This window comes from Lampris incognitus, chromosome 1 (assembly GCF_029633865.1).
Source record: "Lampris incognitus isolate fLamInc1 chromosome 1, fLamInc1.hap2, whole genome shotgun sequence".
Lineage (NCBI taxonomy): Eukaryota > Metazoa > Chordata > Actinopteri > Lampriformes > Lampridae > Lampris > Lampris incognitus.
This window is the reverse complement of record NC_079211.1, coordinates 140,421,893-140,493,095: the sequence shown is the minus strand read 5'-3', so window position 1 is coordinate 140,493,095 and position 71,203 is coordinate 140,421,893. Positions and strand designations below refer to the sequence as shown.

Here is a 71,203-nt window from a genome sequence, read left to right as displayed (position 1 = left end):
CAGAGCTAAGTGACTCAGGCTCAACACCATATGAGGTGGCAGCTTGTCACATCTCAGCCCGTCAAAGTGGGACTGGATAGCACGGCCTTCTGAATCTCACACACACACAGAGGCGTGGATCTGCATACTCGTGACCCAGTGGATAGGGTGCTGGCATGACCGCCATGACATTAGATCCTCTCAGCTAATGTGGACTGAGGAACACATCACTTGACAGGACGCCAAAATCATCTCCCCTAAACGACTGTGTGATTGTGACGATGATCTCATGGATGAGACTTCCTGTATCTGCAATGGTGCACCCATGTAAATGCAAGTGCATCCATTTAAACACACATAAATAGAGGAACATATGCAGATACTCTCCCCCCCTCTCTCACTCACTCTCTCGCTCTCTCTCTCTCTCTCTTCCATGCATGCATAGGATAATGCTATTTACATTTTTGTCTTCACCCCGCTTCTTTGTCTCTCTGGAATATTCATGCCGGTTAAAAGCGTGGCTCTAAAAATAGACAAATATGATTATGTTGGCAGGGAATAGAGATTCCGTATGAAAATGAGTTTTGTTAATTAATGAAATGGGTATGAAATAAACAATTTATCCTGACATTAAGTTATTCAGTGGGGTAGGCCTCGTCGTTATCGTAGGAGGTTGTTGAGGTGCATCCATTTCATCGCAGACTAATTGAAAATTCCTCTGACGTGCTAACAGGCGGCAGAGGCGCTCATCAAAATGGTAAATGACTGTTTCTAAATTAAGGCTCAGGGATTATGGGTATGATTTCGAAATTAACCGTTTCCAAAATCCAAATAACTCCCAAAACCAAAATCTTTCAAAAACAAGATGTGCCGTGGCTGTGGTCTGGGCGCTGGTTTGGAGGCAGGGAGGAGGACCGGGAGTGGCTAATCTAGGACGCCTGTTTGTAATTACCCCTCCTTGTCTAGATTTAAGTGTGCATTTCACACGGGATCAGTGCTTATCCTGGGGGTGAGGTGCCAAAAGGAAAACAATGACTAGGTGCAATGAGCCCAAAGAGTCAATCTTTTCACTGACAGCCGGCCAAATTCAACAAGCAATCAATAATAAATAATATGCAAATAGCACGCAATAGTATGCAAACTGACCTACAGCACATGATGCTGTAAACTAATCCGGGAGAGGAACCGGGGAAGGATGATGGGAAAACAAGTTTCCTTGCGCTTTGTGCACGGAGCGCGCTAGCTTCTGCGTAATTATGAAGAGATTTTGAGATGATGACAACGTCAGTCTCAGTAAACCCATTTTCCACTCACCATCTATTGAATAGTTGCGAAATTATTAATGCGTTCCATTATTTTTCAGCAGCAAGACGACCGAGACCAGCAAAATGACGAGACAGAGATGTTATGTTGCACAAGTTTTATTATAGACAATTATTGTAGCCAATCAAGTCAATATATCAAGATTTATAATTTATTGATGACAAACTGATGGGGCGGCATGGTGGCGCAGTGGTTAGTGCGGACGCCTCACAGCAAGAAGGTCCTGGGTTCGAGCCCCGGGGTTGTCCGACCTTGGGGGTCGTCCTCTGTGTGGAGTTTGCATGTTCTCCTCATGTCTGCGTGGGTTTCCTTTCCTCCGGGGGCTCCGGTTTCCTCCCACAGTCCAAAGACATGTAGGTCAGGTGAATCGGCCATAATGGTCCCTTGGTGTGAATGTGTCGACCCTGTGATGGCCTGGCGGCCTGTCCAGGGTGTCTCCCCGCCTGCTGCCCAATGACTGCTGGGATAGGCTCCAGCATCCCACGACCCCAGCTGGGATACACGGCTTGAATAATGAATGAATGAATGAGTTTTATTATTTTTCTATGAGCTCGTGTATTTATTTATTGCCACAGAACTGCAAAATGTTGACGTATCCAATAATATGAGAATTTGCATACAGCAGAGACATCTTTCACTTGGTGGCTCCTGCTCTTGAATTTTTATTTATTTATTTATTTTGACCCATAATCCATCTGTAGCCCCAAACATGTCGTACAGCAGCAATTCAAAAAGTCTGCCCCCTGGCCATCACTTGGTACTTGCGTCCAGCAGTACAGAGGTTAATTAGAGCTTAATGGGCTGTGTTGTTGGTAGGTGCTTACAGTTTTCTTCTTCTTCTTCTTCTTCTTCTTTACAGCTCTGCGGTATCTCAGCAGGTGAGGAGAGACTGCCTGGAGATGTGGAAATCCTGAATGGTGTGTATGGCTGTCTCTGAAAAGGGATTAAAGCCTGGACCGCTCTCTAAAGGCAGTCTGTGTTGAGTGGGTGCTGGTGTCCTTAAGCCTGTTGATGAATACATCTTGATCACCGTTTCTCGTGTGTCCCTCTGCCAACGTGTCTGAACCTTTTCCGCACAACAGCCTTATCGGAAATCCTCGATGACGGAATAATTCACCTGATGGATTTTTCATTTCTGTGTACCTGAAGTCATGTAATTTCGAGGACACAAAGTATACATACACACAAGTACCTCAACCGGTACTTATGTATAGATTTGAAACCTTATACACCGAGTCAGTGGCCGGGTTGACAAAAGCCCAAGATGAAATAACTGCACCCTTTTCTTCCCCGTGTTTAGAGCCACGCAACTCCATGACCGACTTACTACATCCCACAACCTGTCCCCGCAGTCACGATCAGGCCGTGTGGCGTAGATGGAGGTGTTGTCCTGTCGGTAAGATACCCGCTGTGCCTGTCTGTGATGCTGGAAGAGCAACCTGTGCTCCTCTCTCCTCAGGCCAACATTACAGCTCAGTCCTTGGGTCTTAGCTCGTAGACAAGTGAACCCTGATAACCCCCGTCTGTTTCGTAAACAAGCGCTCCCTCCATGCGTCCTTTATGTCCGGCTTGGCCGTGGTGGTTCTAATTCATCATAATGTCTTTATCTGCTCATGTCCTTCAGAGCCGCGGATGTCCCCCAGTCACCGCACATGGTTGTATCCCTTTTCAGCAGGCAAAAATATATATTCCACTCATTGTGTCCTGAAGTCGTGGATTCTGGTGCAGCCTTGTATATATCATTGCTCACAAAACATGTCTTTTTGCGAGCAATTGCCCCCCCCCCCTTTTTGTCTCTCCAGTTGAATTTGGCCTATTACCCCACTCTTCCAAGCTGTCCCAGTTACTGCTCCACCCCCTCTGCCGATCCGGGGAGGGCTGCAGACTTACCACATATCTCGTCCGATACATGTGGAGTCGCCAGCCACTTCTTTTCACCTGACAGTGAGGAGTTTCGCGAGGGGGACGTAGCCCATGGGAGGATCATGCTATTCCCCCCAGTGCCCCCCGAACAGGCGCCCCGACCGACCAGGAGAGGCGCTAGTGCAGTGACCAGGACACATACCCACATCCTTCCCACCCGCAGACACGGCCAATTGTCTGTAGGGACGCCCGACCAAGCTGGAGGTAACACGGGGATTCAAACCGGCAATCCTCGTGTTGCTAGGCAGCAGAATAGACCGCCACGCCACCCGGACGCCCTGTGAGCAATATTTATCCATCCATTATCCGAACCGCTTATCCTGCTCTCAGGGTCGTGGGGATGCTGGAGCCTATCCCAGCAGTCACTGGGCAGCAGGTGGGGAGACACCCTGGACAGGCTGCTAGACCAACACACAGGGCCGACATACACACACACACACACACACACACACACACACACACAACACACACACACACACACGTTCAGTAATACAGGTAAGAAAATGAAAGAAAGTTGAATCGGTTGAACGGGATGCAACGTTTACTGACAGATACGTTTCACCACTCATCTAAGACGGGGAGTCAAAAAGGCCATCTATGTGAAGAGGGAACGACCATCCCCGAACCGGGGGGGGGGGGGGGCTAAGAGTACATCTGTCACCATCTTACAGTGCTGTGATTGCAAACATTCCCAAATCCTCTGTGAATAGTACACATGGCCATTGTAACTCTAGTTAATGCTCACACCCATATTTCATATTTGCATATGAAACTGGTCGTTGGTTTGGCTCGTTATGCAGCTGTATTGTTTATTAGGGTGGGGACACCCTCAGTCAGTTGAGACTGAAGAGGTCACTGAGATGAGTCATGAAAGTTTCCCTCAATAAACGTTGTGTCCAGATGAACCGATTCACCTTTCTTTGATCGGTTACTTACGCTGAGGGTTTTTTGTTTGGTCAGTGCACACACAGTACTTTAGTATACTTGAGTATTATGGACCTCTCTGCAGAGGTTTAATCAGCATGTTGGGCTCTGAGTGGGGGGGGGGTGCACAGACATGGATGCTTTATTCTTTCTTTCCATCTCCACCTATAAATTGCTCATCCAGGCCATTCAAAATCAATGCTTGAAATACACAAACAAACTTGGAAAAAAAACAACCTCTGGATGTGTCCACTTTGTTAAATCACCGGTGACTGTTAAGTGCGGTCAGATCAACCCAATTTAGAGAGAGTGTGTGAGTGTGCATGAACGCAACATCAATACAAGGAAAGATGGGACAAAAAACAACCCCTCATCTCTCAGCACATAGGTAAATAAGGTAGACACTAACTAGTTTCCCATGTAGCATTACGAACCTATCTGTTCTGTTGTCATGCACGACGTCCACATTACCTATTGTTAAATTTCTTCGTAAAAATTTCACCGGAGTCGGTCTTTTGTCAAGCTGTTTATGTTGTGTGTTTGAGTATACATGCCCAGCTGCAGCCTTTCAGAATATCTCTCTGCAACATTCAGAGGAGTGGTAAGTATACAGGGCTTGTAATTACTCTCATCAGAATATAAGTACACCATATACCTGTCATATTGTCGCAGTGGTTAGTTGGCGCGGTCGGGCGGCACGGTGGCGCAGTGGTTAGCGCGGTCGCCTCACAGCAAGAAGGTCCTGGGTTCGAGCCCCGGGGTAGTCCAACCTTGGGGGTCGTCCCGGGTCGTCCTCTGCGTGGAGTTTGCATGTTCTCCCCGTGTCTGTGTGGGTTTCCTCCGGGGGCTCCGGGTTCCTCCCACAGTCCAAAGACATGTAGGTCAGGTGAATCGGCCGTACTGTGTGTATGTCGGCCCTGTGTGATGGCCTGGCGGCCTGTCCAGGGTGTCTCCCCACCTGCCGCCCAATGACTGCTATAATGGATGGATGGATATCATATTGTAACAGTGTACGACCACGAATGTGTAGACTCGCTAGCCCTTGGCTAACGGGTCGGCCCCTTCAGTTGACCGGTTAGCGCGGTCGCCCGTGGTGCGGGGAACCCAGGTTCGATCCCGCCTGCCCCCTGAATTCCCACTACAGTATCATAAGTGTATACCACTTTATATTCATAGAGTGTTTTGCTTCAACAGAGCAAGCTCGAGATTTGTTGTTGCCGTCTTGACATCCGTTTCTACTAGCTGCTCAAACTTGCTACAAGCCAGGCCTTTATTCTGGATACTGGCGTTTCAACCTCATGCTATTGTTCACCCACCCTCATGGCCTCGCGTCACCCTGTGTCAAAGCTGAAAAACAAGACACAACCCAATCCAGAATGTTGTGTAACAGCACAAATAAAAAGAATAGAAAGACGAATTTGAGAGGTCATGAAAGTTTCCGTACCAGAGGAAAGTCGGAAATCTGATGCAGTGCTTGCCCCATAATAATGGTAACACAGTAACTGGTCCGAAAGGAAAACAAAACAAAAAACAATGAAGCAATTTGAAACAGCCGAGAGGCTGACGAAGCTCACTGAGGAAGAAGAGGAAGAAAGCAAAGACAGAGGACAAAGTGCTGGGGAGAGGGAGATGAGGAAGGTGGATGTGAGCTTGGAGGAAGGAGAACGACAGAGAGAGAGACGGAGAGAGAGAGAGAGAGAGAGAGACAGAGAGAGAGAGAGACAGAGAGAGAAAGAGTGGGAGAGGGGGGCGAGAGAGAGAGAGAGAGAGAGAGAGAGAGAGAGAGAGAGAGAGAGACAGAGAGAGAGAGAGAGAGAGACAGAGAGAGAGAGAGAGAGAGAGAGAGAGACAGAGAGAGAGACAGAGAGAGAGAGAGAGAGAGAGACAGAGAGAGACAGAGAGAGAGAGAGAGGTGTCCATGTCTCTCATTCTGCAAACAAACAAAAAGTAAACACCAGCGGAGGAAACACTGTGACACTTGATGCCACAGCTCGCTCCTCCACCTGCCCACTCAAGTTTCCCAGAAGGCCATTCTGACGGCCACGGGACAAAAGCAACGCAAAAAGCCAACACCTCTTTCCCCTTGGGCACTTAGTGACAAAGAAGGAAAGGAGAAAAAAAAAGTACAACACCTTTGTTTCCTAGATTAAAACTTGTTGCATTCTCTGTCTCTCACCTCCGTCCTCCCTCTTCCCTCCCCTGTTCCCTGATGGTAACCCTACCAGGTGAGAGATGCCACCGCCGCTGAACTTCTCTCTCCACCCCTGTTCTGGGCAGCTATTAAAATCCGCCTCTCTCGTTTGTGCGTCTGCTATTGTTCGCGCCACATTGTTACTCGTCTCGTGACGCTGCGGTTAGCGGACTGGCATCGGCGGCCTTGGCACGGGGTGAATGGAGGAGCGTATCCTTTCACTGGGTCCCAGTCTGATACGGGGGGTATGGGGTTGGTGATGTGACCAGACTTGTGTGTCCCAGCGCGATTGTTAATGAGTGAAACGGAATAGCTCTGGGATGTGAAAGGATGCCCAGCCCTTTACCCGTCCTTATGAACCTTGGCCGGGGAACCTGACGCTGAGGATAACGGCCCAGGAATTCACACATGGACCAGCACGAGGCCCCACATTCACGCCTTAGCCGGGCGCCTCCTAACGAGATAAAGCGGACGCTTAGGATTTTAAAGTCTGTTGTGCGCCGCCTGTTGACGTTGCTCTTCCAGCACCCGGGGAAGCGGGTCCCCTTGTGTTGTTAAACTGAAATGATTTCACCGTGTTTTGTTCACGTTTGACTGCATGTAGCGAGGCAGGAACAGGTACATCAATTCAACAATCTATCACAACAATGCTAACCTCGGTAGGGAGGGCCGTCCCCAGACACTCTCTCTCTCCCCCCGTGGGGCGGGGGGACGGGGGGGGGAGGACGGGGGGCTCTGCCAATCTGCCAGTCGCAGTGGGAGGTCTCTCCCTCTCATCAGCACAGTGGGGCGCAGACCACTCATCTACCTTTCCTCCATCGCCTCCTCGCTGTCGTCTTTCATTTATTTTGCTTGTCTGCTCATGGTAACTCCACCCACACACACACCCCCCCTGCACGCGCGCGCGCACACTCACACACACACACACTCACACACACACACACACTCACACACACACACTCACACACACACAAGCCACAGCTACATTATTTGACAATAAAAAGACGTTTCAGTCACACTTTGTTGAGCTTTTAGTCACAGCCGAGCATAATGGCTGACTCATTTGATGGACAACAACAACAACAAAAAGGGTACTTTGTATTTGCTTTACAACAATAGTAATTTGACACAACAGCAAATGTTTATGATTTACAATTAGCAGTTCGGCTGGCTTTTCCTCCAACACGAAAATGCACAGTACTTAACGTGCTGGGCTTAGGAATTATGATTTCCATATATGTTACGAAGATTACTAATTTCCTAGAATTTGAAATGGACATGAATTATCCTTTTTCTGTTCCTGTGCATAATCGCAGTAAGGGGGTAAATGGGGTGTTTGGAAGGGTTTATGGGTGCACACAGGCCTCATTTTGCAAGTTCAAGTTTGCACACCAGTGAATAGAGCCGGTGATTCTTGATTTGGGGAGGTTAGACATCTTGCGATTAGTACTGTGATATTGTAAGTGTAGTTACAGATGTTTTATTTTGGGAATTCAAACGTTACATAACAGGGACGGCGACTTAACTGAGAGGCTGTTTACTCCTGGCTTTTTAACATGTGTCCTGTGCCGCTCTGATGGCCGAGCGGAATAACCCGCCGTTCTTGCGGCCCGCTCGTCGTGTGGCTGGGAGGTTCATATCCCAGACCCGCCGTAACCGGTCCCGGCCAGAGCGTCCACGGGGTAAGGCCTTCATTAGGCCACCCTTACCCGAGGGATAGTGGGTGTAGGTCGGTGCAGTGTGCGGGGACTCGTCGTTCTCCAGCGACCCCTCTGGCCCGTCCGGGCACCTGCAGCCAAGCAACCGAAAGCATTCTCCCTACGCCTCCTTCGCGGCCTGAGGTGATGCAGTCCACGCGAGGCTTCAGCGTGTGAAATAGCGAGAGCAGCCGAGACGAGTTTGAAGGAAGCTGGTGTTACGACCATCTCCTTCCTGTGGAAACGTGAGCCAGGGGAGTTATTCCGCAAGGGTTCCGGCCATATGCCACTGGGGTAATCGGGTGGGATAAAGGGGAAAAACTAGAAATAATAATAATAAAAACATGTGTCTTGGGTGATCCGATCGCAAGTGGACGGCTCTAAGTACAGGTGTGAATGCGCCCAAATGCGTCCTCAATGCGTCTTGAGATCCGATCGCTCAGGCCAGATTCGGAGGTGGCCTGGGACGCATTTGTCGTATTTGAAGTGTGAAGGCACGTGTGTCCCAGGCCACATTGACGGACCCCCCCCCCCCCCGGTCAAGTTGACTAGGCGGAGCCCCCACCCGCCTGCACATTCATGTTCAACTTCTGGTTCAAGTCCACTTATCCACCGCACCCTCTCAAACCTGCTGGAATAATGAAATAATCTGAGCCTGAACCGACGTGATCGGGTCGAGCCTGACAGGGTTCGGGTTGAAAATTACAAACTCTAGTGTTCAGACACTTACATTTCCCCACATCAAGAGTTTGAAGAACGAGTTTCAACTTTTGCTCTGCATTTTGAGCACAGAATGAAAGAAGGCAAACAACCGGAGCCTGACGCTCCTAATTCACTCAGGGGATTTTCCTCATCAGGTTATTTGTCTATCTGGACCGGTACACATTTGCTGCATCCATGTCAGTGTAATGACGTGAAATTATCTACCCACAATAGACTATTTCTTAAATGCAATATATCAGGTCAGGGGTGTGTTAGACAGATCTACATCATCATCAGATCTACATCATCATCATCATCATAATAATGTTTATTTACACAGAACATTTTTAAAACCTGTTGTGCTTCACAACAAAGAATGGTAATAAAAGAAAAGAAGTACAGTTGGGATATGGGATGACTTATTTTATTTCTTTAACAGCACTTGAAATTTTGTATGACAACATAATTTGATAAAAATTGATGACCCGGCGCCCTGTCCAGGGTGTCTCCCCGCATGCCGCCCAGTGACTGCTGGGATAGGCTCCAGCATCCCCGCGACCCTGAGCAAGGATAAGCGGTTTGGATAATGGATGGATGGATGGAATTGATAGTAATAACTTACCGATGTGAAATACGTTATACTTATTGACAGCGCATTAAAACGAGGCTCGAGTACACAAGGATGTCTCATTTTGTTAAATGCCTGTTGCTGCGACTCCTCTCTCGCGTTTCTGCACGTGTTTACCTTTTTATTTACGTGATTGTGACGCGTGCCACAGGGAGGGTTCGAGATGAAGATTGACACGGGCTTTATTTTACTATATTGTAGCGAATGCGGGGGTCAACCACAGGAACGCGAACCCGTATCTCCCGCACGGCGGGAGACATCGCTAACCGCTCGACTTAAGGGTCTGACCCCCGTTGACCGTTGGCTAACGGGTCGGACCCTTTAGTCGAGCGGTCAGCGATGTCTCCGGTTCGCGTCCCGGCTGCGGCAGTTCCTGTGGTTGCCCCCCGATTTAGCTACATTGGTGTCAGAAGTGGGAGACGCGCGGACGCGCTTTCCCGAAGGAGGGGGGTAGTGTAACGTGCATGGATAAGTAGACACGTTGGCCTTTGGCTAATGGATCGGACCCTTTAGTGGCGCGGTTAGCGATGTCTCCCGCAGTGCGGGAGATACGAGTTCGCGTCCCGGCTGTGGCAGTTCCTGTGGTTGCCCCACCCCCCCCGAATTTGCTACAATCATGTCTTTCCACGCGCCCTCTCTCCGCTTGCAGCCGAGGGTAAGCCACACCCCCTACCACAGTGACGTACGTCTTTATTTGCATGTAGAGCGGGGACTTAAGATCCGATCACAAGTGGTCAGTCGAGACGCATTCTAATACCTGATGTGCTGAGCGCTGTCCACTTGTGGTCGGATCACTCAAGACGGGTGTTAATGCCATTGGACAGCTTTAAGTACGTCAGTTCACACCTGGCATTAGAATGCGTCTCCACATGTGTGGTGATCGGATCTCATTTCCCTGCTCTATATAAAATAAACACATACCTACATCATTTCCATTTGCAAAGAGCAAATGCGTTGATGTTTTTAACCGGCGGGAGGCAGCAATGCACTCCCCATGCCTAGTCTGCCGGAAGATGAACTTTGCAATGACCTTGGCATTCGGGCAAAATCAAAACAACACAGACTGGCTCTGTTCCTTGGCGTGTTCTAGACAAACCAAACCGGCCAAGCTGTTTGACGCACTTGTAATATATCTCTCTATAGGCTTTTTTGAAATTTTCCAACGTCGCAGACAAAGTTGTTTCACACTTTAATATGGCACCGTAGGCCAATTTTTTCCCCCCCTAGAATGAATCCGGAAAGTTCCTTCCCTCAGGCGCTAGGATTGGCCAGATTTGCCTGTCAGTCATCGCCGATGCGGCTGTTCTGGAACGTAACGTTGTTACCTGAGGGCGGGAACTTTCCGGATTCATACTAGGAAAAAAAAATATTCGCGCACTGTAGGGGCGTGAGTACATACTTCCGCTTACGCAGAGGATGGCAGTTGAGTAGGCGGTCCTTCATTTTGGCCCAGGACACATTCACGTACACGCTGCTAAAAGAATGTGGCCATATGTGGCCCAGACAACCTCCGATTGTGGTCTGAGTGATCTGATTTCAATGTGTCTTGGGTGCATTCACACCTGTACTTAAACCTACTACCTACTCCTTTTCGAACTGCCTTACTCCTTTTCGAACTGCCTACTCCTTTTCGAACTTTGTTTGAAACAAACAATTGATGATGATATCGTTTGCTTGTTTTGATTTTTTATTATACATTTTAATTTCATTTTTTAAAGTTCGAAATAAACTGAATAAACTAAACTAAAAAACTAAAACTAAACTAAAAAACGCATGTTAATGCCAGGTGTAAACAGGGCCTGACAGGTTTCTTGCCAAATTTCTAACTTTTGAGGAAAAGGCCTTCCTCTCCAAAATACTACAATAAACAGATCAGCACGTAAGAGAATGAGCAAAGGGATAATGGTTTCATATTAGTCCTTTTATCTCATCTCATCTCATGTCATCATCAGCCGCTTCTCCGGGGTCGGGTCGCGGTGGCAGCAAGCTAAGTAGGGCACTCCAGACGTCCCTCTCCCCAGCAACGCCCTCCAGCTCCTCCTGGGGGATCCTAAGGCGTTCCCAGGCCAGATTGGACATGTAGTCCCTCCAGCGAATTCTGGGTCTACCCCGGGGTCTCCTCCCAGTTGGACGTGCACAGAAAACCTCCAAAGGAAGGCGCCCAGGAGGCATCCTAATCAGATGCCCAAACCATCTCAACTGGCTCCTTTTGATGCAAAGGAGCAGCAGCTCTACTCCAAGCTCCCTCTGGATGTTCGAGCTCCTCACCCTATCTCTAAAGCTGAGCCCAGACACCCTGTGGCCTACTGTCTAAAAAAAAGAATGTGGCCATATGCGGCCCATACAACCTCCGATTGTGGTCTGAGCGATCGGATCACGATGCATCTTGGTTGCATTCACACCTGTATTTAAAGCTGTCCACTTCCAAAACGCATGTTAATGCCAGATGTAAACAGAGCCGGACAATGTTTCTTGCCAAATTTCTAACTTTTGGGAAAAAGGCCTTCCTCTCCAAAATACTACAATAAACAGATTAGCACATGACGGAATGAGCAAAGAGATAATGGTTTCACATTACATTCCTTTCAGAAGGCACAAAATTCAGCAGGCCTATTACTCTGACACATATTATTTTCTGAGAATGACAAGTTGAAAAACATGTATGTAAGCTTGTCTCCTCATCCCTCCCTCTATCCATCCGTCAGCTCTCCTGCTATACAAACAGCAGGCCTCCGTGGCAAGTCAGGGTGAGAAAGTGTAAAGTGGAGGTCTATTGAGAGACCTTGTAAGCTGGTCTAATCCTCCTTCACAGCATTTGTTGTGTTAATAGAACGGTATGCGTTGTGGATCCTGTGACACGGGCCCTATTCAGTCCTATAGCCTTCAGTCATACTGCTTGCTGACAGTATAGTTGAAGGGGAGTATTGCAACCAACCAGCCACAGCAATCATCCCATAGTGGAGACCGTCTTCAGAGGCTCCACACAGGACCGCTCCCCCGGGGATGGGGGATTAGGTAAAGCCTGGTGACGACTGCTCTAGTGTGACAAACTCAATGTGTGAACACAATGGAATTTTAATATGGTGGTACCTGGCCAAAAAAGCTGATAAAAATTCAATGCGGACATGAATATGTTCACACTCCCATACACACACATTCACATGAAGTAAATCAAAAGACTTGATAATTCCATTAGCAGATTTATTTTTTTGAGCCAAACTCAGTCAACCTGACGAGGGACAGAGATGTGCTTTGCGTCAAGTGCTCTAGTGTACAGTGCATGACAGCTGGCTTGGCTACATCAGTCAGCATCACCTTGTAATGACATGGTATGGGATTTCAAAGGATGGCTGTCTTATTTCTAGCATTTGTGGACATGATGGGTATAAAAGCAGGTAACTGTTGTGCGCAATCAGCTTTTTCTTCAACTTAAGGCGTGAAAAATGTGCACAGGCGTATAGAACCTGCTGTAACAAAACTGAGTTGACTTAGTAAGATTTAAAGAGAATACATTCTACTTTTGTGTCTACCGCTCTACGCCATCATCTTTTTTTCCCTTTAATTGGCCTCCGGCAACTCTTTTTTTTCCCAATTGTACAACAGCATCCATGATAATATGGACACCTACACAGAGAATCCCTTAAGACTATCTATGTTGGAGAAATCAAAAGATTCTGTGTTGCTGTTCCGTTTAATATTTCAAGCCTGGAAAAAGTTGTTTGATGCGTCCTACAGTACTGTGAAGAATCTATTATACTGTACATCACATATTATACTGATCCACTGGATTTACAGCAATACAGGCAGGCTTTGCCGTTTTGCCAACATCATTGGTCTTTCAAACTCAACAAAGAATAGTTACTCCAAGAATTCATCAGTTTACTAAAAAAAACATCTGAAACTTCAGATTCTGCGACTCAATGTAAGATGGCCCCATGCAGTATGTGTAAAGCTATGGATCTCTATGATGTCTAAACAGCTAGGTACCAGGGTCCTTTCGACTCCTGCCAAGACGGGATTTTCACTAAACTTTGAAAGACAATTTGGACTTATGAGGCCTAAACTACATCTTCCCTCTTTTAATTGAAACGCATATCTCCTCAACCCTGGCCATTTAAGCCTACAATGAATAGCTGATATGACAGATGCAGTATATGATATATACTGCATCTATAGATGTGATAGATGCAATAGCTCTCCTGCTACTGTTTAGCATATTAAAATCAAGCATTTATCTAACTGAGTTTACATTCTACATGATCCAGCTAAATCCTCTTCTATGTGTCGTACTGTCCAGTGTTGTTACGAGGTAGCAGCAATCCATTCTTTTGTAACTGTAAACCACGCAACAGGAGAAATAGACAAAGCCATTGATACATGTACAGTACAATATGACATAACAACCACTACAGGTTGGTGATACTGCTTTTGACTACAAGTCTTATTGCTAAATTATTACATCACACTTAAGATGGCTCAGATGATCGTCCATTAAGGTAACCCATACAGGACAGCGTTTATCTTTTCCCCCAGTATTTCCCTTCTCACAGCCCAATTCAGTATTTATAGTCTGGGTGGACCTCATTTTGCTTGCCGAGGCTATTAGTCTCTACCACATTTTTTTCACAATTCAGCATATCTGCTGAACCACCCAAACCCGCCTAATCTAGAAACCTCCATACTCCAAAGCCCAATGCGTGCCACTCACTATCGAGGTCTCTCCTGACCCAACCTTCATGTCACTGGGGCTGTTCTTTGAGCTGATGTTCCCTGAGAGCTCCAGTGATGGTGGCCGTCCAGACATGCAGGGCCGTCCCGGCAGAGAGGGTAAGGAAGAGTAGGAAGGCAACTTGGAAACCGACCCAGTCCACCATACCTCCGGCCAGGGCACTGAACAGCAACTTCCCCAGCACTTCCAGAGTTGCGAGGAAACTGTAGTGTGTTGCCTAGACAGGGGTGGGGGAAAATGGAGGGGTGGGGGTTCAAGGATGAGAGGGGTGGGATGGAAATGGAAGAGGAAGAGAGGACAGGACAGGAAAGGAAAGGAGAAAAAGGACGGTTGAGGGGAAAGGATGGGTGGAAAAGAAGAGGGGAGCAGAAAGGTTAAAGTAAATGAGAGGTAAGGAAAAAGGGAAAGGGAAGGAGGGAAGAGTGGACATCCTGTTAAAATAGAGAACAGACATAGTAGGTGTTCAAGATGAAATGAAACAATGAGAGAAGTAGGAAAATGATAACTGCCAAGAGGGGCACAACACGGTATGTCAATTCAAATTCCTTTACAGCAGAAACACGTAGAACCAAGTTCTCCTGTAAACTGTATTTCAGCAGATCAGTTATACACTTATACGCAGTGAAGAAGGGAGAGAAAGGGCATGCTTCGTAAAGTTAAGAGAGCTGGACCAAAAGAAGAAAAGGAAACGGTGGAGGGTAGAAGGTGAAAAGAATGAAAGAGCGACTTGGACAGAAGAAGCATGAGATCGTTGTTTGAGAAGGTGGAACGGGGGCCAACCGGAGAAAAGTATCTGATCTCAGCCTTCAGGCTCTCAGGGCAGGGAGAGGGAGACAGAGAGAGAGAGAGAGGCAGAGAAAGAGAGAGCGAGAGAGGGTGAGAGAAGAGGGAAAGAGCTAGAGAGAGACAGAGAGAGAGAGAGAGAGAGAGAGAGAGAGAGAGAGAGAGAGAGACAGAGAGAGAGAGACAGAGAGAGAGACAGAGACAGAGACAGAGACAGACAAAGATTACCTAACATCCCAGTCTCCTCCCTGTGCCTCAGAGCAGGACAACATTTTGTCGCTCTTGCAGCCAACACATATGGACTCTACTGACACCGGCACCGATAGTAATAATACACAGCAGGTTCACCGCTGAACCCGATTCCTGGGTCTTCTTCTTCCTCCTACACCGCCTATAGACTTGTCCAGACACAGACTCTTGTATATCATTGGGAGAATTCTGCATTCAACCAGACAAATCAGTTGATGATGATCTTGAATAATTTTATCTTGCAGCTGAAACTTTCCCAGCCATGACACAGAAGCCTAAGCAGCGCAGGACAAGGACTGAGACATTTTGTACCTCCTCATAAAAAATGAGCTATTTCTGCAGTCCTTTTAGGACTTATGATTAACAAGCCCCTGACCCATTTTGGTTGTTAACCTATTACTTATTCAGCTGTATTGAATGTAAGATTAAGGAGCGGAAGGGAAGATTTCCGTGTTAACATCTTTTTTTAATCACCACAATCCTGTAAACGGTAGTCCTCACAGATTGATTTAAAAAAAAAAGCATTATCTGAATTTGAATGAATGGCATGGAGCAGAGATGAGCTGACGCCGTCTGCGCTGTAACCAGGGTGGCGGGTCTTTGTGGTGTGTGTGGTGGGCCGGGCTGAGGTAGAGCGGCCAAAAGCCCGTGTGACCACAGCTAAGTGGAGTGCCTTTATTCGGAGCGAGTTGTTTCGCAGATTCGGTTCCTCTCTCCTGGGCATCCTTAGCAAGCACTCACGCTATCAGCTTACTGTCACCGGATAGCACCGCCTTCAATATAAGACACATAAACTTGCACATGTATGCGCACATGCGTGCCGAGTCTCACATGCACACACACACGTGGGCTAACTGAGTCCCTCCGTATACCTATAGGGAGCCGGTGTGTGCACATGCATGTGCTAACACTCAAAAACTGTTGTATCTGTGTCATGAGAATATGTCAGTTTAACCCCAGCGTTATTGTGGTTTTCATCATAAGGTGTTTTTATTAGGTCATTGTTTACTTCATTTTGTCCGTTTTATTGGTAGCTGGACCAGATTATCTCTTCCACTTTCACTTTTTATATGGTTTTTAATCTTTGTGACTTTGCTGCTGCCCCCTGTTAAGACTGACTACAGTTTAATTGATAGTCTGTCACCTCCACAGACTGACTGAGTGATGTCTGAGAGGCTGTGCAAAAACGCACATCACCTCAAGGCAAGCATGGCCCAGATACAACAGCGACAAAAGGAGTTGTGTCAAGGTGTGGTGGGGAGAGGGGAGAGAAAGAGAGGCAGAGAGAGGGAGGGAGGGAGAGAGAGAGAGAGAGAGTGAGAAAGGGAAAGAGAGAGGGGGAGAGAGAGAGAGGGGAGTGAAAAATAGAAGTATGAAAGGCATTGGAAAGAGAACAGGCATGGGGGCTAAAGAGAACAAAATGGAACGAGATAGAGGGAGTGGGGGGGAAAGCCTTGCAAAAGAAAAAGAGGAGAAACTACAGGAAAAGGCCAGTGAATAGAAAGTGGGTCTGTTAAGACAGGTAAGACTGTCCAGGTATAAACAGTTAAAGAGAGCTGACAGATGGAGTGAAGAAGAGTGTGTGTGTGTGGGGGTGGTTGATGATAGGTGCTATATGTGTTACGGCTCCCCTTATCCGGGCCCTTTGACGCCCAGAGGAAATTATCTAAAGCTAACAAATGGGACAATTACAGCAAAACACTGGAGACGAAACGGAGAAGAGGCAGAAATGGAGATTGGAAAACTAACAGAGAGGATGGAGGGACAGCTACGTATCATTCTCAGCAATCTGTTCTTTCAGCAACTGGAGATGACCTAACCACAAACAAATGGGGTGATTATGGTACATTAAGGAGGAAGAGAAAAAAGGGAGATGGGGTGAGCGAGAGAGAGAGATGATATAATAATAGAGTGAAAAGGACTGGCAGGTAATATTCTGTGGGTCATTAGCTTGCATCAGAAGACATTTCCATTATATTTCCTCTGTTACATAACAACCAAACCAGCAGGGGGATATATTTTTTTTCTTAAAAATATAACAGAAAATAAAAAGAAATATGAATTTATTGCAGTTCTCTAGGGAGAGGGTCCTCCCTCATTCTGATAATATTTTGGGACGTGTTTCACAGCAAGCCGTCTAGTCTGAGGTCACGTCTGTTTTACCTGCACGCTCTCCTCAGCCCTCTGAGTGCAATGCATCATGGTAGTGAAGGTGAGCGTTGTGATGAGACCGCCCAGGAAGTGCTGAACACTCATACTAAGGACCGCCATACCTGAGGAAGGAAGGACACACACCAACACCCATGAACACAAATGCGCACCCACACTACAATGAGTGCTCAATACAGACATCTGACATCGACTTCATACTTGAGAATGTCGAATGAGACGCGCTCTCCAGTGACTGCCTGCCTGCGACGACAATAAGATGTCAAGAAGAAGAAATTCTTTCCCCTAAAATAGCCCGAAAACTATCATTTTCTTCCTCAACCGCTCTCTTGCTTTTGCTACGGCGCTCACTGCGCTCCGTCTTGCTCTATTTGGCAGTCAAAGATGGAGGAAAACGCAGGAGAACCTGTAGGCTGCTGAAGCTCCCCCCCCACTCCCTCCCAAAACACATATAGACTATCCTCTGAGGGGAAGCAGAAGAGCGGTGTTATTGGGAAACACAGAGGAACCACAGAGCCTATCTGTCTCAGCTCCCGCTGCCGCTGAATTATTCACTTGAGCCGCTGGAGTTTTGCCGAATAAGACTCCTCTGTCAGCGACACAAGTCTGTGGGAATCACACGGATATGCTGATCAGGCTGGGGGAGCGGGAAGCGGGGGGCTATCATGTAATATTGAACATTTTGAAAATTATTTCTTTTCCCCCGTCCTTCCCATTGTTTCCCCCTGAAATCTTTGTTCTGGGTTTAAGACGGAGGGGTGCGGGGGCCTCAACTTGCAGACTGAGAGCCGCAGTAAAGGAACAGACAACTCCGGCTGAGATGAATGGCGAGGATCTGACTCCCAAATGTTTTTTTGACTCGTTGCTCAAAAGAATTCTATGAGATGTTCGCGACTGAATGGCTCTCCGGGGAGGAGGGAACGGGAGAGGAGGACCGAGGTTATATTCTTGTTTAGCAACGTCTTCAGCGCCATGCACTCATTTGTACTGTCTTACTAGTGGTCTAGCGGCTCAATCCCTCATGCTGTTTGCTGACTGGTTGCCGTCAAACTAGTTTTAGGTTAGCGTGGCGGTCTATTCCGTTGCCTACCAACACGGGGATCGCTGGTTCAAATCCCCGTGTTACCTCCGGCTTGGTCGGGCGTCCCTCCAGACACAATTAGCCATGTCTGCGGGTGGGAAGCCAGATGTGGGTATGTGTCCTGGTCGCGGCTCTAGCACCTTGTCTGGTCAGTCGGGGCGCCTGTTCGGGGGTGGGGGGACTGGGGGGAATAGAGTGATCCACCCACACACTATGCCCCCCTGGTGAAACTCCTCACTGTCAGGTGAAAAGAAGTGACTGGCGACTCCACATGTATCGGAGGAGGCATGTGGTAGTCTGAGCCCTCCCCAGATCAGCAGAGGGGGTGGAGCAGCGACCGGGACGGCTCGGAAGAGTGGGGTAATTGGCTGGATACAATTGGGGAGAAAAAGGGAGAACATTTTCAAAAAAGAAAAAAAAATACTTCTAGGCTGTTGGCTGACAAGGCCACCAAACTGTTAATTGCACATAGAAAGGGGTAAGTGATTCAATTTAAGAACTCACAGCAACAGTCAGGAGACTCACAAAACTATGCACTAAATCAAAAAGTGCACAGTAGAATACTTCCCTGTTATGTACTAAGTCAGTTGACAGTACATAACACTACCCGCCAGCCCTGCTGACATCATAATATGAATATGTAACCTTCTCTATTGCTGTTACAAAGGGTGGACAACACAAACATGTGCTATCAAATATACATTGTGTTTTAAGTATTGTATATAATTGTGTATCGCCTTGTGTGTTTATCCAAGAGATTTATCCAAAATCACATGGTTCGTGGGTGCTTTCAAGTAATGTGTGTGCACATTTGTGCATGTGTGTGTGAATGTGTTAGTGCTTACATGTTTTTGTGTATACATGTGTTAGTGCTTACATGTTTTTGTGTATTTTTTCAAGGCACTGTAATGTCCAATAGGGATCACATGTGAATCTGACACAGATGTAATGGAAAGGCTTCACTCTGTCGTTTTAATGTGTAAATTAGCAGGGTCCAGCTTACGAAAGGCATTTTATTTATTAAATAGTGATCGATGCGGTTCAAAGACCCACAGTCACTCAAAGTCTCCCGTGACTTGTCCGGTGAGTGTTTGAGTGCTCTTAACAGAGGGTTTTTTTTCCCCTTGTTCCATCACTTGCTTATTCGCTAACAGTGGCTAAACTACCTCACGGAGCATAAAAGGCTGGGTGTGTTATCCAGCCAATCTGTCCATGGCTGTATTTCTTGTTTTTTTTGGAGTTTCCCCCCTTTTTCTCCCCAACTGTATCCGGCCAATTGCCCTGCTCTTCCGAGCCGTCCTAGTCTCTGCTCCACCCCCTCTGCCGATCCGGGGAGGGCTGCAGACTACCACATGCCTCCTCCGATACATGTGGAGTCGCCGGCCGCTTCTTTTTACCTGACAGTGAGGAGTTTCGTCCCAGCTTCCCCCTCCCCCTGAACAGGTGCCCCGACTGACCAGAGGAGGCGCTAGTGCAGCGACCAGAACACATACCCACATCCGGCTCCCCACCCGCAGACACGGCCAATTGTGTCTGTAGGGACGCCCGATCTAGCCGGAGGTAACACGGGGATTCGAACTGGCGATCCCCGTGTTGGTAGGCAACGGAACAGACCGCTACGCCACCCAGACGCCCCTCCATGACTGTATTTCTGTGTGTCTCTCACCTTTCATGAGTGGTGACGGTTCCAACACGGTGAGCAGAGAGCTCTGAAACATCATGCTGATGGTGCGCAACACAAACACACGTCGCATCAGAGTCCCGATACTAGGGAGAGGGAGAGGGAGAGAGAGAGAGAGAAAGACAGAGAGAGAGAGAGCGGCGAACAGGACAGTTGTCAGACATGGTTCACCGATCATTATGCATGAGCAGTGTCAAAAACTGCGACAGTGCTTTCAGGCCAAAATATTGCAACTTTGAAAAAAAATGATGTCTCCTTTTTCCAGTGCAACCACTCACGAATTCACAGCCCATGCACGCACACACACACACACAAACACACACACACACATGTAAGTAAACAAGTCCCTAGATGCTAATTGATTCCCCGTTAGTGTAAGAGAACCCTTCCCCCGTGGGCTCGGCTCATGAGGTAATCAATAACCTAAGGAGATCCGCAGCATGAGGAGAATAATTAATCACCGGTAAGACACGCACACATACACACTAGCATGTGACATCAGGGATTAACGGCACCAGTCGCTCTCCGGAGGAAGCCTGCCAATCACAGGAGTGTGTGCATGTGCAGTGCTTCAGCATATGACTGTGTACGTGGATGCTTGTTGATATGTTTGCTGCATGGGGGGCTGTTTGTTTCTAAGGGGTCTTTTTAAGGAGCTAGGAAAACCAGATAAACACTTGGCTAAGCAGTGGTCAACAATTGATCAATACGACTTTACTTTGTGTACTCTAGACAGTGTTTCTGTGTCGTAATCGAACTTAATCCACCCAACCCTGGTTGATGCCGTTGCTTTATACATTACTCCATGTATACATATGCCTGACGAGATTACACCCATCCACCCATGATCTGAACCGCTTATCCTGCTCTCAGGGATGCTGGAGCCTATCCCAGCAGTCACTGGGCGGCGGGCGGGGAGAGACCCTGGACAGGCCGCCGGGCCATCACAGGGCCCACACACACATTCGTACCTAGGGACAATTTAGTATGGCTGATTCACCTGACCTACATGTCTTTGGACTGTGGGAGGAAACCGGAGCACCCGGAGAAAACCCACGCAGACACGGGGAGAACATGCAAACTCCACACAGAGGACAACCCAGGATGACCCACCAAGGTTGGATTACCTCGGGGCTCGAACCAATGACCTTCTTGCTGTGAGGCGACTGCGCTAACCACTGCGCCACTATGCCACCTGGATTACACTAGACTAGGGAAATATTAGAATACACTAGATTTGAGCAGACTAGAATATGCAAAATTAGAATATACCAGAACAGTGTTACCTGGCATTGACTGGAACAGCTGTAACATGTAACAGTGCCAACACCATGCTATACAATATTATAACCTAAATCTGTGTGCATGTGTGTACGTGTAATAGTGTGGCTTACAAAGTCATTGTCGAGTTACAGCATGGCTGTGTTTCTAAAACAAAAGGACAGGATGATTTTGCATGGGAGTGAATCACAATTCTGATACACTAAAATAAGCTGTGCAATCCACCAAGTCCACGTGGCGACTCTATGACCTATACGAGAGTTTCTAGATTCATCCAAAACTCCCTCTTCATTTGGTTCTTCTGCCCCTTACAGGCCTACTGTACTTCTCTCCGTGGCCTCTCCCCCTCTTCGCCACATCGCTCTCCAACCGACTTTTCCGTATCTTTCCACCAGAAAACCAATCCTCCAACATTCACATGCTAAAGACATTCTTCTCCCTCCTGCTCCTTTACTTCCCTTCTCAATGACAGCCTTTCATATCACACTCTCTCAGGAGATGGTGCGGTGTGTGTGTGTGTGTGTGTCTGTGAAAACGCACGGCCCCGTGTGCGTGCACGCGTGTTGTATTTGAGAGAGAGAACCTGACTGGCTGCCACCTTGCATGGGCCGGGCCCAGATAAGGATAGCCGTGTTCTCAGGTTGCCAATGGCAGAGCGTTGTAAAGGGGTCACTGACTGGCCACTCAGTCGCTTCTGATGGGGAGAGGATAAACCTTCCAAATGAGCTTTTAGAGGTGGGACCACAGCCTAGTGGACAGGCCTTTGTGTGTGTGTGTGTGTGTGTGTGTGTGTGTGTGTGTGTGTGTGTGTGTGTGTGTGTGTGTGTGTGTGTGTGTGTGTGTGTGACAGAGAGCTGGGGGAGGAAGGAGGGAGGTGTTCGTCTGACACTGAAGAGCACAGTCCTGTTTCCCACAGAGGGCTTCTGCTCTTGCTCTCTCTGCATTTCTCTCTCTTTCTGTATCGCTCTCTCTCTCTCTCTCTCTCTCTCTGACTGTTTGTCTTGCTCTCTCTATCTCTTGCTCTCTGTCAGATGAACACATCTTGAGCTATCACTCCTCCTTGGCATGTTGCAATGTGTCAATTTGACGTCTTTTGCAAGCGAGGCGGGAAAAATGAGTGAAAGATAAAAAGCAAAAATATGATGGTTCTTTTGAAAGACATTTCTCCATTTTTATTTTTTTTTACCTTCAGAAGCGTGTATTTTGCTTACTGGTGTCAATTTACCACTGAGAGTGAAAAAGGCTTGGAGCCAACAACAACCAAAAACAAAAAAACAAAAACAAACACCAAAAAGGACAAGATAACTGAAACATGCATTGGAGCACATGCACACGCATGTCTGTAAGATCTATTTCAACATGAGCTCCTTATTGCGATTTAAACTTCCTAGTGATGGGATATTCTGACAAGATACATACAAATCACTTGAGGTAACTTCCCCTCCTCGCTCTCAAAGCTGTAATCGAAATCAAAAGCTGAAGTCCAAAATTAGCTGTTCGCCATAAATCGTATAAAGAAGATGCTGGGCTACTTTTATGTCATCTCTTCTATACAGATCCCGGTAGGCCATTTCTGCAATCTGACAGAATCTTGCAGCTTTTTTCCCCCCCACCAGTCTCCCATGTACACATGTAAGCGATGACGGGTGGATGGCAAAAGGATTCCTTTGTCAAGGGTAGGCTAATACATGCTGAAGAAATCGACACATTCTCCTTCGTAAATACATTGTTGTTATTTATAGTTCCCATTACATCACAATGGCCACAGGCAGGGCCCATGCTTCAATGCACTACTAGTATGGACAGACATAAGCCCTTATGCAACATGGGTTTGGCAAGATGGGCCTCGCGTCTTTATGCAATGGGGTGAACATTTCGAGGTTAGAAACAACCAGGAAAATAGACAAAACGAGGATACATGGATTTTTCTTCATTCCTTTATTACACTAAGACAAAATGCTACAAAATTATGTTTGTCTAAAAACACCTTCGCTAACTGAAGTGTAATATCATTATTGTAATAATATTGTTATTGCTCTTTAGCGGTCTACCAAAAGAGTTTGCTCGAAGTTGCAAGTGCGTGTAAGATCCCTAAGATCATCTTTAAAAAGGTATGTCATTCCTGGTCTTGTCAATACGCATAAAGATTTGGCAAAATTTTACATCAGATGCCCTTCCTGATACATCCCGGTATTCATAAAACTTGCGCCCATGCACTTTGTCTGGGACGTACAACGAAGTTATGGGAGAGAGTGATTGAAGTGAGACTTAGGAAGGAAGTGACTACAGTGAAAGAATAATTCGGATTCATGCCTGGAAGAAGTACTACAGATGTGATATTTGCACTCTGGACCTTAGCTGCAAAATACATCGAAGGACAGAAAGAACTGCAATGCATATTTATCAATTTGGAGGAGGCATATGACAGAGTGCCGAGAGCATCAAGGATTGGCGTTGAGCCCTTTATTGTTTGTGATACTGATCAACAGCCTCACAGAACATCTTAAGAAAGAGCCACCCCTGGGGCGTAATGTTTGCTGATGACATCATGCTGGCAAACGAGGACAAGGAAAGGTTGGAGAGAGAGCTTGAAGATTGGAGAGAACTGCTAGAGATCAGAGGACTAAAGGTCAGCACAACAAAGACCGAGAACCTGTGTATAAATAAGCAGGTAGAAAGTCCACATTTGACCTTAGGGGGAGAAGAAGTCCTAGAAGTTAACGAATTCAATTAGGATCAATAATACAGACAGAAGGCGGTGGTGGGAAGGAAGTCAAGAAATGGACACAATCTGGGTGGACTTCATGGAGAAAGGTGACTGGAGTACTTTGTGACAAAAGAATGTCATTAAGGGTAAAGGGTAAGGTATACAAATCAATAGTCAGGCCTGCTGTTCTGTATGGAATGGAAGCAGCGACAACAACAGAGAGGCTAGATCTATGTTACAGGTAGCAGAGACGAACATGCTGCGTTGGTCCTTGGGAGTGACTAGAAAAGACTGGGAGAGAAATGAAGAATGGAAAGGTATGGTCAAGATCAGAGGAATGAATGAGAAGTTGAGAGAGTCAAGACGGAGATGGTTTGGACATGTACAGAGAGGAGACATAGACTATATGGAAAAGAAAGTATTGGACATGGAAATAACTGGCAAAAGAAAAAGAGGAAGACCAAGGGAAAGATGGAGACCAGATAGAGGTGGATAGGAGGAGGATCGGACTGCAGGAGAGGGATGCATCAGACAGAAAACTATAGAGGGCAAAAATGCACTGCGGCGACCCCTGAGAAACAGGAAACAAGCCGAAAGATGAAATCTTTAAAAAGGTATATAAGTCTTTCTTTTCTTTTTTCTTTTTTTTGTCTTTTTCTGGCCAATTACCCCACTTTTCCGAGCCGCCCCGGTCGCTGCTCCACCCCCTCTGCTGATCCGGGGGGGGGCTCCACATGGCTCTTCCAATACATGTGGAGTCGCCAGCCACTTCTTTTCACCTGACAGTGAGGAGTTTCACCAGGGGGGACGTAGCGCGTGGGAGGATCGGGCAGTTCCCCCCAGTTCCCCCTCCCCCGTGAACAGGCACCTCGGCCGACCAGAGGAGGCGCTAGTGCAGCGACCAGGACACATACCCACATCCGGCTTCCCACCCGCAGACATGGCACATTTTGTCTGTAGTGATGCCCAACCAAGCCGGAGGTAACACGGGGATTCGAACCAGCGATCCCTGTGCTGGTATGCAACAGAATAGACCGCTACTCTACCTGGATGCCCATATCAGTCTTTTATTTTTGAAACTAAATGTGTGTATCCATGATATATTACAAGTTCTGCTCTTTTCATGGGAAGAAAGACACAACATCCTTCATTTACTCACATCTCCAATCTTTCTTATCTATAGATGCTTGACTATTAAATGTCTTACAAAAGATGAATATTATTGATGAGTACCAGATTGTATTAGCTAGAATAAAAATGTGGTAATTACATCAGATTCCACAGAGATATAACACTGAGAAAAAAAACCCACATGCATAACAAACACACTAAACATACATACTGGCCAACATACATGCATACTAAAACAGGCACATGATGTCTAACTTCAAGCAAAAAAGCCTGTCGGACCTCAAATCCTGAGGTCTGTCAATATTGTGTGTGTTTATGAGAGAGACAGACAGACAGACAGACAGAAAACTGTAATGTGAGTGTGGGGGTTGCTTCTCCTGCTGCTTCACACCACACACCTCACACAGGTGGTCCTGGAGCACACAAACAAGGCTATGTTTACTTCAATTACTGCACAAACAGACACGTACACATATATACACACCAAGACACACGCACGCACACACATACACACATACTTGTGCACACATACACACAACTATAAACACAGTCACACTCGAGTTCAACAGAGACACAAGTTTGCCCACAGCTTCAAATACATGAGTGCACACATACACGTGCTCACAAACAAAACATGCGTATGTCTTTATGCATGCTCAATAATCCAGGTGAGAAAATCACAGAAAGTTGAATCAGTTCATCCGGACACAGTGTTTACTGAGGAGAAACGTTTCATCACTCATCTAGAGGCTGAAGACTGAGGAGGTCACTTAGAGGAGTGGTGAAAGGTTTCTCTCTCAGTAAACATTGTGTCCACATGAACTGATTCAACCTTCTGTGACAACATGCATGTGCGCTCCCAAAAGAAGATTCCAAAAAGGGAAGCTGGGGGTGCGGGAGGTGGGGTTAATAACGAAGAAAGACATATAGGGAGAACAAAATGCTTGCAGGAAAGAGGGAGGTGTAATGTACATAGGAAATACTTGGAAGATGACAAGTAGCAGAGTTAGGAGACGATGACGTTTACATCAGGCGCAATGAGATACAACATGTAAAGCTGTGCGCCTTAGTGACTGTGAGAAGCAAGGAGGGTTTTCAAGCTGCAGGACCAAATCTTTGACAGTCCTCCACGGGGGGAACCCTCCAAACATTTTAACGGTGATTACCGATGACAAACGCTGACGGCGATGAGCCGCCGTTGCTAAAGGGGTTACCTGAACTGAGCTAGCAGCAGGCCTCCGAGGGAGGAGCCACAGATGGAGAATCCCATGGCAATGATGCCGTTCCAGAAGCCCAGCTCCCTGGCGGTCATGTGGTGGTCCAGCAGGAATAGGGGGAACATCGTCACTGCTCCTTGCTCGCCTGCAGCACAAACATCGGAAAGTGAAAAGGGGGTAAGGTGAAGGTGGTGGATAAACAGAAGAAGAAGGACAGAAAAAGCAGAGAAGAGAAAGCGCAGGAAAGAAGGGGTGAAATGTTACCATCACATGAGACCTAAGATACACAAGAAGAATGTGCTCACCTCTGAGCATGTGGTACTATTCTTTACTTGTTAACAAGAGGAAGAGAGGATCCCCCCCGCCAAATAAAATTCAAATTCCAATCACCGTCAACAACAATGAGAGGGTTGTACCAAATTGTTCACCCTGCAAGACTAGGCAACATGACGCCTGCAAAATCAAACACAACGCACCAAAACACAGCACACCTAGGCCTATTCCTGGAAAGTGTCAATAATAGATGCCTGACAACAAAAAGAATACCCTCAGTCACCTCATCAGACGGGGGCCTCACGCCTTTCCTGAAGCACAAAAAGGGAAAACACAACAAAAAACACAAAAACTTCTATGGATGAAACAGCCCTCACAAAGACCTCTCAGTCAAAATACAAACTTTCTGTCAGACAGGAAGATTTTTCTCTCTGTGTGGCATCGAGCGCGGGGGTAATGTTCTGCCGAACGTTACAGTAAAATATTCAGCGTTGCCAACTCCACGCCATTATTATATTAATGGAGGCTGACTTCAGAAAGACAGCGAGACCAAGGAGCCGCGTGAGTGACAGCTCGGCTCCCAGACTGCTGTCAAAGACGACACAACACAACCAACTACTCACTCAGTCACTCAGCCAGGAGACAAACAAAAATAGAGGGGAAGAAAAGAGAGAGTGGAGATGAAACAGAGATGGAAATGAAAAAGAGGGAGAGAGAGAGGAAGCTGAGAAGCTCCCAGTGATATGGAGCGCAGCAGTGGAACAGGAGTGTCAACCGAGCCGACGGTGGCGTGACATACCCGGCAAAACGCGTGCTCGGAAATCTTGAATTGCTGTAGGTCTGTATGAATCTAAACTTACCTCTCCCATTCCAGTGGCACTCATGCTAAAGCTGTCAAAAGCCCAAATCTGGCAAATACAGGCAGTTCACCATAAAGGTTTAATTAGCTGTTCTGACACATGGCTAAATAGGCCTGCATTAGCGTTTCCAAATGGCGGCCCTGTGTGCCAGATATGCTGATGTGGATGGCAGGTATGTTTAACATAGAAGCTTCAAAAGAACACGGCTTTTCACAGATAAACACTCATTAAGGGTAGACACTTTGAAAAAGGGGTCAATGAAATCTGCACAAAAATTGTTTTTTGGTCAATTGGGAGTAAGGGAAATCTTGTTCTACCCAACGACACCTTTGACAAAAAAATAACCTCTAATCTAAAATCAAAGATCAACAATAAATTACTGTGGCGTCTGGGTGGCGTGGCAGTCTATTCCGTTGCCTACCAACATGAGGATCGCCGGTTCGAATCCCCGTGTTACCTCCAGCTTGGTCGGGCATCCCTACAGACACAATTGTCCGTGTCTGTGGGTGGGAAGCCAGATGTGGTCGTTGCATTAGCACCTCCTCTGGTCGGTTAGGGTGCCTGTTCAGGGGACGGGACTGGGGGGAATAGCGTGATCCTCCCATGGGCTACGTCCCCCTGGCGAAACTCCAAAGTCAGGTGAGAAGAAGCGGCTGGCGACTCCACATGTATCGGAGTAGGCATGTGGTAGTCTGCAGCCCTCACCGGCTCGGCAGAGGGGGTGGAGCAGCGACCGGGACGGCTCAGAAGACTGGGGTAACTGGCCAAGTACAATTGGGGAGAAAAAGGGGGAGAAAAAAAATCAAAAATCAACAATAAGTTACTATTACCAACCCTCCAGATTTCCAGATTTTGACATCAGTCATAAAAGGGAGTTAAGAAGTTGATGACTTCAGCCAAACAGGTAACAAAAATCTCTCTTTAACCCACTGTACCTAGTAAAAGTTGTGTTTTAATTTTAATCTACTTGTGTTAAAAACAGGCAATATTATATATTTTTTGCTTTTAGTAGTCAGCAAAGGATATTGAAGCTACTGTAGACGGGATGTATAGGGTGGTCAGAGAGAGGGGAAGACATGCAGCAAAGGCCGTGTTGGATTCGAACCCAGCACGCTGCAATGAGGCCTCAGCTCACACAGCACACGTTCACCTGCCTGCACCACCACGATGGCCCAATGATGTTCATTTTACTGTGGAAGAGTAAATTTGTAATATCTATAAACGTGTGTGTGTGTGTGTGTGTGTGTGTGTGTGTGTCCTCTCCAATCTGAACAAGACACTGTGTTAGTTGGGCCTGACTAAACAGTCTATAGACAGAAAACAGATCATATAATAATAATATAATATAATAATAATAACGATAGGCTGCAATCACGCCACAGACAGTTTATGACCCACGCTGAGTCACCGAGTCCGTCTACATGGAATTCGTAAACTATCTCCCGCTCGCCGCGGACTGGTTCTGAGTTGCATCATCGGTTCTTTAGGCGTACTTGTCACAATAAAGTAAACACTGGCAGCAGCTGTACCCATAATGCTCGGGTTGTTTACCCATGGTTCTGCGCTCCCGCGCCTCTCTGCCTGTCGCTGCGCTCAGAGCGTTCGCAGGCCTGCCTCCCCTTCAACTAATTATTTCCTTAAAAGGGAGGAGGGTACAAAAAAGAAAAAAAAGAAAAACAAAGCTGATTATTCCTTTCTATAAATATTCTCAAAGCAACAATTGTCCATTTCAGCGGGGATTTCATTAGACATCCACGAAGATTAAACAAGCAGAGTGCACAGGAGGAGGGGGGGAAAAAACCGGCGGAACAAGAGACAAAGAGAGGGAGAAAGAGAACGATAGGGGGAAAGAAGGAGAGAGAGAGAGCGAGAGAAACGGAGCAGGGGACAGAAAATAACAGGAGAACGGGAGGAAAGGAGAGACGAGGCGGTCAGCGGGAGAGTTAGAAGAGAGGTGATAAACAGCAGGAGAGGACAAATGTAATAGGGGGGGGGGGGTAGACATGACTGGAGAGAGGGAAGAGAAGCCGTGGATGGAGACGGAGGGAAGGCCGAGGGGGTGGGGGGTACAGACCGAGTCTGTTGGGAAGTTAGTGAAGGGGAAACAGAGTAAGCCTGGCAGGCTCAAAGAAAATGAGGTGTTTATGTTTACATGAGCGATAAAAGATGGCGGCAGAGCGAGAGGTGGGGGGAGAAGGGGAACAACCGAATTGCATTTCTGAAAGGAAAAAGACAGAAACACATGACGGGGAAAAAAGAGGCGGAAACACATGACGAAAAAAAAAAGAAAAGGTTGTCACTTTTTCTTTTGTTTTCTAATCTTTTTTTCATTTAACCCTCGTCTAACCGGGCCAAACAGGGCAAACTAATCACTATTTACGATAAGCTTAAGGAGAAGAGGGATTGTGTGTGTGGGGGGGGGGGGTGGAAACAGAGCGCAGAGAGGGATCAGGGCAATGATGGTGAGAGGTCGATGAGGACAGCGGGGTCATATCTCGGTGTCCGCGGCGCGGCTCAGACAAAAGCGCTTTCAGATCAGCGGAGGGAGATCACCGCGGACACCCGGTCCCTCCAGCGAGCACAACAGCAACATCACACCCTGCAGAGTGCGTGGTAAACAAGAGACGGGTTCACACACACGCACCGCACGTAGGCGTCTATACGAAAACACACACTCACATGTACGTACCTCTCTACACCCTGAGGAGAACGACGGGAAACAGAACCCCGTTCAAACACACCTTAAATACACATTTCGATGGTAAACCTATGCATCCGTATCAGTGCGGGCAAGCCGGCATAGTGGAAGCCCCTCGGGGTCCGTGTGAGTGTCACAGGTTTCTGTGTGACCATGGGAAAACACTCTCCAAAACAAGGCCGAAATAAGAATACTTCTCTGGCTCCACCCAGCCCTGCTAGGTTACAGGGTTGCTTGTTTGCGTTCGTCTACGGAGAGACGATAGGTACTCGGCAGCCATTTGCAGGAAAGTTTAACGTCCTCATCAAAAGAAAGTTCCATTAATAATAATAAATAATAGTGCTATGTGACCACATCCTCTAGAATGATGTTATACAACAATAAAAAGCGCCATTGTGAAGGGGTTATTGGTTGCATTTGGTCACATTCGCCACCTTCTTTGGACAATTTTGAGTGGACAAGGATAGATAAATAAATCCATCCATTCATTATCTGAACCGCTTATCCTGCTCTCAGGGTCACGGGGATGCTGGAGTCTATTCCAGCAGTCATTGGGCGGCGGGCGGGGAAACACTCTGGACAGGCCGCCAGGCCATCACAGGGCTGACACACACACACACACACACACACACACACACACACACTTCATACCTAGGGACAATTTAGTATGGCCGATTCACCTGACCTACATGTCTTTGGACTGTGGGAGGAGACCGGAGCCCCCAGAGGAAACCCACACAGACACGGGGAGAACATGCAAACTCCACACAGAGGACGACCCGGGACGACCAACCAAGGTTGGACTACCCTGGGGCTCGAACCCAGGACCTTCTTGCTGAGGTGACCACGCTAACCACTGCACCACTGTGCCGCCCTAAATAAATAAAACACACACACACACACACACACACACACACACACACACACACACACACACACACACACACACACACATACATATATATAGTTTGTGTTTTACATTTTGTGAGCGGCATTTCCTTCGTCATGAGATCCGCGGGCCACTTTACTTTTTGCCGTTGAAACCAGTGCCGGGAGAGGGGGCAGCTCCCTGCACTGCATGTGCTTATGGCTTTTGTTATGAAGTTCGACGGTCTCATGCTTAAACTGTGTAACCGCAGACACAACTTTTTACATGCCTGCGGCAGTCGGTCCATACTGCTGACAGTAAACACAGCAGGTAATAAACACAGCCAGGTAAATTCTTTGAGCCCCGCTCGGTGCAGAAAGCTTTAACTCTTCTTGGGCATGTTAGCGGAAGGTGGCTGCTCGGTTTCCTTCACGGATTCCTCTGCTGGCTGTGTGCCTGTTTCTCCGGGCTGGAATTGGTTCCCTCTGCAGCATCTGGGGATATATTGGACTCAAGAGACAAAGTTGGCAAGGGCATCCGTAGGAGTACAAAGTGCTGGGGCATTTTTCTTTCTGAATAACAAGTCTATTTTCGACCTACGGTTCATAGTTGCAACCTCTGGGGACCGCAAGACGGTGAAACAAATGCCGCCCCGGGAGGTATTCCGAAGCGGGATAGTAAATAATGCACACAAAACCAGACAAATATTTGATAAAATCACGGTTTCACAATATTGAATAAAAAGTTGGTCCATCAGAGACAAGTTGCATAGGTGCCACCAATTAACTTTTTTAGGGGAAATGGACAGATTTATTTTGGGGGGGATATTTTCCCCCTTTTTTCTCCCCAGTTGTATCCGGCCAATTATACAGTTGCTGCTCCATCCCCTCTGTCGATCCAGGGAGAGCTGCAGACTACCACATGCCTCCTCCGATACATGTGGAGTCGCCAGTGGCTTCTTTTCACCTGACAGTGAGGAGTTTCACAGGAGGACTGTAGTCCAGAGCCGTGTATAAAGGATACCAAATTTTCACAGATGAAGTAAAGCAATAGAGGTTTCATTCATTATTTTGAATTCCCCGAGGCTTCTATTATGAATAGGTAAACGTCAATAAAAATTAGATTTCTTTTTAAAATTGAAGATAACATACAAGTTTTTTTTTTTAATATATATATTACTATGCAACATAACCCCTTCCTGTATCGCCATAGTCTCCTTTAAGGCCTTGCTTTTGCCATCTCTGTATCTCTATTTCTCTATCTAGCTCTCTCTCTCAAGGCACCATGTGGTGGTTGTTCATTAATTCATCCCCCCTTCAGCCTCCCCCTCTGCAGTCCTCTTTCCCTCTGGTACCCCCCCCCCCCTTCACTTCACTCCTTTACACACTCACTCCTCACCAAGCCTTGTAACACCCCCACACCCCTGCCCAACCCCATGACACACGTTGCCATCACCTACATCTCTAAAACAAGCTGTCTGACTAGACCAGAGTTATGTGGATGAGGTGGGTCTGGTGTGTCTGGTGGGTCCAAATGTGTGCATGAAGCATCATATCAAGACTTGGGAAGGCCAACAGAGGTACATGAAATGGTTTTCGTGGTTTCATCTTTTGTACAGCCCAACAGGAAGTCTCCATCCATCCATCCATCCATCCATCCATCAGTCCACCTGGCTACTTCTCAGGGAAAGCCACCATCAGCAGTCCCCCTCCGCTGGCCCTCCTTTCCTTCACTATCATTAACTTCTCCTGTCGGTCATACTGGGCCATCGATTCACTACATTAGAAACAAGCAGCCCTTCATCCACCCTTCACTGACCTGCAGCAACAAAGCTGAGACGAGAGCTGCACAAATGACCACATATGGTTGCGTGCTGCCAATTTAGATGTCTTAAATTAACATGTCATCATTTCATTCACTCAATATATATTTATTTAATTTGATTTAGAGTGTTGGCTGTTTTTGGAAGTAATCAAAATGTTGATGCAAGCCATTCATCCATCCATCCATCCATATAGGATGCTAAAAGCTCAGTGAAGTAACTTTCTCATATTATAATTGTACAATTACACATTCCCACAAAACATTGTATAGGAGTACATTTAGGAGTTTGTTGCCTTCAATATTTTATTATCATTTATATTTTGCCTCTATTTTTAATATGTTTACCTTCAAGTATTATATTTTTCCTTTTACCATTTTTCTACAATTTTTTGTCTTTTTTTTTAAAGCAGATCGAGAGCATTTGCAAATGACCATTTCGTTTCACTAAGTGCATTGTGTTTAACAACCGCATATGACGAATTAACATGAAACTTGGTAATCAAGAGTGATGGTAAAGACTGCTGTTTACTGAGAGGACAAAGTTGATCAAAATATTTGATTACCATTTTAGCCTTTTAGTCATAATTTTAGTCATAATCATGCGTCCCTAACTTAGACAAAATTTTAAGCCACTCCACACGTGACAACCGAACTAAACAAGACAAGTAATGTAACTGTCTTTCGACGCCGCCGCCGGGCCAGTTTGCCGTAAGTATCCTTGTTTCATAAATCTCTTTGTTTTCAGCCTCCGTGCTAATCTCAGACTAATTCCATCTCTCCCTCTCTTTTTTTTACTGCCCACACTCTTCCCTCCCTTCATTAAACCCTGGGTGCCAGCCCAGACAGTCTTCCCATCATGCACATGGCCTCAAAGGGCACAGAGGTCAAAGTTCAGATATGAGGCCCTCTCTGATTGGCCGCCAGGTAAGATATTGCACAAACTAAGTGTTAGTTAGAAGTAAATAGGAGGGAAGAATTTATGAGGGTGTAAGTGTGTGTGTGTGTGGGGGGCAGCGGGGGCGGGGGTTTCAGACAAACAGCTCAGCAGTCTTACACAAACATACCCCTGAACAAAAACAACGCTGTCTAAAGTTTCAAACGATGTTGGCACATCTAGTCCTAATCTAAACTATTACACAATGTTCTGATAAAGTTAGGAAATGTTAGGCTTATTAATACAGGGACATTTATTTATACGTGAAAGTGCAGCTCTAAATGTGACAATGAAAACACAAAGGTGATTATTGTTGAAATCATGACTATCAACAATGGTGATCTGTGTGTGTGTGTGTGTGTGTGTGTGTGTGTAAGGGGGGGTGGCACCCCCAGACTGATTAGGGGCTCCATCCAGTCTTGATGTTTCGTCTAGTAGTGTCATCTGCCTGGGCTCATCGGATTACTGAGCCACCCATAACTCACTCTCTCTCGCACAACAACACACATTTACACGAGTAAACACAAAGGCATACACATTCATACAGATAAAGAGGTAGGGACTATGCAAATGTGAAGGGACAAATACATTCCCACCACCCACAACACACACACACACAAGCGTGAAGCGGCGTCTTCCATTTTAGTTTCCAAACGGTACAGACACAAAGACACTCTAATCCTTACATAATCCCCTTCTGCTACCAAACACCAAACTCTGGCCATATAAACTCTCTCCCTCTCTGAATCTCTTTCTCACGTGCACACGTTCTCTATTGTGCTTGACTAGTTTGGAGTAATAGTTACTGAGAATAGATTATTCCTACAAAATACTAACTCTAAACCAACTTTGGCTATGGTTAAAATAATATTGTACTGGCGGGGGGGGGGGGTTACTTTGCCATTTGGAGATACTATCTGTTGATACTTAGCACAATACTCCTGAAGTCAGGAAGGCCTGAGCTCTGTCCATTTTCATCTAGGAAGATGTTCCTCAATAGGTACAAGATCAGCATCCCATCAATGCTCACCAAAGTGAAAACAAGCCCTTCAACGACTCGGTGCCCAGCAAAGCCCCCGTGTAAATGTCAACAGTGACATCTAGAGGTGAAATGTAAGTCTTACATCTGAATCCAATAAGGACAGGAACTGAGGGGGCGTTAATGCTGAACTAACTTAACTAACTTGCTTTGAATTGGCAACTGCAAAACATTACATTGACATACAGCTTAGTTCAATTAAAGGTTTTAGCCTAGTCAATAGGAATAGTGTCAAAGTATATGTACTTTGCAAACTCATCTGGAACCGTTTACATACAATTTCGATACTAGTACTAAAGAGTAAAAATCAGTATATGCCAACAGATGTCTCTGTATTATAGTATTGTAGTATTACAGTCATTTAGGGAAATGAGGCATGCTTGTTTTACATGTGCATGATTAAGACTTACCCAGTTTGTATGTAAGCACATAAAGGATAGTCCAAGGGGTGCCGGGCACTGCCATGAGTTTCCTCCACACCCTCCATGGTCTCATAGCTTCTGCCCCCTGCCCTGCCCTTCTGCCATCAGAATGCTGGCTCCTCACAGGCTCATCATCCAGCACAGGGGCCCCCCACACAAACAGGGCCACGCCTGCATACACAAACGTCAGCAGCATAAACATCCAGCTCCATCCAGCCACGTCAATCACTGCCAGTAGCCCGCCTCCGGCAAACACTGACCCAGCTTTATACCCCACAACCTGAGCTGTGTTTCCCAGGCCCAGCTCCCCACGACCATTCAGCAACCCGACCGCTGCTCCATCTACAGCAATGTCCTGGACAGATGCCAGGGCATTCATGGCCAACAGGGTCCCTGCAACCCCCCAAATATGAGCCTCAGGGGCCAGGGCAGCACTTGAGAGGCATGTCAGCGCCAATCCAGAGACAGTCCCGACCAGCCAGCGACGCTTGGTGCCTATCCGGTCCACCAGAGGAGCCCATAGTACCTTGAGGACCCAAGGGAAGTAGAGGATCTTGGTAAAGCCAATGCGGGTGAGGGAGTGACCAGCTCCACGCAGGTAGACAGGGAGCAGAGAGGACTGAAGTCCATAGGGGATACCTTGGACAAAGTACAAAAGGCCCAGGAAGACTAACTTGTCATTCATGATCTACTCCAGATGTGACTCACTGTCAGAGCAGAGACTGCAGTGTCCATTGGTCAGGTCATTTTGGCTGTTCTGGTGATAGTGGGGGGTAACCAAATAAACTAGTTTGACTGGTTTACCTGAAACGAGAAAAACAAGAGAAACGTTAGAGTCCAGAATTACTGGTACTGGAGTTCATATTTAGTTTGTTGGGTAAATTGTTTTAGATTAATTGGCTATATTTGGGGAAGCCATGCTTATGTTGCACATAGAATGATGTACAGCTGACAGTTTACCCGCTCACTAGTTAAGCTAACCCAAGCTATGTCGCGTTCCCAGTCAACTGGCTAGCTAATTTAGTTAACATGCTGTTAGATCACACCCGTTTAAAACCAAACGATTTTTACAGCGAGACGTTTTGTCTATTAAGTTTGGTGTTGAGCAAACTTATTTACGTAACGTGACCGCATCGTTAAAATCTGCCAGACGTGTATAACTGACCTAGCGTAACGTCAACCCGGGCTGTCAAACTGGCCGGCTAGCTAGCGACCGTCAGGCTGCTGCTGTTTATTGTCAAGCTTGAGTTGAATGAACAACTAGTTTACGAGCGACAGGTTCGAGCTCATTAATATTCATTGGGGCCATGCTTTAGTCCTTAACGCGTTACAACGAAGAGAAAGCATAACACGTACAGAGGGAAGAAATTAGGTGGCGAAACGACAGCCGGCAAGGAGGCGCTCCGCTTGCTCAATGTTGTGGTCTGTGTATGGTTGCCAGGTTCTATAATTGCAACCCCCCTTATTGGGACGGCGAACTTAATACTATTCACTGTGTTCATAGATCAGTATTTTGAGGTTGCTGATTCTCAACCTGGCAACCCAGATTATTTCCCAGTCGAGCGCATTTCCATTATAAATTGTTTAAAGATAACTTTCCCGTTGCTGTCCCGTTCTGACTAACATTCATTATATTTCGGGACATAAAAGCCGTATAGAACATTGTGAAAGTACCGTTTAATGTATGACGCAAGTACCCGCTGAATGCCACAGTTTTTATGGTGACAAAAGCTGAGTGATAAAGTCCCTGGGTCTGGAACGATGCCCCCCCCCCCCCCCACTGACATACAAGGGCCATACAATTCTAAAATTTTCTGTCCTGATTTCCCCCAAAATGTAACCCTTTTCACTTACCATTGTTTGAAGAGCAAATATATCAAAGATGGCTTAACGACTTAAAAAAAAACACTCAGAAAATACCCCACAAGCACACATAAAATATTGACAAAAATATCACAGCTAAACTGTCAGAAAAACACTTTGCTCCATTTTTGCATTGTTAATCAACAGTGCTGTGAAAAAGTATTGCTCCCTTTCACAGAAAGGAGAACAGTTCATCTGAACACAATGACAAAGTCATTTCTACTTAAGGCTCTGGGACTCCAGCGAACCACAGTGAATGCCATCGTCTCCAAATGGAGAAAAACATGGAACTGTGGTGAATCTTCCCACGAGTGGCTGGCCTACCCCGGCCTACCAAAATATCTCCAAGGAAGCAGTGATGACTCATCCAGGAAGTCACAAAAAAAAGGGTAAAAAAAAGGACACCATCTAAAGACTGCAGGCCTCAGCTAAGGTCATCGTTCATGATTCGACAATAAGAAAGAGACCGGGCAAAAATGAAATTCATGGGACAGCTGCAAAGCACAAACTACTTACTGCTAAGAGAAATGTTAGTGCTCATCTCACATTTGCAAAAAAAGCACATTGATGACCCCCAAGCCTTTTGGAATAATGTTCTGTGGACAGACAAGTCAAAAGTGAAACTTTTTGGAAGGCATGGGTCCCGTTATGTCTGGTGTAAAGCAAACACAGCATTTCACAATAAGAACATCATACCAACAGTAAAATATGGTGGTAATAGTGTGATGGCGTGGGGATGCTTTGCTGCCTGAGGGCCTGGAAAACTTGCCATCATTGAAGGAACCATGAATTCTGCTCTCTACCAGGAAGTTCTGAGGGAAAATATCTGGTCATCAGTCCATCATCTGAAGCTGAAGCATAATTGAGTTTTGGAGCAGGACAATGATCCAAAACACAAGAGTAAGTTCACCTCAGAATGGCTTAAAATAAACCAAATTAAGATTTTGGAGCGGCTTGGTCAAAGTCCTGCATTGAAGCCCATTGAGATGCTGTGGCGGGACCTTGAACTAGCAGTTCCCACTCGAAAACCCTCCAATGTCACTGAATTACACCAATTCTGAAAAGAAGGGTGGGCCAAAAACTCATCTACAGTGATGTGAAACACTGATTTCCAGCTATAATAAGTGTTTGGTTGCAGATGTTGCTGCAAAAGGTGGCACAACCAGTTCTGTTCAGGGGAGTTTTCACATGGGTAATGGATAACTTTTTTTCCTTCAATAAATGAAACGATTGCTTAAACTGTATTTTATGTTTACTCGGGTTCTCTTTTTTATACTACATTTTGTATGAAGCTGAAACCACTGAGTGTGATGAAAATGCAAAAATATAGGAAATCAGCAAGGGGACAAATACTTTTTCCACATCACTGTATGTCAAGATCACGGTGGATTCAAATCAAGCAGAACAACCTTGTTTTTCCCCCCAAGCCCTTTCCTTCAACTGCTGCTGGGGGCAGTTTCAGAGCTCTGCCAGGCTAGCTCAGAGAGGTCATTCCTCCAGAATGTGAGGAATGCAAACACTTCACCATAGGATTTTTTTTTATCATAAGGGCTTTTAAATCTCCATCTTTGATTTCATATTTCAGAGTTCTGTAGACCAGATTAACATGTGCAATGTGCATGTGTAATATGGTTAAAACAGCAAACCACTCAGGTAGGCCTACATAGAAAAAGCTTTTATTTGCAGAATCTCCAACACCTTTTGAAAGTACTACTGCTGCTGGATATATTTGACACATATGAGCTCATATAGGGTCTAGTATCAACTTATTGCACCAGAACTGCCCTGTGATCACAAGCACTGATCCAGGGTACTTTTCAAAGACCAACCCCTTAACGTGAGTGCAGGTTAGGTATGAAAGGTGCTGATGGCTAATACTTCAGAACATGGGTCTACAGCCAAACTGCTCTTAGCTTTTTGCACAGATAGAGTATTGTGTGTAACAGGGTATAACTTGTTTGGAATGAGAAGGGCTGGTGAAACATTAACATTTTCCTGGTTTATCTTTACACATTGCTATTTTCAGGTGTTTAATGTTGGGACAATAATAAAGAGTGACTTGTTATGACAGTTGTCCATATGAGCACAGGGCATCAAGGCCTATGCCTGAAGAGATTAAAGAAAATTCTCCACAGGTGTGCAAAGCAACACATCTTCAGTTGTGTGAACCAGGATCCTGAATTGTGTTTTAGTTCTCACCACCACACAAGGCAAGGAGGATTTTCTCGTAGTCTCCTTTGGTGTCGTCCTGTAGGGTAGACAAAACAGTGTGAGAACCTTTACTATTCTCTCGCCTCAAGCATTTATCATTCTATGGACCCCGATAGTTTTTACAATATGATATACTTTATTAATCCCCGTAGGGAAATTACACTCTGCATTTAACCCATCCTAGCTGTGTAGCTAGAAGCAGTGGGCGGCCACCATGCAGCACCCGGGGACCAACTCTAGTTAGTCTCGCCATACCTCGGTCAGGGGCACAGACAGGAGTATTAACCCTAACATACATGTCTTTCTGATGGTGGGAGAAACCGGAGCACCCAGACGAAACCCACCGCAGACACGGGGAGAACATGCAAACTCCACACAGAAGACAACCTGGGATGACCCCCCAAGGTTAGACAACCTCGGAGTTTGAACCCAGGATCTCCTTGCTATGAGGCAACAGCGCTAACCACTGGGCAACCATGCTGCCCAGAAAAGAGAGAAATTTTCATGTTAACAATTTTTTTTCATTGTAATTTAATAAATGTTTGCTTACCAGAATGTCCTGGGTGAGTGTTTTGCCGTACTTCTTTTTGTACTCCTGTTTGATCCGTTTCATGTCCACCTCAGAACGGCTTACCATGACACGGGTCAGAATTTTAGTACGGGTTCCTTTTCCCTGGAGGATAGCAAATGGACTGGTGTTACATGCACTGTCGCCACCAATACCTTTTTCAAACTGAGCTCTGCAGAGTACGTTCACTGTACCTTCATGGCAAGGTGGAGCTTCTCAGCAAAGAATGCGGGTCTGCTCCCCATACATTTCACTGCATGGAAGAAAAATTGTTATTATCTTACACCAATGCCTGAATAAATCAAAGAGTATATGTCCAAGTAAATTATGAAGGTAGAGAAGGAAAATTTGCTTTTACCTATTGCAGTGAGACAGCTTTCTATATCGCCCTTCATCTCCAGGTCGATGGCTTTGGACACATCAACTTTACTGTACTTGGAGTACCGCTCAAACACTGAAGAGATGGAGGAAGTGTATGAACAGAAGCTTTAGACAAAAAGGCAGGCAGACAGAATTCAGGAGTTTTAGATGAGCAAGTTCATACAAGTGGCCTTGCTGATCTCACTACATGATGGCTAGAAAAATCGTCAGGCTTGCTGCAGAAACACGGCTGCATGAACTGAAGAAGTCTCGAGGGAAAGCAGTTTGTTTGAGCTTGGTTCACTTTCAACTCACCGCACAACTTAAAGAATGATGGGAAATGCCTTGAGCGAGTGCTCATTGGATCATCAGGGCTTCAACTCACATCCCACATCGCAATGAAGACTTCAGTTTTGTTTTTTAATCTAATCCAAAATAATACTCCATGAACTGCCAAGCAGCAGCCGATTAATTTATCAACTTATTCTAGTCATTTAATGCCTTTAAGCTTTTTTCATAATTTTTCCATCTCTCTCTGTAGTGCCTTATAGAGGTATTTGACTTTTTGACAACACCTCAGACTGCATTTGGCTATTCTCTCCCATTTTCTTATTCGAGGCATAAATGGCGTCAAACAAGTCTTCAGAATATGAAACAAAAGTTCAGCTGACCTTTGCGGAGATGAGGGGCGCTCCTGGTAGTGAGGATGTCTATGAAGACGGAGCTATCTGTCCCCTTCCTCTGCTCTCCTGCCTCATACAGAGCCCTGGCATCGCTGTCTGCAAGTTCATCATTCACTCCGTCTGTCCTGCCGGCCTGTGAGATGCAAAAACAAAGCAGTCCCAGTCCAGCATCCCGACAGCATATTCATTCTCAATTTTATTATTATTTTCCCCCCTTTTTCTCCCCAATTGCACCGGCCAATCACCCCATTCTTCCGAGCCGTCCCAGTTCGCTGCTCCACCCCCTCTGCCAATCCGGGGAGGGCTGCAGACTACCACATGCCTCCTCTGATACATGTGGAGCCGCCAGCCGCTTCTTTTCACCTGACAGTGAGTTTTGCCAGGAGGACGTAGTGCGTGGGAGAACCACGCTATTCCCCCCAGTCCCCCTTCCCCGAACAGGTGCCCCGACCAACCAGAGGAGGCGCTAGTGCAGCGACCAGGACACATGCACACATCTGGCTTCCCGCCCGCAGACACAGCCAATATTGTCTGTAGGGATGCCTGACCAAGCCGGAGGTAACACGGGGATTCGAACCAGAGAACCCCGTGTTGGTAGGCAGCGGAATAGACCACTATGCTACCCGGACGGACACCCGCCCCCCCCCCCCCCCCATTAGTTCTCAATTTCATCATGATAACAAATATCAACCTTAAATATGATTATTTATGGAATGTCATTTATGCTAGCCACACCCTACGACAGAAAAGCCACAAGGAAGAGGGTGGATTGGAGTTGGGACAACCAAAGCTGGTCATATTTCATTTAGGCTGCTACGCCTTAGTGAAACCCATTCTGCAGTGCTAAAACATATTTGGGGGCCTTTAACCAAACAGAGCAGCATTAGCCAGAATTGATTATGAAATAATAATTACTCAGAGCCTTCTTGGGAATGAGGTCCAACAACAATTAAACAGAAGGGACTCTGGGACAAAGGGATGTGCCTAAAAAAAAACACTGTGGGAAAATTTCCAAGTAAAAAATATATGGAAGAAATTGCCAGGTAAAAGAAAGTCTAGTGATAGCTAAAGTGCAGCATATACTTGTAATAATTACTGACATGATCCGAAAGAAAAAGACAGACTAATGGACTCATAAGACTACATGAAAACAAGACAAATCTTTATCACACCCAAGTGTCAGTTTTCTTTTTTTGTCACTTGATTAAAGAAAGCTTTTGCCCACTCATATTCTTAAGATTCAAATAAAGTATAGTCTAAACCATGTACCCAGAAACCACATCAGCAACCCATCTAGATGTATTTAACGTAGCGGCTGATATGAATATAGGCCGTAAAAGATCAAAATAGCTTTACACAACAGACCAATAGGTTAGTTTTGGTGTCTCATACTCTATCTTTGCATCTGTGTGTGTATTCACATGGGGAAGGATTGTGCTTATTTTCAGCGATCAGTGTGAGCCAATGTAGTTTTGTACCACAAGAGGCTGAATGTGAACATCTCCCTGTGCTGTGGCTGAAAAAATCCTGTCAGAAACCTTTCTGCCCTAAACATATGATGCAAGACAGTAGGCATGATTAGTCTTGTACCTTGCAGAGTGCATGAAGAGCATTCCTGAAGTCTCCACTTGTGTCAGATTTGATGTCGTCTTCCAGCTCCTTCTTGTTTTCTGGACATAGAGATCACAACGATGAAATTGGCAAGTCCAAAATATCCTCGCAGCATGAAACCAGAATTCTGCCATCACAATCTGTAACCTTTTGTGCTTTTGATGAACTATTTCCTGTGTTTCATGTGAGTGAATTAAGCAAGATATTATTTGCTGTTTTTTAAAGTCTAGCTATGTTGAACTTAAGTTTGTTGTCACAGACCTTCCTTGTAGGCTTTCTTTATTGCGAGGATCTCCCTGTTAGTGCGAGAAGCCAGAATCTCGATCAGGGTGTCCTCATCTGTACCCAGGCCCTGAAACAGAGAGAAACACACACAAAGACAGAGAAAGTCAAATATACAGAAAAAGCAACACAAAAAGATAAGCCAATAAGCCAATGAAATAACATATTGTTCATTGACTGATTGTAAGTAGAACAAAAGAAATTGTCATCCTTTTAGAAGAGCTCTAATATAATTATGAGGAATAGAAAAAACTTGACTGCTTAGCTAAAATCGAGGATGGCAATATCAAATAATTGATTTTTGACTCGTTTCAAGGTGTGTGGTGTTTCCTAAAGTGAACGTATGCGTGTACCTTCATGGCCAGCTTTAACTGTTGGGCATCATACTGAGCCGGTGTTTTTAGCAGAGCCAACACCACGTCCTCCAGTTCTCCCTTCAGGGCAGACTTTAGCGCGGACTCCAGAGGCTGCAAAGAACAATCGTTCATCTATTCAGCATGTGTCTGTCTTTACTTTCGTTGATCAAATCAAATATTTGTCCACTTGGTTTCACACTGCATCACAGATAATTGTCCTAAAGCGACCTCCTTCTTATCACCTTTCCGCTGGCCTTGTGATAGGCCTCTTTGATCTGCTGTCTCTGCTCATTGCTCCTCTTGACCAGCACGTCAATGATGGTGTTTTCATCCACACCTACAGTATCAATTACACGAGATGAAGAGATTTACAGGGATGAACATTCATCTGTCCTCTATTATTCTGTATCTCTGCGACAGAAAAAAAAAAGTTGGGATAGTCACAGATCTACTGTTATTACTGGTAATGATCTGAATGAGCCAGCAGATGGCATTAGTGTTTTTAGAGTAAATGGCAGAATTTCACTGACAAAAGACCTAAGAAACATTGCCAAACATGGCCTAAGAAGCCAAGGCATGTCTGCACACGCCAACATTCTCTCGAGATTGTGTGTCCTCACCTTTGGTCTTGATGGCCTTATCCAAGATTCCGGCATCACCGCTGGGACTAAAATTGGGGGCAGGGGTTACTGTTCCCTCATTGAGTGATGCCTGAGACACACAACACAGTGTATTCCCATTTATCAATCAAACAACTTCAGATGGATTAAAAACTACAGCAGGCAATTAGATACAGAGCAGCTGCACAAGGGACGTGTAGGGCAAGATCACGCAAAATAACACCGTACAAAAATTCACCGTTCACTTTAACCAAACCTCAGGAAAGGAAACCGGGTGAAGAGAGAAGTGAAATTTTGTTCCATTTGCCGAGTTTATGGAGGGAGGGGCTCAAATTCCTGCTCCCGTGAGTCATGAACTCACAAGACTTGACGTGGTCATCATTCTCTCAGTTTCTCTGTGTGTTTAAACTCTTGTCATTCAACTTCCCTTTTACCGTCAACTTTCGGTTAATCTCTTTGTGCCGTCCTTTTATCGACCCCTTTTCAATTTCCGCACCTCGAACCTCCCACTCAGTCGTTTTCTTACTCACTCTGTACTATCAGTCTCTCCCTCCCCCTGAGCCGAGCCTGGTAAATTTTTCCATCCCAGCATACCAGGGAGGGAAGAAAAAAAAAGAAAGAAGGCAAATCTAAGTGGCTGGCCTTAGCAACCGGGACAGAACCACAGCAATACGTACTGAGTCATCAGGCAGGCCCAGATAGACGGTCTGCTGCAGGAAGGCCTGGATGAAAGACATGGTGGGGCTGCTGGACTCTGCGGGGGGAGAGAACATTGTTAGAGTAGAAGAGACTAGAATAGACTAGAATGGAAAAGTTGAGACGACTAGTGTTCTGCAACAGGGGCTATAAAGGAACAGAAGGAACAGAACACAGTGCAGCTTCATAGATGGAGAGACCGCACTGAAGAAAGAGGGATTTCAAAAGGAAATCAAACTAATAGTTCAACTGCAGCTTTCAGCTGAATAGAATAAACTGTGTTTCCAGTGACGTCATCACAGTCCACAGACATTGCACAAATAAAAAAAAAACATAGACGTGCTTTAATGAGTATGATTTTTTATGATCTGACACCTTGAAATTCACCACACAAAAAAACATCGCCAGAGAAAAACAGAGACCTACCTGTCAGCTATATTAACCTATATATTAACCTATATATTCGCTGTATGTTTAAAGAAGGTGTGGTTTCTTAAGGGCGGACGTGGAGACTGCCTGGCCATACCTACACTCACGGACAACTACTTGCCATGCTTTCTCCCCCCCCCCCCCATTATTCATAGTTTTTAGCTCTTGTATCCTGGTGGGTTGTACATTTGTTCGCCACTCGGCATCCGATTTGCAACTGAAAGAGTCCTCGCCATTGTTCCGACCACACCCACTGAGGTGGCATCAGTCTCTCGGTAAGGAGCCAGTCTCAACTTCTGCAGCAAGTTCTCAAAACTATGAAGGGGGGGGGGGGAAGAAACCAGCAGCGAGCGAAAACAACAAAGCCATTGTGGAAGTGTGTGAATTTGTGTTTCGGGAAGGGGGCTCACCGTGTAACGAAGGTGCTGCTGGAAGTTTCCTTGCTGAAGTCCGCGGGGCGGGGCTGCGGCCGCATCGCGGCTATATATATACGGGTGATAAACCCCACCTAGTTACAGGGTGCAGCCCAGTTGTTTGGTTTTTTTTTTTTTGTGTGTTTTTCTTCCACAACCGCTATTGGAGAGAGACGCCGTCCGCAAGAGAAAATAAAAAAAAACTTGGGCGCGCGCACACGCATTGGCCACGTTTTGCACGTTTGGGATTGGCGCAGCAAATAACGCGCTTGTGGACCCGTTCCCGGCCCCGTCACCTCCCGTAAACCTTGCGCGGAGGGATGACGACGATTAACAGCCATCGTCTAACATTCGATAACGTGCAGGAGGGGATGAGCCGGATCGAACCACGTGTTTACCCGCGGGCCAATTAAACGTAATCCGGCAAAAACCGGAGCTCAAGCGGTAGAGGAGCGCGGGTCGCGCGCAGGGTCTGTGTCCTCCTGCACGTGCTGTAGATAGTGCGACGTGCATGGATAAGAAGACACGCTGGCCGCTGGCTGACGGGTCTGACCCTTTAGTCTAGCGGTTAGCGATGCCTCCTGCGGTGCGGTGCGGGCGATACGGGGTCGCGTCCCGGCCCCGGCAGTTCCTGTGGTTGCGTTGTCCCCCGAATTCGCTACAATATGTAGTGCGTCTTATCGCTTTATAAGCCATTGTCACGTATCCTTCTTGTGCGCCTGCGAGCGCAGGATGCTTCACACACACCACCCCACCGGGTGCTGGAGAAGGTCCAGACGAATTCCTAGACGTGAGGTAATGAGATTTCCCGTAGGCGTGGTACACCGAGACCTCGCCTGACTCCACCCGATGGCAGCTTGCCACAGCAGAAGATAGCAGGAGCTGAGATTGACAGTCGAGGCGGTATGACGGACATGGTTCAACACAACTGCTCATCTCTGTGTATTTTCAGCAGCTCCTCTTTTATTTCTTTACAACAACACCAGTTGCTGTCTCATGTCCAAGGTGAGACATCTGCACAGCTGCAAGACACCGTCTCTCTACGCTGAGGGTTGGCTTGGCTTTTGTAGTACTCCGGATCAGGTGGCTTAAACATTCCTCAATAGCATACATGAATGAATGGATGCATAAATAAAAGTAAATAAAAAAAGTAAATTTTTTACAACAGCATCTCCTAAAGATCTGCTGTTATTGCAGCAGTGCTACATAGTTGTGCGTGCCAGAGCATCGAGGGCCGTGTTGTTCTTTTGTCTGTTATGTTGTCAGATACCCTCACGACAACCTGTCCAGCTAGATCAAGGTGACCTGTTTCAGCCTCCCCCCCCACACACACACACACACACCTTCCCCGCCTCAGACGTGCAGGGTCAGAATAGCCCACATGTAAATGTCAGTGACCCCTCACAGTTCTTCATTAGAGTGGCATGTGGAGGAACTCCAACAATACGTGTGGGTGCATATACCTGTGTGTGTATGTGTGGTTTGCATGTGTGTGCTTGTATTGTGTATGTGTGTGGTATATGTTCGTGCGCGGGGTGGTGAGCATCCCATTACAATCTCTATCTTACACATGGGAAACCTGAGGACTGCGTCTCTTTACCAGCACACTCAGCGGGGTTTAGGCCGGCGGCTGGTGAAACCCCATCTCTCCGGGTTTAATATTTAAAGACTGTTGAGAGTTCGGTTCCCCTCGGAACTACAGGGCCGACGTGCGTTGCTCAGCTTCCCCCTCTTTCGCTCCCCAACCACTCAGGACAGCAGCAGGTAAACAGCACCCGGATCATACAGAAGGGGATCTGATCTGCTTGGATAACAAGCAGTTATTTATAATCAGTCCTTTCAGTCCTTTGATTCCTTAGTCTTCTGTGCCATCTCGTTTCTGGGTGAGTGCTTTTCATATGACTTTGGATGAATATGTAAATAGGATTACATAGGGCCCTTTTGAGGCAACTCGGTCACCTTCGATATCTGTATGCAATTTGCTAAAGCAACTGTGCCATATATATATATATATATATATATATATATATATATATATATATATATATATATATGTATATGTAGACTTAAGAATCAAATAAGTGTCCATGGTTGGGCAAAAGGATTGGGATTGTGCCCATCTTTACTGAATGGGCCGGCAGAGTGCCCATTCCTGCAAAATGGGACATAAAATATGCAGTGCTTTTTGAAATCTGAGCAGTTTCAACACTGATTTTTGGTTAAAATTCGGCTCGTTCAGACAATTAGCTTTTTCTGTGTTTACAGTTCACAGATCGCTCGGAGCAGCTGACACGAGGATTCACATTCCTGACTGAATTCACTGTGCAGGAATTTCAACATTTGCAAATCGACACTTGAAATAAAGCCGAACTAGGGTCGTTGCCTTAGAGGGCCATTTTCAAATGCATAGAAGCAAAATCAGACAAACAAAAAACAAGAATAATTTTGAAACACTGACACAGAATTGCATTTTATTCTGGCCTTCTCGTTTGTGGAAAAAGTTGGCGTGTGAGGTTTTCACGGCATCGTGGCTGATTTTCTCCTTTTCTCCACAGGTTTTGGACAAAAACTCTTGTGTGTGTGTGTGTGTCCATATCAATAGAGCAAACACAACACCAATCCAAGCCACTGCCAAACACACACACACATTCACATGACACCATGTTTGGGAATTCTTCCGGAGAGAATGTGTCCTTGTCCCTGACTTTCCTGGGGAAGAAAGTAGGGAGGCATCACTCCGTGGCCCCTGCAGGCAAGCAGAGTAAGTGCAATACGCGCACACGCAAACACAAACCCACACACAGACACACATGTACACACACATTTAAAAGTACCCTAACACTACTAGCTAGCTTGGCTATAGTATTCATTATTGCACTGACAAGCTTCCTGTATCTATGCTCGTACCTGTGACGGTGCTATGGCGGCAGTAGTACCCAATATATTTAGTACTACTGCTGCCATAAGGGTCCTAGCCTGTGTGTCTGTTCTTCCCACCTAGAGAAGTGTGTGTTGTGGGCTGGCAGGTGAAGATGGAAGAGGTTTAAATATTTCAGCCGCTTGGCCGGGTCCCCCTGCAAGGCAGCGGAGCAATCATTTTATCGGAAACAACACATTATCCCGCTCCTGACCGGGTCTCCCTTAGAGCCCGTGGACCCAGCAGGCCTACCCGGGCCAGACATTAACGTATACGTAGACAGCCATTACGCACTCAACAATCTTACAAATAAATCACAGTCAGGTTGGGGCGTTTGACCACTCATTCAGCGTGATGGAGAGAGAACCCATAATGTTTGTCTGTTGATAATATACACGTGTGTGTGTGCGTGTGTGTGTGTGTGTGTGTGTGTGTGTGTGTGTGTGTCTCTGACCAACTTTGCGTCAGCTAATGTGTAAGATTTACCATTTTAATTCCAGATATTGGACCTCATTCATCAATTGTTCGTACATACAAATTTGTTCTTACACACCCGTGGAATTTTCTTAGTCTTCACCCAGGCTTGGGGCATCTGGGTAGCGTAGCGGTCTATTCTGTTGCCTACCAACATGGGGAACGCCGGTTCGAATCCCCATGTTACCTCCGGCTTGGTCAGGTGTCCCTGCAGACACAGTGTCCACGGGCGGGAAGCCGGATGTGGGTACGTGTCCTGGTCGCTGCACTAGCACCTCCTCTGGTCGGTCGGGGCGCCTGTTCGGGGGGGAGGGTGAACTGGGGGGAATAGCAGGATCCTCCCACGCGCTACGTACCCCTGGTGAAACTCCTCACTGTCAGGTGAAAAGAAGCGGCTGGCGACTCCACATGTATCGGAGGAGGCATGTGGTAGTCTGCAGCCCTCCCCGGATCAGCAGAGGGGGGTGGAGCAGCGACAGGGAAGGCTTGGAAAATATGGTAATTGGCCAAGTATAATTGGGGAGAAAAAGAGGACCCCCCCCAATAAATAAATAAACCACCCAGGCTTGCAAAGACATCAGTGTTAGCCAACCGGTGCCTAAATTCAGGGGTGACCCAGGTTCTACACTGACCTGTGAGACAAACTTCAGGGCTAGGAAATACCGTGGGTGTGTAGGAACAAGTTTGTACAGACGAATGACTGATGACTGAGGCCCATTGTGTTTAAGCAACCTGCAAACCCCTATCAGTCTTCCATCCTCACTCTTCTATCAGTTGTGGTCGATGTTTTACTTCTGTGTCTCGTTATCTTTCTTTCGCTCGGCATTACGGCATTGTCTGGAAAATAATATGAGTCCTCCGGTCTGTCTGTCCGTATGCATGGCTGTCTCGACTGATCTTTCCCCCCCCGTTTTTTCCCACGGCATACACTCCCCTTGTTTTAATTTGGATCAGGCGCCTGGGAGACTACAAACCGGTCTGCATACCCAGAGGACTCTGTGATGTTCCCGCGGGTACCCTGTGTCCCGGTGCCGGTGCCGGAGGAGATACCGGGTAGTGTGCCGGACCTGAGGGAAGAAACCCAGCGGCAGGGGCCTTGTCCGGTTCGCAACACACACCTCGACCAGGACGTGAATGACAACACAGGTGGCAGCAACCGCCACACACACACACACACACACACACACACACACACACACAGTCAGTGAGGCATGTACTTAAATAGCCATGTTTCCTGTTGATTTCAGTTGTATATAAATCACTGAGTATCCATAACCCGTCACCTGCCCTTAACCGGATCCTAAATATATATGTTAAATATATACATTCACACCATTAGCGGCAGTGTTTTGAGCTCATGTGTTGTGTGTTTAACCTCTCACCGCCCCAGGCAGCGGATGACCTTCCTGTTTTGTACACCAGAGATTAATCCTTGTGTCGCTCATGAGAGTATTTCTGCTTTTTTTTTGTTTTGTTGTTGCAAAAAGGTGTTTCTAGACGGAAAGTAACCACGTGACGCCATTCCCACATTCCTCCGAGACCAAGAGAAAAGAGAAAAGGGGGAGAGGGTGGGATCGGAATGGGAGTGATGAAACGAAGAAGATATTCCGGGAGTCTGTCATTGTTTCTGATTAGTAAAGCCAAGCTGCGTAGCGTGTGGTTGATATCTCTCTCTCTCACTAGGCACCTAGAATAAAAGGGGACTGATTAGCACTGAATATTACCATAAATCATCCTAATCCATATAAGTATGACGCATGAACTGAATGCCTGACAGTATCAGTTTGATGACGGCGTTTAGGATGCACTTTCTCCTTGTTTCCTGGGTTGTCCTAGTCGACCATAAAGACGTAAATCGATTTGTGTTAAAACTGTATGATAAACCACTCATCCTAATCCTTATGAAATAAAACACGTTTAAAAACATGATAAATAAAAGGTAAACCGATTCACTGAGTTGTCTTTATTTCCCCCCCAAGACTGCGTCCATGTCAAAAGACAAGTGTATTAAAATGACGGTAAAGTCAATCTAAACATTTCCAGCAGGGGGCGTCCGAGTAGCGTGGCAGCCTATCCCGTTGCCTACCAACACGGGGATCGCCGGTTTGAGTCCCCACGTTACCTCCGGCTTGGTCGGGCGTCCCTACTGGCGCAATCGGCTCTGTATATAACTGTAGTCCACTTACTTCCGGATTCTACTGCAGCGGTCATACCAGTTTCCTGTTTGTTGGCATGCGCTATTTTTCGCGATGCCTGCAGGATTTACCATGGATAAATGTCAACGACGTGCGCAGAATTGTCGACAAACTTTCACCTGCACCTACCGGCAAACGGGTGAAAAGCTTCAAGTTGTCCACAATTATGAGGATGGACGGACGGAATTGTGGACGTGATTTGATATTGTAACGTGCATGGATAAGAAGACACGCTGGCCGCTGGCTCGCGAGTCTGACCCTTTAGTCGAGCGGTTAGCGATGCCTCCCGCGGTGCGGGCGACACGGATTCGCTTCCCGGCCGCGGCAGTTCCTGTTGTTGCGTTGTCCCCCGAATTCGCTAGAATATGTACAACTTGAACCTGTTGTACATATCTGTTCACCCGCCTGCAAATCTTGCAGGCATCGCGAAAAATAGCACATGCCTACAAACAGGAAACCGGTATGACCGCTGCAGTAGTATCCGGAAGTCAGTGGACTACAGTGCGTGATTTTTTTTTCGTACACATTTTCCGGGAACTCTGCCTCTGATTGGCTAGTACTCGTTGCCTCCGTTGATTAGGTTGGTTAGGGTTAGGGATAGGGTTAGCCAATCAGAGATAGAGTAGGGGCGGGTCTTCCCGGAATCCAAGTGAACGCTCGCTCAACGAGTACTAGCCAATCAGAGGTAGAGTTCCCGGAAAACGGGTACGAAAAAAAAATCACGCGACTACAGTAATGCAGAGTCTATTGGCCGTGTCTGCAGGTGGGAAGCCGGTTGTGGGTCTGTGTCCTGGTCGCTGCACTAGCGCCTCCTCTGGTCGGTCGGGGCGCCTGTTCAGGGGGGGAGGGGGGAATAGCGTGATCCACGCGCTACGTCCCCCTGGTGAAACTCCTCACTGTCAGGTGAAAAGAAGCGGCTGGCGACTCCACATATATCGGAGGAGACCATGTTTGCAGCCCTCCCCGGATCGGCAGAGGGGGCGGAGCAGCGACCGGGACTGGTCGGAAGAGTGGGGTAATTGGACGGGTACAATTGGGGAGAGAGAGAAAACAAACAAACAAACAAACAAACTAAACAAACAATATCAACACATCATAGTTAATGTACTTTTTCCAGAGACGGTGAAAAAGGAGGGGGGGATGCTGAAAGGGATTAGTCTTGGCTGTGGTCCTCGGGGAGAGGACCCGTGTTGAAGCTGCAGAAACTAGCATATAGGACGTAGACTCTGGAAGTGGATTCACCCTAAACTCCACGTCAAGGCTCTGCAAGACTGCTGCAGAGAGCTTGTGTGCACAGAGGAGTGTTTTTATAACACACACCACCTCAATCTCCAACTCCTTAGCCACGTCTAAAGTCCAGCTCATGTGTGGAGTTAGACTTTGCCTAAAAATAAGCCTGGTCACAACTTTGAGATTTTATTACAAAGATAGCAGACGGGGAAAACCGCAAATCACAAACCCGGAGGGATACTTCACTTGTTGTTCATGTAGGGGGGATTAAGAGGACGAAGCCCCGTTAATGTGCCGTTTATCAGCTGATCTGGGAGCGGTAGTTTTACAACCCTTGCACAGTCGCCACATTCAGCGATTAGAGGGGAGAAAGCTGCCTCTCCCTCAGCTCATTACTACACCCCCCCCCCCCACTGACATGCACGTTCATCAACACACCATGTCTGCTTACTCGTTCAAGCGGTGGTTCGTCACAAGGCCCCGTGGTTGAGGAAATGGGCTGATTTCCGTCGCTGGATCGGGGCCGATCGCAGGAGGCCTCCTTGCCAAGAGGTGGACCGAGGTGCTGTAAAGAGAAGGAGAGGTCTTTGTGTGTGTGTGTGTGTGTGTGGGGGGGTATTTTGGACAGAATATAGAGTACCGGAGAAAGGCTTGGTTTTGCCGGATTTGATAAAGCCCGGCTGCTCACACGAGCTGTGTTTGAACGAATTGAGCAGCAAAAATGCTTTTCAAGGGCGTCTGGGTGGCGTAGCGGTCTATTCTGTTCCCTGCGGCCTACCAACATGGGAATCGCCGGTTCGAGTCCCCATTGTTGCCTCTGGCTTGGCCGGGCGTCCCTACAGACACAATTGGCTGTGTCTGCGGGGGGGGGGGAGCCGGATGTAGCTATGTGTCCTGGTTGCTGCACTAGCGCCTCCTCTGGTGGGTCGGGGCACCTTTTCTGGGGGGGGGCGAGAACTGGGGGGAATAGCTTGATCCTCCCATGCACTACGTCCCCCTGGCGAAACTCCTCACTGTCGGGTGAGAAGAAGCAGCTGGTGACTCCACATGTATGGGAGGAGGCATGTGGTAGTCTGCAGCCCTCCCCGGATCGGCAGAGGGGGTGGAGCAGCGACCGGGACGGCTCGGGAGAGTGGGGGTAATTGGCCAGATACAAATGGGGAGAAAAAAAAGGGGATAACGTCAATTGGAAATATGTTAATTCCTGCCATCATCATTTAAATTTGTGAGACATGTCCTAATCCGGGCCGACACAAACCAAACCAGATGTGTTTTAGTTGTTATATAACATACACTGAGCAGAGTTGAAAAAGGAGGATGATTGAAACACATCTCTGTCTGATCTGAAATTACTTTTCTTTGATTCCTTTTTCAGAGTCTCAGCTGTCAAATACGAGTGAGGTGGACCAGGGACCTGATAGGTCGAAAGGTGTTAAAATCTACATTCCCTATGAGTCCGCTGAACTCTGCATCACTCAGGTAAAAATAATCACATGCAATGCTCCGCTCTCATTTCACCGGCAGTGCTGGTGAGGAAGAGGTCGGTACAGAGCAATGTGAAGCTGTGGTACCAGCTGAAGTCAGAATAGTAGACATAAACACTGTCCATCCATCCATCCATCCATTATCTAAGCCGCTTATTCGGATTCGGGTTGTGGGATGCTGGAACCTATCCCAGCAGTCACTGGGTGGCAGGCGGGGAGACACCCCGGACAGGCCGCCAGGCCATCACAGGGCCCACACACACACACACGTTCACACCTAGGGACAATGTAGTACGGCCGATTCACCTGACCTACATGTCTTTGGACTGTGGAGGGAAACCGGAGCCCCCGGAGGAAACCCACGCAGACACGGGGAGAACATGCAAACTCCACACAGAGGATGACCCGGGACGACCCCCAAGGTTGGACTACTCTGGGGTTCGAACCCAGGGCCTTCTTGCTGTCAGGAGACCGTGCTAACCACTGCTCCACCCATAAACTCCTCCGCCCATAAACACTGTATAACATCTATATCCACTGATGTGGATGCCCCCCCCCACTCTTCAAAATTAATCTAATATAGTAGATATGCTCAGCCAGAATGAAGGAAACAGTCTTTAGCTTTTTGGGGAAAAAAAACAAAACAACTTTTGACTTGAGGCTATATTTGGCTGTTGTTTAGTTGGAGGAGATGAGGACACAGTGCAGATATTGTTTGGAGATGTGCCATGTTTCTCCTCTCGCTCGCTCACATGGCTGTCCCGATGTTCCCGGTGGCCCCTAGAGACCATTTATTATGTCCACCATGGATTCTGGCTGTGAGCAAAGACAAATCTGTATCATCGGGTGTGTGTGTGTGTGGGGGGGGGGGAGTGGGGAAAGAACACGTTTTTCATGTGAAGTGAATGTTCCTGTTTACTACAGGTACATCACAATGTCTTGTCGTTATGCACGAATCCGCAGCAGCCTGACTCCTCACCGGCCTCGCTGTAGGCAGCAAGTCACATCACAGCTGCGTCTTCATGGTTCCAGTCCATCACATGTATTCCAGGGTGTGTTTCATTGTAATTAATGTATAGTGTTACAGTAAATGTTGGGCATTAAATGGCTGATTTATTTAAAATAAAAACTGATTTAAAAGGGCCAAATCACTATGCACTAGGCTGCATTTGAGTTTAACAGTTGCTGTTTTGTTTTTTTTGCCATGCTGACATTACCCTACCTGCCTACGGGGCAGCACGGTGGCGCAGTGGTTAGCGGGGTCGCCTCACAGCGAGAAGGTCATGGGTTCGAGCCCCGGGGTAGTCCAACCTTGGGGGTCGTCCCGGGTCGTCCTCTGTGTGGAGTTTGCATGTTCTCCACCGTGTCTGCGTGGGTTTCCTCCGGGGGCTCCGGTTCCCTCCCACAGCCCAAAGACATGTAGGTCAGGTGAGGTCGAAATGTGTGTGTGTCGGCTCTGTGATGGCCTGGCGGCCTGCCCAGGGTGTCTCCCCGCCTGCCACCCCAATGACCGCTGGGATAGGCTGCAGCATCCCCGTGACCCTGAGAGCAGGATAAGCGGGTTGGATAATGAATGAAAGACTTAACATAAGACCTATACGTTTGAACAGAGCATAGACAGCACTTCTGGTCATGAAGAATACCTCTGCTTTAATAAAGTGATGATGTGGCGGCATGCTGGCAGTTAAAAATGTCTGGGCTTGTGTATATACACATGTTTGTGTATATGTTCGTGTTTATACAGATAGCAGAGGACATGGCGGCCATGAAAGCCAGACACCTGGAAATGGTACAGGAGCTAGAGGGAAACTTTCAAACTGCAGTACGTGAGAACCAGGTTAGGAAATGTGTGTGTGTGTGTGTGTGTGTTTGTATGGGTGTGTATTTGCAGGTATGTAGTGTAGACTTGCACATGTGCATGTGTACGTATGCGTGCGTCTTTGAACGAGCACGCTGTAGCGGCGGTGCACACTTCAGGATCTGCTGCATCATGTGTTTAGGAGCAGACTGTCCAGAAGCTCAGAGCTCACCACCACAACAAGCTGAATGCTTTGAGGAGGATCCTTGACATCTACCAGGAGAAGGTGGACAGGAGGAACACGGGCTGGGAGAAGAGCGTCATGGTCACTGCACATTCAGAAGCTTCTTCCCTTTCTGTAGCTATACTTAGTGTTACCACTCCCGTTCAACCTGTCGCTTCATGTCCTTATTCTCTCCTCCTTTCACTACTCCTCCCATATATATATATATATATATATATATATATATATAAACGATGAAACCAGCGCCGTCCTTTCTCATGTGAAGAACACCTCCAACATTCACGGACACAGTTGCCCTCCTGTCTTAATTTTCTGCAGGCCTTGACCACACAGAAGGAGCATCTGCTGGAGGAGCAGAGAGCCGAGAGACAGAGGAGCAGAGAAGAGGCCCTGCAGTGGCACAGAGAAAAGGTTGCCTAATTGCACCAGAGACATCACTTATACCCGCTCCTGAATTATGACGCCCCCTTCTGGCTTGCCTACAGCACACCAATTCCTCCATTTTTCCCCCCCCCACTTTAGAGCAAAATGCTAGAGCTCTTCTCCAGCAGGCTAGACCTCCTCCACAGCCACCAGGCCTCTAGTGAGTCTGTGTGTGTGTGTGTGTGTGTGTGTGTGTGTGTGTGTGTGTGTGTGTGTGTGTGTGTGTGTTTGTGTGTCCGCGCATGCGTGCATATGTGTGGCTTTTATAAACCCATAGTAAACTTTCCATGTTATTGAGCAGCGCTGCAGGAATTGCAGATGGCCAGGCAGGAAGTGGGGAGGGTCCAAGAGATGCTGATGACGTCATCGAAGGAGGAGGAGCCACAGGAAGCCACTCAGGAAGGTGAAACCTCAGAGAACAAAGGACCCCAACAACCTGTGGTGGGTTGGATGTAGTTGCCACAGTGGCGTGTTGATCATATCTGCCCATTTTGATCATTTTTCTCAACCGTTAATTAAAAAAAGTTATCTTTAGTCGTGATTTACAAGAGGACATGTTTGAAGTGGTTAACAATGTAAGCCCAGGCACGTGACTTTGCATTTCAATTTGTTAAAGTTGAGGTTAATATAAATCTGGGGGGTTTAATAGTGTGGTTCCATCCACAGGCCTGCAATGAGCCAGACATACCACTAGAGGGGGCTAAAGCTCGTCTGGAGGAGCTGAAGGAGAGTCTGTACCAGAGGGAGAGAGAGATCACTGAGCTGCTGGAGGCAGAGAGGAGCCCCCTTCCTCCCATCCAGCAGCCAGCCTGCACGGTTCTGCTGTCCACTGTCATACACAAGGTAACACACAACTTAGTGAGTGAGCCCAGTCAGTTCTCCGCCGGCACAACACTGGGCACTTCAAGCCAAGCGGGTAACAGATTTAACTTGTCATGTGTAAAAAAGCGTGAACTTGTCATAACAAAACAACGTTTTATTTGCAAATGACCGATATTGAGTTTTTACGAACCTTTATTCACAGTTGTTCTCACTTCTCTCAGGAACCCCGAAGGAGTGGTTTAGTCCTTATTAATATTCTTGAGCTGACCTCTGATTGACAAGTTAAAGCAAAGGTTGGGCAGCGTTTCATATCTGATGACTTGATCTGAAAGGCAGTATGTAAATATAAGGGGGTCTGGTGACTTTATGGGTATCATAAAAATAAAAAGATCGACCGAGAGAAGCTGAACTAGCGGGTGCTTTTTCAAAACGAGAAAGCAGAAAAACTAAATTCTACCTTCTGTTTATTTATTTATTTATTTTTTCGGTAGAGAGAGAGAGAGAGAGAGTGAGAGAGAGAGAGAGAGAGAGAGAGAGAGAGAGAGAGAGAGAGAGAGAGAGAGAGAGAGAGAGTACAAAATGCATGATGACTGATGCAATAAGTGATGTTGGAAAATATCAGTGTTTCAACATCAGTCCAACTTCGAACTGCATCCTGTCATCTTAAATTCTGGCGTGTCCGAGGCATGAGTCACAGGAGTTGTAGGATCAATTTTCCTTTTTTTATTATTCTATTCATTCCCTTTATCATAGAAACACATTTTTCATCAGTGTCTGCAGTGTATTTTATTTTTACCAAATGACTGCATGACTTTCCTCCTCAGGCTCACGTAATACTATGCAGTGCGCCGGCTGAGACCAGAACTCTGTTGAACCAGATGATTGAAGACAATCAAGCTGCTTTGCTTCAAGCCAGAGACAAACTGGATCATCCGCAGATGCCCGCAGCAGATCGCAGTCCCAACGGGGATGAGAACGACAGCCAAAATAGGTCGGAAATCACAAAGATAGCGCATATACATGTTGGCCTCTCACTGGTTAGCCTAGCCACGTTTAATTAGGGCAGGCAATCATCGGCTTTGAATAAGGAAATGAAAATAGACCTCTCTGATTGTGCCTGCATGGATAAGGCCTAGAACTGTACTTAAAACCAAGTCAAACAGGAGCACACCTACATATGGACTACAATTTTGAAAATGCATTTCTTCCATTTTGTTCCACTGTAGCTCAGAAGAATGTGAGTCCGGCTTGTCCTTGCTACAGGAGAAAGTAAGGGAGCATGAGATTGTTCAGATGGCTTTAGATTGTATCCGAACAGGTGAAGTCCCTGCAACCACTGGTGAGTCCGTAGAATTGATCTCACCTGATATTCAGACCTCAACACTGACTCCCATATATTAGCCTTTCACAGCTTGTACACCGCTGTGCTGCTGGTAGATCTGGCTGAAGAGTCATCTGATGCATCGCTAGTCGGACATCGCCAGTTGTTTCCGTTTCTTTCCTTTTTCTAAACCAGACTGTGAAGCGGCATCAGACTTGGCCAGCATCCTGGGAAGAGGCAGAATCCATTCGTCAGACGGAGTGAAGACTGTTGGACAGCAGCTCCTCCTGTTGCAAGATCAGGTGAGGCTGACTGAGGTTTCTGGGGTACCAGTGGTAACCCCCCCCCCCCCCAACCACCACCACCCCCAGCCTGCCTTTGTATTAGACACCAAAACAAAATCCTTTTCTCAAGGCTTGAGAGAGTTTGTTTTTGCAGAAAATTCAAAATTTCAAGCGCTCTTCTCGGGTATGTTGTTTGAATGTCGTTTGTTTTGCTGGCTAAATTGTGTTTTTTGGGCACATCTCGTTTGTCATGCTTTTTTTTTCTTCTTTTGGTCAGTTGAAGCACATGAAAGAAGAAAATAAGAAGGTAATCGAGAACTACACCTCAGAGAGGACAATGAGGAAGAAGTTCTACAATATGGTGGAAGACATGAAAGGTACAAATAACTACAACCTGCTTAGTCAGTGGGAACGATGTGCCTCTTTAGTTTAGGCCTCTCACTCTTTAGCCCCCCCTCAGGTAAAATTCGGGTGTTCTGCCGAATTCGACCACAAAACCGAGCTGAGGCAGCTCAGGATGAGGCCTCGGTCGTGGAGAAGCTGGATGATTACTCCGTCATCGTGGAGACCCCCCGGGGGCCGCGGGAGTTCCAGTTTGACAAGGTGTTCAGCACAGACAGTTCCCAAGAAGACCTGTTTCAGGACTCCAGCAGGTGACGCTTTTCGCACCTTATGATAAGTGCATTTGTTCAGACTACATACCCAGGGATTCATGTAAGGAATTAAGTGGGATGAAGACCAGGAAGTGGCGCTAACCATCTAGGGCAGGCCTTTAAAACGTTTTCTTAGACATAGTAATGCACACCATGTGGACCGATCATCTAAGAGCTTTTTTTTGCTGCTTTTTCATCTTAGAACTCAAATTAATCTAGACTTTCCCCCCCGAGGCCAAAGATTTATTACAACGTACTGCCACTTTGTCATTTAAGTGTACCCACCAGAGAGAGGGCCCCAAAGGGTTTTGGAGTCAGCCCAGATTTGAATTAAATTGTTCATATCATATGGAATATACCACAATTCATTATAATACTATACACAATAATAATGCACGGTATCTGTCTATCTATCTATCTGTCTGTCTGTCTATCTAGAACATATTACTTGTTATTACTTGTGGTTACTGTGATACAGGAATCGACATAAACGTGAACGCTTTCAGCTCAAAATCCCCACAAAATATTGTGGTGAACATTTTTTTTCTCGGCTTCACAGACTGATCCAGTCTGCCATCGATGGTTACAATGTCTGCATCTTTGCGTATGGCCAGACAGGCTCGGGGAAGACCTTCACCATAGTCGGGGACAAGGAGCAGAGAAACCCAGGCATCATGCCCAGAGCTTTTACGGCTATATTTGATATCATACAGGAGAACAGAACCAAATTTGAATTCAAGGTAAGCTATGAAGCTGAAAGTGTTCAGATTAGGAAATTTATGAACTACACTTAATGAATAAAAAAATGATTTAATACATCCCACAAATCACTTCAGTTAACATGGAGAACAGGAAGATATGATAACTTCCTGTTTTGTACAACAGGTTTTTCTCTTTCTCTCACTCCTCATATTAGCGCTTGCTATCATCCTAACATTCGACCTCACGTTAACTCTCTCGCCTCCTCTCCTTTTCCCCTTCATCCTTCTCTGCTCTTCATGCGTCCTACCTCTTGCGCAGGTTTCAGCCTACATGCTGGAGCTGTACAACGACAGGCTCCAGGACCTCTTTGTGAGTCTGGCTGGTGAGGCCCATGCACAGGTCCAGTCCCATGGTCCGCCCAGGCGTGTGGAGATCAAGAGGAACAGAAAGGGGGTTGTGTTCGCCCAAGGAGCAGAGACAAAGGAGGCTTCCAGCGCCCAGGAGCTTTACGCTCTGTTCCAGCAGGCCTGCGCCAACCGACACATCTCTGCCACCAGTGAGCTGCATATACCGTGCCATGCCGTCCAGTTCAAACAGTCCCCTGCTAACTGGTTTGGATTAATTGTGTTAGTTACAGTCAGTGTGAGGGAACAGTGTTTAGGTACATCATTACTGGACTGAGTGGTGGACGGGACAGGAGCCAAAGTGTGATGTCAGCAGAGAAAGAGAAGAAACATTGTTTTATAGATACACAAAGGTCATGCATGGTCGATGTGGGGCTTAGCTGACTTGTAGCAGCTGGTTGGTCCTGGCCTGCTAGTCTTGCAAATTTACTATGTGGAGCATCATTATGATTGCACAAAATGGACGAATATGCAAGTTAACACGGCTAATAAAGTGACCGGCTAAGAAAAATACGAAACCTATGGTTAGATGTGTAACTGGAATTAAAATGCGATCTGTATGCGGACACGTTATCCGGATGTTAATGCAAGGTGTAAATGCGTCATGATCGGGATGTGATCGGCTCCGCCTGACCACATCTGGAGGTAGTCTGGCTCACATTGTGTAGGTGTAAATGCAGTCCGTACAACGTGCTGGCATCCGTGCCTACGCAGCGTCAATGTCCTCCATCCTCTCTCATCCACAGAGACCGGGTTCACTGTCGCAGCATTTACAGTAGCCGCTAATGCAGTTGCTGCAAACAGGGCTGGTCTTATTTTCTGGTTGCTCCTAACAGAAAAATGTCGAAAATGACTCCTTCCTCGACAGAGAAAAAGTAGAAACAGGTGGTACAGTAATAGCATTTCTGGTGATCTTAGCGGGTGTCCGGGTAGTGTAGCGGTCTATTCCACTGCCTACCAACATGAGGATCGCCGGTTCGAATCCCCATGTTACCTCCGGCTTGGTCAGGCGTCCCTACAGTGGTTGTCAAGTCAAGTCAAGTTTATTTATATAGCGCATTTAAAACAGACACAATTGGCCGTGTCTGCACGTGGGAAGCTGGATGTGGGTATGTGTTCTGGTCGCTGCACTAGCGCCTCCTCTGGTCAGTTGGGGTGCCTGTTCGGGGGGGAGGGGGAACTGGGGGGAATAGCGTGATCCTCCCATGTGCTACGTCCCCCTGGCCAAAACTCCTCACTGTCAGGTGAAAAGAAGCGGCTGGCGACTCCACATGTATCGGAGGAGGCATGTGGTAGTCTGTGGCCCTCCCTGGATTGGCAGAGGGGGGGAGCAGCGACCAGGACGGCTATGGAGAGTGGTGTAATTGGCCAGGTTCGATTGTGGAAAAAAGGGGGAACATCAAAAAACAAAACAGGTATAAACGCAAAGGCAAGACCAGATTGTTTATTATCCAGATAACATATCTGGATACAGATCACATTTTAATACCTGGTGTAAATGGGGTGTAATTGTCTGAATTTTCATGACTGGAATGGATATTTGAGTGTTCATTAGGAATGAGGGACACACGTGCACCTCGCTAATGTGTCCTGTTTTGTTTTATCTTTTTTTTTTATTAACGCCATCTTTCCGAAGTAGCAAGCTAGAAGGTATAGCTGTCTTGATGCATGCTCAATAATCCAGGCAAGAACATCAAAGAAGGCTGAATCAGTTCATCTGGATACAATGTTTATTGACAGACACTTGTCAGTAGACATTGTATCCAGATGAACTGATTCAACCTTCTTTGATTGGAGAATGATGGTGTTAGTTTGTTGGTTTTTTGGGGGGGGGGTCTATATAATTTATTTACATTATATAAGACTTATACCAACATTATAGTCACAAACTGAATGTCATACAACAGGCTACAGTGGCTACTCAGGATGCTATACTGAATATACAACATTAACAGGATCGCACTATTTGATGAGCTTGTTTGTGTCTCTGCAGAGATGAACGTGGAGAGCTCCCGTTCCCACCTCATTGTTGGCATCATGGTGGAAAGCAGGAATCTGACCAACGACAGTGTGAGCTATGGGAAGCTGAGCCTCGTAGACCTGGCTGGCAGTGAGAGAGCAGCCAAGACTGGTGCCAAGGACCACCAGCTCAAGGTTGCTAGCTTGTCACGTTTTAATTGACCTAGCGACGCTTCGAACTGATTGGTTAACGTCATGACTGACCGGATGTGGGGAAAAAAAGCATTAGAAATATATTTTGCCTGACTAGTAATTATCTTGCAAGCGTCTCATCCTTTTTCATTTCCCCATCCCTCCAAGGACCTTTCCTCACTCCGTTTTTTTCCCTGCTCCTTGTTCTCCTCTCCTTTTTCCTCTGCTCTCTTTCTCCCCTCTTTCACTTAGGAAGCAAACTCTATAAACAAGTCTCTGAGTGCCCTGGGTGATGTGATCTCAGCTCTGTCCTCCGAGCTTCCCCACGTCCCCTACAGGAACAGCAAATTGACCCAGGTTACGAAAAAGACCGGAGCACTTTTCTTTTTGACCCTAATCAAAGCACCGTCCTTCTTTACTAAATACGGTGACGATGACGTGTGTAAATGTATGTACTGCATGATGATAGTGTTCAGTGTAAGGGATCTCAGAGTTGAAAATGTATCAAATGAATTACTTACCACCACAGAATCAGAGTTTAAATCGAACGAAGAAGATGCAGCTTGCTCACTTTTAGTTGTGAATCACACATATTGCGATGTAAAACGACGATCCTTGTTGCTAAATCCATCGTGTACTCTGCACTTACTATTTCATCCATCCCAGGTCATGCAGGACTCTTTGGGGGGCAACGCCAAAACACTCATGATTGTCAACATCTCTCCATCAGAGTGCAACCTTGACGATACCATGACGTCACTCATGTAAGCCAGTGAGAGAAAGAGAGAGAGAGAGTGTGTGTGTGTGTGTGTGTGTGTACACCAGGTTTTTGTATCCTAATGGGGACCAAATGTCCTCATTAGGATACAAAAACCTGAAACCACCTACCTTGTGGGGACATTTTATGGGTCCTCATGAGAATAAGGGTCTAATTTGGGGTTAGGACTTGGGTTTTGGGTTAAGGTTAGAATTGGGATTAGGTTAAGGTTAGGATTAGCACATGGGTTAAGGTTAGCCATGTAGTTGTGATGGTTAAGGTTAGGGTTAAGGGCTAGGGAATGAGGGGTCCCCACAGTATAGGGTGACATGGTGTGTGTGTGTGTGTGTGTACCCGGTTTTTCTGTCCCCCATTAAGATACAAAAACCTGAAACCACCTACCTTGTGGGGGACATTTTATGGGTCCTCATGAGGAAAAGGATCTAATTTGGGGTTAGGACTTGGGTTTTGGGTTACGGTTAGAATTAGGATTAGATTAAAGTTAAGGTAAGGGTTAAAGTTGGGGTAAGGGTCAAGGTTAGGCATGTAATTATGATGGTTAAGGTTAGAGTTAAGGGCTAGGGAATGAATGTAGTCAATAAGGGGTCCCCACAAGTATAGGGGGACATGGTGTGTGTGTGTGTGTGGGTGGGTGCGAGGCTGCGGGGGTACACGAAAGTTTATTTCACACACAAAGTCAAGACAAACTCTGAACTCTAACACGGCAACTCTATAAACTCCCTGAACCCCCAACAACCCCCAGTTATGCAACGAGAGTGAGAGCCATCACCAACAACGCTCAAAGGAACCTGGACAGCAAAGAGATCACCCAGCTTAAAGAGGTAACGTGCTCATCACTGAAACCGTCGAGGCCAGCGTGGTGACACACGACGACCGTCCTCAGTGAACGACACAAACTGCTGTTTCACTAGGAGCTGTGAGACTCTGACTTCCTCTCTAATTTCCTCTTTGCCTCTCTTTTTCTGACAGGTGATCGCGAAGCTGAGGTCAGGACAGACAGTGGAAGAGGAGGAGGTTTGACCCGTCATAAGTTTTAGTGGCAAAACTGGGATACGAGTTTAACACTAGGGCTTTAAAATAATCGTTTGAGTAGACATACTTTTAATGAACCGTGTGTGTGTTTGTATTGATAATGAAGAAATAAGTATCCTAGGGCACATTTGCTTCTGTGCCCGCTGAGTCAAACCGGGGGCATAACTGCAGAGACAGAGAGAGAGAGGGAAACAGGAACCGTGGCATTCAGGGCATTGCGTGCCAGGGCGTTAATAGGAGTTCGCTACGTCTGTTGAATGAGGCCCCCACAACACTGGGTCCCCTGTAGGACCAGCAGGCAATTAGGAAGTCACTTGGCTAATCAGTTTGTTTTGCTATTGTGGGGGGATGAGAGCCATTCACCGTGCAGGACATTAGGGCTTGCTTGGCAGGTGAAACCTCAGGGGCTGAACCGCTCTGTATCCCTACTGTCACGCAGTCAAACCCCCATTGCAGGGAACAGACGGGGTCACTCTCAGACTCGGCCCTGTGATTGTTTTTGTTGTTCTGGGTGGTGTGTTTTTTTTATTCAGAAGAAAAGAGGGGCTCACTAAAATTAGAGCTGAAACTGGAGCATTGTGGAACGGTGGTGGGAAGAGGTTTGGGAGAGTGAGGGTAAGCAAAGGGGGACGGATTTTGCAGGTGCACAGGTTGAACATTTGGACACTTTTCCGCATACATTTGCTGGCATTTCAGAGAAACACACAGAAGACCGCTCAGTATTACAGCGGCTAACAGAGTATCATGCCCACAGCATATGCACATAGAGAGATAATATTGAACATTGTGATCGTTTCCCTTTAAGTCCACTGGTGTGGTTTCCTTTTTGGGCATGACGCTTCATGGGTTTAATTTTCTCGTCAGCTCTGTGTCATTGTATTTTTTCCACTTTGGACGTTGTCTAAAAGAAATAATAAATTAGATGATGTGTTACAACAAGGTTGATGCTATGTTTTTTCGGTCAGTTTGTCCTTTTTTGATATGTTTTGATAGTATTTAAGTGTTAGGTAACACTTACATTAAGTGTTTCTAATTAACTTAATCATTTCTTTTTAAATTAAATAATTTAAAGAATAATAGCTCATTTATTAATGTGTTATAATTCAGTTTTTAGGCGTTACAATGCATTATGGGGTTGCCAGGTTGGGAGTCCATGCAGGGAGAGTCTCCATTGAAATGACCTCTGAAGCCATCCTATTTGACAAAGACAGACTAAACATTGTATGTTAGCCTCACTACCGAACCTTAACCCTAAACTTACCCACTGTAATTGGACCAATGATGCTGCGGTCGTTACGCCACTGTATTGTTTATAAGGGTGGGGATACCTGCAGTCAGTTGAGACTGAAGAGGTCACTTAGATGAGTGACGAAACGTATCTGTCAATAAAAGTTGTGTCCAGATGAACTGATCCACTTTTCTGGCACTGTAATTGGAGTGGTCGATGCTACTATAGCCTATAATTGCATTGCGCTTTAAAGTTGTGTTACTTGTGTGCTACTCGCTGAGAATGTGAATGAGCAGTCCGATCACATGGTTTCAGAGAGATGTACTGATAAAATGTGGGCTCCCAAACTGGCAACCCAAAAAGTATTTTTATCAATGCATAATAGTATCCTATTAGTAGTTTATAACACATTTATAAATGTCTTAACAACAACAAGTCTACAAACCCTTTATAAAGTATATGCCTCGTTGTAGAGTGCTGCAAATATTTGTTACTTGGGGGCTCAAATCTGGCTAAAATTGTCACTGTCATGACAAGCCAAGATTACAATGAAAATGAAACATATTTTACTTTTTATTCCCATTTGTGGATAGCATGGCAGTGTGAACTCCTAGCTGGGTCCGCTGTTCCAGTCTGACGAAGGACAACAGCTTCTATAAGGAGACTCTTCCCTCTACACCGGGGCCCGATCCCAATTGTTCAGCGTTTTTGTGTTTTTTTTAAACGCTATGTTCGAGCCATGACTCCACATTTTGCATGCAGTAATTATTGGCTGCTTTAGATCCGAGGCCACCCAAGCACATGCTCACTGTAATTTGTTATTCTTTATAACAACCTCTGTTATTTATATTATACTATGGGCTCTGTGGACTAGAACTAAGTAAGGGACAAAGATACAGGGCACGGATTGATGGAGTTTCATCATCTTTTGTTCGTTTATCAAACACACACACACAAACATTCCAGTCCACCCAAGTGTCATTTACTGTATGTGCTTTTGTATGCGTTTGCCACCCAAAACCTTTAGGACCACACACAGACCAGATTCAGGATCTGGCATCCTTTAATAAACGGCTTTAGGCCCGCCGTCATTACAACGGCGTTGTCATTACTGTAGGCAAGCAGGCTGCCTTGGAAAAGAAACAGCGATTCACGATAACAACCTTACTTTGTAAACCACACCATTAAGTAGCGCGGAAAAGTTCTCATTCATTTCATCAAGTCACAGTCATTAACAGTCAGCGCAGTTATTCTAGTCATCACAGCTCACCACAGCAATTGTAACTGTTCCTAGTTTACCCACATTATACTTTTCACTTCAGAAGTAAAATGTGAAACTACTCAAAGACAAGTTAAACGGGAAAAAGCCAATATGTTGAGGTGATTTTACTTGTTTTCAACTCATCTTTTTTTTTTTACATGTCCTCCCCATTTCTCCCCAGTTGTACCCAGCCAAGTACCCCACTCTTCTGAGCCATCCCAGTCGCTGCTCCACCCCCTCTGCCGATCCGGGGAGGGCTGCAGACTACCACATGCCTCCTCTGATACATGTGGAGTTGCCAGCCGCTTCTTTTCACCTGACAGTGAGGAGTTTCGCCAGGGGGACGTAGCGTGTGGGAGGATCACGCTATTCCCCCCTCCCCTCCAAAAAGGTGCCCCGACCCACCAGAGGAGGCGCTAGTGCAGCAACCAGGACACATACCCACATCTGGCTCCCCACCCACAGACATAGCCAATTGTGTCTGTAGGGACGCCCAACCAAGCCAGAGGTAACGCGGGGATTCGAACCAGCGATCCCCATGTTGGTGGGCAACGGAATAGACTGCAACGCTACCCGGACGCCCTCTTCAACTCATATCTTGAAATAAGTGGTGTCATGCCGCTAGTATTGAAACAACGTCCCCTGATGCAGAAAAGTGTGTTTGCAGTGGAAATAAGTGAAATCCTCTCACCCCATGGCAGATCTGGCTCACTTGTCCCCACAAGACTTAGTACTAGTAGACTTTATGATGAGTTAAACTGGTCTGTAAGTGGGATGTACAGTAAAATCCCTGCACATATGAACAGCTGATAATCATTATAGTCATCACTATCTACCTGAAGAGGCGTCGTTTACTTTCTCTCGTTGTGAAAACAGTACACAAGATGTAATCTTTCAACAAGATGAACTACACTGACGTACAGTTTTAACCGCTCTCACCGATCAATATTTAGAAAAACAAGGAAAACACCAGACAGGCCATATTTTAAACTCGAAAAATGCCAGGTATCCATGAACCCATTTCAAGGCATGTGCACTAAAATAGTTTTCAATCCAACATGTAAACTACAGTTTGAAATGATTTTAGGTGGCTGAGTATTGAAGTATTCAGAGTAATAAGTAAGTAAGTAAGTAAGTAATAGTAAGTAAGGCCATCCCATTTCCCAGGAAGCAGTTTGATTTGTCAGGAGCATCGCCTTTCATAAAATCCTCCTGACCACGATACAACACTTGTCTGTAAAGAACGTGACTTTCTGACTTGGCTGTTTGACCACAAAGTTAAAAACTTGGGGGGGAGGGTCTAACTATTTATTTTGTTCAAATGGATATCCTCCACAGGCTTTTTCAGGTTTAGCTTTTGGAAGAAGACATGCTGGAAATCAAACTCTCACAGTCATGGTGTGCTGCTGTGTTCTTGCTAGCTCCCTGCATCCAGAGACCGGGTCTAGTCTGGGCAGGTGGAGGGTGACAGTGCTCATGGCTGAGGAGTGGGGCTATTTAGAGAAAATGGGAAACTCTCATACGAACGCATCGTTGTACATCTTTCTTTTTTGGGGGGTGTAGAAAGCCACAGGGGATGAGGATGAGCTGGTTTGTCGCCGTTTGCCCTGAAGCAGCAGTTTGAGAGAAGGATGAGCACAGAAGCGGGTATGGGAAGAGGTTGGAGGAGGAAGAGGACATAGGGGAAAGTGAGAAGGGGTACAGATGAACTCTGGTTAAACACCGTTTGGGGCCTGAAGCACTGATGACTAATCTGTATAGGAACTCTTCTCCCTCCCTCCCCCCTCCCCTTGTGTTCAACTGGTCCGGGGAGGGCTGCAGACTACCACATGCCTCCTCCGATACATGTGGAGTCGTCAGCTGCTTCTTTTGACCTGATAGTGAGGAGTTTTACCAGGGGGACGTAGCGCGTGGGAAGAGCACACTATTCCCCCCCAGTTCCCCCTCCCCCCGAACAGGCGTCCCGACCGACCAGAGGAGGCACTAGTGCAGCGACCAGGACACATACCCCCTCCGGCTTCTCACCCGCAGACAAGGCCAATTGTGTCTGTAGGGACACCCGACCAAGCCGGAGGTAACACGGGGATTCAAACCGGCGATCCCTGTGTTGGTAGGCAGCGGAATAGACCGCCACACCACCTGGACGCCCAACATAAGAGATTTTAATGGAAAGGGGGGGAATTCAAACTGATTTCATCTATAAGACAGCGGGACTGGAAGACTGAGGATCTCTACCTTGTCACAGACGATGGGCACAATAGCACTTCAAATGAGCTCTCTGGACGAATATTGTGTTCTAAACTTTTCTTTTAATTGGCAGAAATGCAAAGATTAAACATCAACTACAACATAGTCATTCATTCAGTTTATGGCTTTGTCAAATTCAGGATTTGTCTAATTCAGGATTGTGGTGGGCTGGAGCAGGGCACCTATCCCTCTCACTAATGGACAGTTTAGATTATCTATCTGCAGGTTTAGTAGTAATGGTAGTAAACTGCCGTGTCTATAGGAAGCCCTGGAAACACGAAATTGCCACAAAGAATGCCTGCAATTGACCCAAGGACCCTTTTTTGCTGTGAGGAAACTGTGCTTTAACACAAAATGTACATGTGCTGCCACTAAAACACATTTCATGATTCAATATTACAAACTAAGCATTTCAGTATTCATGGACTAACATCAAGGTGTGAGAGCTACAAACGTCTGCATGCATTGACCAAACTAGTTAGAGAGATTTCCCATTTGATGGGAACTCAGAGGTGGTGGGTTTTGACCACATACTGCAAAACAGAATTCTGAAATATACAAAACAGATACGGGGTCAAGATGACCACCGCCAAATTAATTTTGTAGCTGCCACTTATATAACATCCTGTTCCAGTCTGGTAATAAATATATTTTGCATCTTAGTTAAAAGGTATCCCTGGTGTTTCATGAATTCTAGTCCTAGACTATCACTTACATCACCCCGCCCCAACAAAAAAAATGAGCTAATAATTCTATACAAAGCCCACCTATCCAATGTTAGCATTAGTCCTGTGGGGTTCCCAAAAAATCTGCACAGATCATGACACGGTTCCCTGACAATCTAGTACCTTGATGAAATATTAATCCGGTAGGGCTGTGGCTTCATTGTGAGACCGAAGTCGGTGCTAAGGTCCAACTCCTGCCCAGGGACACTTTGGATCTTCAGCCGGTGGAGCAGGGTAGTGAGGAAGACAAACATCTCCAGCCTTGCAAATCTGTCACCGAGGCATCGTCTCTTCCCCATGCCGAAGATAAGAACCTTCTCTGTCAGCTCCTTGATGAGGAGTCCTGACCCGTCTAGGAAGCGCTCAGGGCGAAAGGTGTCTGGGTCCCCCCAGAGATCACTGGGCCAGAGAAAGAACAATATGACAGAAAATAAAATTGAAACTGAAAGGCACACTGGGTCATCAAGTGACGATATAAAAGTCAAAGGATAAATGAGATCAGGTGACAACTGACGATGATTACGTACCTATCATGGTTGACTTGATACTGGTTGATGAAGATACAGGTGTCTTTGGGGATGAAGTATCCATTCAGAGTGGTGTCTCTTGTAGTGCTGCAGAGAAGGATCGGAGAGATACGATTTGATGGCAAGAGAGTCGGTATACCACACCTAATGGTAGCAAACACGGGTGTCTTACAAAATTTCCAGAAAGCATTACTATTGTCTTACCAGTGAGGTATGGTAAATGGGACGTAGGACGCATGACGGAACACTTCGTACAGGAAGGCCTCTGTGAAAGGCATCTTGGGTTTATCCGCAAACCTAGGCAGTCTGGCTGGGCCAATGTGCTCATCTAAGTCACATGAATAGAAAGCGCACAGAGTCATATGCAAATGACAAAATAAAATTTTAGGAGATGACCATGGGAAATGGGGGGGGGGGTATCTTCAAATAGTGGATTTAAATGTGTTTTTACGACTGGCCGATATTTTCCCCCCCTTTTTCTCCCCACTTGTATCCAGCCCATGACCCATCCTGCTTGCTTTTCCACCTCCTCTGCCGATCCGGGGAGAGCTGCAGACTACCACATGCCTCATCTGATACATGTGGAGTCACCAGCCGCTTCTTTTCACCTGACAGTGAGGAGTTTCGCCAGGGGGATATAGTGCATGGGAGGATCACACTATTCCCCCCAGTTCCCCCTCCCCCCCTAAACAGGCGCTACTGCAGTGACCAGGACACATACCCACAGCCAGCTTCCCACCTGCAGACACGGCCAATTGTGTCTGCAGGGATGCCCGACCAAGCCGGAAGTAACACGGGGATTCGAACTGGCAATCCCCATGTTGGTAGGCGATGGAATAGACCGCCACACCACCGGGACGAGGCTAACATTTTTTACTCAAACTCCATCAAGCTGAGA

General features: G+C 46.5%; 4 protein-coding genes across 4 annotated transcripts in view; 1 reads left to right on the top strand and 3 right to left on the bottom strand.

Moving 5' to 3' along the window:
* Window positions 1-12,568: 12,568 nt before the first annotated feature.
* On the bottom strand, window positions 12,569-36,733 carry mfsd3 (major facilitator superfamily domain containing 3). The gene is made up of 6 exons (XM_056290703.1): window positions 36,670-36,733; window positions 35,302-36,117; window positions 26,393-26,540; window positions 20,045-20,145; window positions 17,292-17,401; window positions 12,569-14,313 (listed from the first exon to the last, which is right to left on the bottom strand). Exons 2-6 carry the CDS (start codon window positions 35,996-35,998, stop codon window positions 14,107-14,109), a joined length of 1,263 nt encoding a protein of 420 aa, XP_056146678.1. The 5' UTR covers window positions 35,999-36,117; window positions 36,670-36,733; the 3' UTR covers window positions 12,569-14,106.
* A 2,097-nt stretch (window positions 36,734-38,830) lies between these two features.
* anxa1a (annexin A1a) lies at window positions 38,831-45,478 on the bottom strand. The gene is made up of 12 exons (XM_056289988.1): window positions 45,403-45,478; window positions 44,545-44,621; window positions 43,868-43,958; window positions 43,490-43,584; window positions 43,245-43,358; window positions 42,871-42,961; window positions 42,589-42,668; window positions 40,987-41,131; window positions 40,314-40,409; window positions 40,150-40,208; window positions 39,938-40,060; window positions 38,831-39,424 (listed from the first exon to the last, which is right to left on the bottom strand). The coding sequence occupies exons 2-12, from the start codon at window positions 44,602-44,604 to the stop codon at window positions 39,365-39,367; spliced, it is 1,014 nt and encodes a 337-aa protein (XP_056145963.1). The 5' UTR covers window positions 44,605-44,621; window positions 45,403-45,478; the 3' UTR covers window positions 38,831-39,364.
* Window positions 45,479-51,726: 6,248 nt separating this feature from the next.
* si:dkey-96l17.6 (uncharacterized) lies at window positions 51,727-65,250 on the top strand. The gene is made up of 20 exons (XM_056279959.1): window positions 51,727-51,754; window positions 53,597-53,700; window positions 55,450-55,542; window positions 55,706-55,828; window positions 56,066-56,158; window positions 56,270-56,330; window positions 56,472-56,611; window positions 56,837-57,013; window positions 57,817-57,983; window positions 58,219-58,331; window positions 58,509-58,615; window positions 58,875-58,974; window positions 59,058-59,250; window positions 59,810-59,990; window positions 60,271-60,508; window positions 62,350-62,510; window positions 62,760-62,864; window positions 63,174-63,271; window positions 64,028-64,106; window positions 64,255-65,250. Exons 1-20 carry the CDS (start codon window positions 51,727-51,729, stop codon window positions 64,303-64,305), a joined length of 2,412 nt encoding a protein of 803 aa, XP_056135934.1. The 3' UTR covers window positions 64,306-65,250.
* A 4,644-nt stretch (window positions 65,251-69,894) lies between these two features.
* Window positions 69,895-71,203, bottom strand: part of LOC130108494 (cytochrome P450 1A1) — a 5,693-nt gene continuing 4,384 nt past the window's right edge. The window contains exons 6-8 of the mRNA XM_056275449.1: window positions 70,510-70,633; window positions 70,306-70,392; window positions 69,895-70,177 (exon numbers count right to left, since the gene is read on the bottom strand). Coding sequence (XP_056131424.1) covers window positions 69,895-70,177; window positions 70,306-70,392; window positions 70,510-70,633 — 494 coding nt within the window. The remainder of the gene's footprint in view (window positions 70,178-70,305; window positions 70,393-70,509; window positions 70,634-71,203) is intronic.

Coding starts and splice junctions, on each gene's coding strand:
- si:dkey-96l17.6 (XM_056279959.1), top strand. CDS start 51,727: ATGCAGAGTCTATTGGCCGTGTCTGCAG. Junction 53,701..55,449: donor CTGAACTCTGCATCACTCAG/GTAAAAATAATC, acceptor GTGTTTATACAG/ATAGCAGAGGACATGGCGGC. Junction 56,612..56,836: donor AAGGACCCCAACAACCTGTG/GTGGGTTGGATG, acceptor TTCCATCCACAG/GCCTGCAATGAGCCAGACAT.
- mfsd3 (XM_056290703.1), bottom strand. CDS start 35,998: ATGAATGACAAGTTAGTCTTCCTGGGCCTTTTGTACTTTGTCCAAGGT. Junction 20,146..26,392: donor CTGCTGCTAGCTCAGTTCAG/GTAACCCCTTTA, acceptor CCCTCTCCCTAG/TATCGGGACTCTGATGCGAC. Junction 17,402..20,044: donor ACCGTCACCACTCATGAAAG/GTGAGAGACACA, acceptor TTCCTTCCTCAG/GTATGGCGGTCCTTAGTATG.
- anxa1a (XM_056289988.1), bottom strand. CDS start 44,604: ATGTCTTTCATCCAGGCCTTCCTGCAGCAGACCGTCTATCTGGGCCTG. Junction 42,962..43,244: donor AGTTAAAGCTGGCCATGAAG/GTACACGCATAC, acceptor TCTCTGTTTCAG/GGCCTGGGTACAGATGAGGA. Junction 40,061..40,149: donor AGCTCCACCTTGCCATGAAG/GTACAGTGAACG, acceptor GCTATCCTCCAG/GGAAAAGGAACCCGTACTAA.